The 72089-nt window shown below is 41.9% G+C and overlaps 1 protein-coding gene across 1 annotated transcript; it reads right to left on the bottom strand.

Moving 5' to 3' along the window:
• Positions 1–35776: 35776 nt before the first annotated feature.
• On the bottom strand, positions 35777–44226 carry Gzmk (granzyme K). The gene is made up of 5 exons (XM_052159969.1): positions 44086–44226; positions 43687–43831; positions 37906–38056; positions 36872–37141; positions 35777–36164 (listed from the first exon to the last, which is right to left on the bottom strand). Exons 1-5 carry the CDS (start codon positions 44144–44146, stop codon positions 36003–36005), a joined length of 789 nt encoding a protein of 262 aa, XP_052015929.1. The 5' UTR covers positions 44147–44226; the 3' UTR covers positions 35777–36002.
• Between the last annotated feature and the right edge of the window lie 27863 nt (positions 44227–72089).

Here is a 72089-nt window from a genome sequence, read left to right as displayed (position 1 = left end):
TTAGGATCTATTTCCTGACAATAATCAAGAGTTACTACTTACTAATTCTGTGTTCTACCTTGGCTGCTCTTGACATAGCTGAGCAGTCTCTGAGCCACCTCTCCCGGCCTCTTCCTCTCGAATCTCTGCCTCTCTGTTCTGCACACTCTCCCCTCACGGTGTGTTCTTTCTCCTTTCTCTATCTCTCCTAGAGCATGGTGAATCTCCTTCTTCTCTCTTCCTCCTGGCCCCAAGCCCAGGAATCCTAAAATCCTGCCTCTCTGTGTCCTCTCCAGCTATTAGCTGTCTGCATCTTTATTTACCAATCAGAACCAACTGGAGGCAGGTTCCCAGAAGCTATGTCCAGTCTCTTCTATAAACAGTTTTTTGGGGAACATAATTAGCATTTGTATTACAACCATCTACACTTTCTTAATGTTATTTTTCTCTCATAGTTAACCAGTCCCTGTCCACCTTCATTTGTCTGTCTATCCATACACATATCTATCCAACCACTGATGGATCCACCAACCTACTTACTCAGTCTTTAATGAAGATCTTTTGTGTCTAGACACTGTAATAGGGACGAACAGTGGGTGTTATTTTTATATTTAAAAAATAGAATTAATACTGTTTTTCAGCAATGGAATTGATATAAGGTAAGATTTCAATAAAGACCTCATTTAGCACATTTTTGGTTAAGTCTTTTTGTAGGACACAGTGCTAGGTGGAGAAATAACTAGACCTCAGGACCTGGGTTATATGGGAACTTAAATTGCCAGTATTTCAGTGGGCCACAAGGAGAGATGAGGTTAGAGAACTGAGAGCATTATAGAGAACTTTGAGTATTATGATAAATAAGACCTATAGTTATCAAAGGACAAGGGGGAGCCAATGAAGGGGCTTTTTGCCTTTGTTTATTTTAAAAGATCTATACAATTTTGATCATATTTTTTCCCTTCTCATGTTTCTTCTAAATACTCCTGCCTCCACTACCCATCTTGATGTTCTGCCTCTCAAAACAAACAAACAAACAGCCTAAACCAAAAATTGAATCAAAACAAAAACTCAATAAGATAAAAAATGCAACAAATACAAACAAATATACACATACACATGCACATGCATATTGAAAAGGAATTTTAAAATGCCCCAGTTAGATGACTAATGCCACCAAGTAGACCCTGACCCCACCCCTATGATAGAAGTTGGTTATATATTGTCAAGTCATTGGGCAAAGGGATCTGGTAAACAACCCCTCCCCCCAACACCATAGGCTATTACAAAAGCTTTGGTTAACTACCTTCTACAACCTGAAGGTAAGACCCTATTGCCAAAAATATCACATACGTAGTTGAATGTTAAAAAAAATTGAGCTGGTACCCAACTAGAAGCTTCACCTCTACTGATTAGCATTCACAATACTGGATGGTATTTTTCATGGTTCCAGAGAGTGAGAGGTAATTGTTGGTAATCAGGCATCTGCACCGCCTGCTCCAGGAACCCAGTGACAGCAGGATACATCATAGCCAGTTGCCAAGATGGGGCACATTCCCAGGACTTCACATCCTCCTATGCACACGTGCCACATTCCCTTATAAAAGGCCAGTCCTTCCTCTGCCCACCTTCTTCCCTCCACCTTTGCCCAGAGATAGCCTCTGTATACCCCCTCACCTTTGCCCAGAGATAGCCTTTGTATACCCCCTCTCCAATAAATGTCCCATGTGAGATCTGTCTTATGGTGTGACTTTATGGAACTCCTTGCATAGATCATATCAGTAATCATCAATATCAGCCAGTTAAGGTTTCTCAACATGCAAATGATCCGTATTTGGTAAAGAGGGACTTCTTCTGGCACCAATGTAGAGGCAGTGACAGCTTCAGAGTTTCTGTTTATAGTTTAAGTTTAAGGGACAGCAATCTGCTGCAATGTGAGAGATTAGACAAGGTCATAGAGCAGCGTTTTCACAGAAATACCCCATTCTAACCTAGAGCAAAGGATGAATGTGTGTTAGGATGGATGGTAGAAACTCACATTAGGAGAGAGGCTGCACACTTCCCAGCTACAGGCATGATCAGTTGGGAAACTTTTGTTTAGGTCAGAGTATCTGATAGAGAGAGGGATGGAATAGATTAGAGGTAGGGGCATCAATTTGGTTACCGATGAGAGTTCCCACCAAGTAGACATGGATGGTCTGATGTCCAGGTGAGGATGGGGTGGGCTGAGCAGGGGATGTGGAAGGCCATAGGCTCCTGTGCTTCTGCCAGAGGTTAGGTCACAGCTGTGCTTTTCTGTTAGTAGAGGATGGTGTGGGAACAGGCTTTCCCCCACAAGGCACTGGTTGGAAAAAGAGTCCATGTAATTCGTTGACTTTCTGAACTGTGGACTTAAATCGAACCTTGACATGAGAACAGACTTTGATGGGGTTCTCACCAAACTCATTTGGTTAGAGTTTGGTCAGTTAGATGTGGCCTAGGCCAAAAAGTGCTGTGTGGTGGGTTTTCTAGGTAGTGGGTGTGTTCCCCAGCTTCCCGGCACACAGCAACCGTACATCCTTCCACACCGCCACCCAAACCACTCGCTTGCTGCTGCATCTGCTCTGTCTCCGGGGCAGTCGCTCATTCCTAGCTTTGTGTAGTCACTGCACTAAGATATAGGCTGTACGTTATACACTTCACCTATGGAACATGATTTTAGGTATATTGCATTATTCATTTAAATACTAATAGATCATAAAAGTGCCATTTTAACCATGTTAGTAATGACTTGAATAATATCAAATAGATGCATGACATCTCACATTCTTGCTGCTACCTTTGCAAATCTTTTTCATTACTTTCTAGTAGAACCCTAAAACTGCTAGGCAATGAATCCCCTTCTGTTCTCCCTTCCTCTCAGCACTTGGTGACCTCTAATCTGTGTCTATGGGCTTATATGTTTAGATGTTTCAAAGAAGTAGAATCATATACCACTCATCCTTTTGACTGTTTTGTTCTGCTTGGTACAGTATTGTTAAGGTCCATTCTTGTGGCAGCCTGTATCATGAAGTATTCTAACAGTTGAATAATGCTCTACTGTTTATTCATTCACCCGTTAAAGGTGTTGGGCTGTTCTCACCTTCTGGCTACTGTTAGTTCTTCACTGGTCTCTGCTTGTGTTCCCTTTGAGTGTGTGTACTCAGGAGAAAGTTGCTGAGCCACATGTTAATAATTCTCTCGAGTGTTTCTGAGGATTTTTCTCATTTCTTGAAAACTTTAGACCCTGGTTTACTCTTCCTTCTCTACTTTAATTTCTGTCTTAGTTCTAGGTGACTTGTTCCCTTTGCAGTGCCCTGCTATATCAATTCCATGAACCCATCTTCTTCATGTTAGCCTCTTACCTTCATAATATTTCCGTCTCTGACTCCAATCCATCTACTTTGGCTCTCCCCTAAATCCACTCTAATCAGGGTTTCATTCCACCATTACACAAAATGGTCATTGTCAAGGCCACAGAGGCTCATGGTGATGGTTTGTATATGTTTGGCTCAGGGAGTGGCACTATTAGAAGGTGTGGCTTGTTGCAGTAGGTGTGGCCCTGTTGGAGTAGGTGTGTCATTGTGGGTGTGGGCTTTAAGACCCTCATCCTAGCTGCCTGGAAGTCAATAGTCTGCTAGCACCCTTCAGATGAAGGTGTAGAACTCTCAGCTCCATGCCTGCCTGGATGCTGCCATGTTCTCACCTTGATGATAATGGATTGAACCTCTGACCTGTAATCCAGCCCCAATTAAATGTTGTCCTTATAAGAGTTGGCTTGGCTGTGGTGTCTGTTCACAGCAGTAAAACCCTAACTTAGACACACATATTGCTGATGGTGGCTAACTTGTGCTGTCTCATCTGGGCACCTGGACGAACCCATTGTTCAGCTTTGTGCATGCTAGACAAGCACTGTCAACTTAGCTGCATCCCTAGCTCTACAGACCTCATTCCACCTTAACATGTCTACCCAGAAGTCTACTGAGTACCTCGAATGTAACATCTCTGAAATTGAGCCACCAGATTTCCTGCCAAATGACTCTTGCTCTGGTCTCCCCAATTTCGTTTTGTGGTATGTGGTCCCTGTGATTTATTTTTAGGAGCAAAAGTACTGTCCTTATGTCGCCTTCTTTTATCTTTGTATCTGACATTAAGCTATCTGGACTTCCATCCCTTTACATCTAAAGGCATCCAGAACCAAGGGGCCCATGGTGTTACTTTCTGCTGTTTTCTTGGTGTTCACATCACCTCGATGTTTCGCTTAGAAGCTGAAACAGCCTCTCTCCAGGTCATTCTGCTCTTCCCTTGCCCCATTAATGATGATGATATAGAACATTCAAAAATCAAGGTTGATAAAATCGCTCAGTCATTAAAGGCACCTGCTGCCAAGCCTCATGACCCGTGTTCTATCCCTAGGACCCACATGGTGGAAGGAAAGAAACAATCACCTGTATGCTGTTACACACACACACACACACACACACACACACACACACAGTGGGGGTATGTGTAAAACAAATTAAAACATAAATCAGATTTGATTTCTGTTTGGGATATAGGAAGTTGGAAAGAGTGTTGGTCTCATCTTTATAAGAAAGAAAAATCTGGATAATCTGTAAAATTATAACTTTTTATAATTTTATGATGTTCTCTGAGAATTGAGCTTTTAGGTCAACCATGTAGCCTGAAATTTGGCAAAGTGAAGTGACTCCAGGAAGAGATGTCTTGCTGCTCTGCAGCAAACGCTAGGATTGAAAAAGATGTTGGACACCACTGAGGCTGGTCGCAAGTAACTATGGTTTTCTAAGTACTATGTGTGCATTTGCATGAGAATATAGTTGCTCAGGGGAGCCGTAGGCACAGGAGGAATTCTTGTCTTCTGGTGAGCTTTTCTTCACAGACCAAGGATGAGGAAAAAAGTTGGAAAGGTTTCTGGGTGTGAGGGGGGCGAGGGTAGAACAGCTCCCACCTCAGGAGTCGAATGGTCTTTATGAGGATGGCTTACTGGTATCCCTTTTTCTCCTTCCCTCTCTCCTTTTCCCTCTCTGGTCCCTTATCACAGTCTGACCCCATGCTCACTGTGTGGGGGATATCCTTGAATTTCTGATCCACCTCTTCTACTGGGATTATATGTATGTGTCACCACACACATCTTATGTGGTGCTGGACACCAAACCCAGTGCTTTATGGGTCTTAGGCAAACTTTCTGCCAAGGGAGCTCACAACCCCGCCCTTGTTTTCTTTACAAAGCAACGGCTCTAAACTGTTAAGAAAGGGCAACGAATCCTCTCAACCTCCGGACATGTGTGAAGACTTATTGTGGTCAAGGCAAGAGAAGAGGGGAGTGGGGACCAAAAACAACTCACAACCTTCTAGAAGGCTTTCTGCCATGAGGGAAAAGATAGGATCACTGATGTTGTCTTACATCTAAAAGCAAGCCAGGTTTGGACAGGAGCATAGAGGAAGGTTCCCAGGCTAGTGAGTACAAAAAGAACACACTAGCAAATGTCTGGTAAAGGAATGTGCAAAAGTGAGACATTGCTTTGAGGTTCAGACTCCCAGGGAAGGCCTCTGTGGAAATGGGAAAAATGCTAAGGGAAGCGTTCAGGTAAGCCCAGGCAGTGCAGGCCAAAGACCATGTTGACAGAAATGAAAGCCTGTGGTATAGTATACCGAGGTTAACTGCAGATACTATGATCACAAAGCAGCAGGACCTGACCAGAACGAAGAGACCTAGACTGAGGTGAACAACCCCAGGCATGAAACTATTTACCTCAGCAACAGATCTCATGACCCTCAGGTAAAGATGAACTTCACAGCCAGGAAACACGAGAATCACAGAATAAGAGTCAGAAGATTCAGGTGTTGGAAAAGTCCCAGGGAACTTAGTCACAATTGCTCTGTTAACGTCACTAGCAGGAAAGGTGTGTAACACACGTTGACACACGAAGGCTATTGACGGAAATGGCCGTGGATTGATGGAAACTGCAAGAAGACAATCCACTCAGCTCAGGAGACAGAGGAATTAATTGGAAACAGGTCAGGAGAAGTTGCCTCCACGGAAGAAAAAGAACGGAGGGGAAATGTCTAAAACCCCAAATCAATCAAACACAAATATGTCAGAGAAGGCAGCCTAGGAGCTGTGGAACAGATAGTGAGAACTAATAGTCTCATACTTAGAGTCTTAGAAAGGCAGGCAATGGGTAGGGTAGAAGGAATACATGAAAATATGATTAATAATATACTGTTTTTATCCTTGGAGGAAGAATGAAAGGATTCTTTGCTTTTTATGTTAGAGCTCTTACACCCGCAGTCAGAGTCTTTGTGGAAGTACTTGAGCAATCTTAACACTTAAGACTGCTTAGGGGTCTAGAGCTGGACTGGAGCGTTTCATTTCTTAGGAGGAATTTACTCCGGATATTGTGGGAGTTGCTGCCCACACGGATCTCATGAGAGCAAGTGTCACTCTCATCTAGGCTCCTGTCATAATAATAACGTTAGGTCCTCATTGCATTAAGTAATGAATGCAATATTCATTACTATTCTCGCTTCATAATTTAACATCAACACCATGCAGGAGTACAGTTGGGCCTGGCTCATGGGGCCGTGGAGAGGCTTATAGTGGAGGAATGGCCTTGACTGTTACCTACTAGGTCTAGGGAGAGCTTGGGTACTTCCCCTTGCTTGCAAGTGGTACCTGTCCTGTACTCCAACCCTGCCTGGAATCACTCTCAAATCACAATCTTTGCCACTCATTGTGACTGAGGTGGGTGTAGGCTGAATTGTCAAATAAGTAGAGCCTGTTTTCCAGTGATAACAGGGGAAAAGAGCTTTGAAGTCCTTCCTTCTAAGCCTTCCTTAGTGCCCAGAGACCAGGAGCTGTAGCCTAAGGTGACACACTTCTGTAGTCTCCATGAGGTAGCTAAGTATTTCATTTCTCAAACACATGGCTTAGTGTTTCCACAACTCCCAAATAATTATGTGTGTGTCTTATTATTTTGTGTACATAAACTTAACATTTAACTTCTAGGATATGACATTTATATCTGTCAAAAGTACCTGAACTGGTAAAGTTTGATAACTAAATGGCAGTGTGGCCTGGGTGGTGGATATATATGGGTCCTGTATTATTAAAACTTTGTAATAATGTCTATATTTCAATTGAACTTCTGTCAGAAGCAATCTTAAAACGTACTTTTGTCATTTATATTGAGAAATATTATTCATTTTGGCCATATCCATAGTAATTGTAATGAGTAACATAAAATAATTGAAGTCTACTTTACCAGTTTTAAACCTCTATTCTGTCATTTAGACTTTAAAGAGTTTAAATCAGCTGTGATGGCTGATTTTTTTCCCTACGTGAGCTTAAAGAGATAGCTGGACATCTTTGGCTTTGTAGAGTTTTTATACAGAGCAATATAGTTGTAGCTTTGTGGTCATATGCTGAGTCATTTGAAAGCTCAGCTGTTGGGCAGGAAGTCAAAGCTACATAGATATTTCAGTTTGATACATTATATCTAGCTACAGCAAATGTTTGGAGCTGAAAGCCACACACCCATATTACAGGGGATAAGGTTAACTACTGGGGATTCCCAAGGGCAGATGATTTGGATTAATGTTTTTGCTTTGCACATCTGATCACTTTATAATAATTTTGATAGATTGTATGTAATTACTTCTCAAGGATTGTATCCAATAACACCACAATTTGAATGTTTACTCAATTTTGTGAGCTGGAAACTCAATTCTCAAAGCAATTGGGCTGAGAAGTGGGACCCATTAGAAGAGGACTGGTTATTGCAAGAGTAACCATTACTTATCTTGGGAGTGGGTTCCTAATAAAAGGTTGAGTTTTGCCCCCATCTCTCCTGGGTTCTCTTTTCCTTCTGCAGTCTGCTGTGGATGATAGGCCATTGGATGGGGAGCCCTTGACTTTAGACTCCAAGCCTCAGGAATTCTGAGATTACAGCACAAGAAAACAAACCGAGGCAGAAAATGATATTGAAAGTCAGAATGTTTTTATACTAATGCCTGAAAGGGGGAGACCATTTTGTGACTGAATGCTGATTAGAAGGCTGGGAGAATTTAGAGTAGTATTTCTCAACCTTCCTGATGCTGCAACCCTTTAAAACAGTTCCTCATGGTATGGTGACCTCAACCATAAAATTATTTTTGTTGCTACTTCATAACTGCAATTTTGCTACTGTTATAAATTGTAATGTAAATATCTGATATACAGATGGCCTTAGGTGACCCCCTCTGAAATGACTGTTTGACCCCCAAAGAGGTCATAACTCACAGGTTGGGAACCACTGATTTAGAGGATCATGGTAGAGGAGCCTGGATCACTGGATCACACAGTTCAGGGCGGTGCTGGTGAGGACAAAGAAAAGGCGAACTGTAGGAAAAGCCTGGGACGTCTTAGAGATGATGACAGTGGCTGTGACCAGAACGTTAGTGGGAAAATGGATGGCAAGGTCGTCTGCCAGCGCCTCTGAGGGGACTGAGGAGCCCTAGAAAGAGGAGTATACTAGACGAAGCAGGTCCTAGGTCTTTGACAAAGGCAGAACTTAGCATTGACAGAGTAAGATATTTGACACAAACGTATCTAAGCAGCAAAGGATTCAATTTTTAATTAAAAGAAAAGAAGAACGTACAGGGAGAAAGTTTCTGAACAGAACACCAATAGCGTATGCTCTAAGAGCAAGAATTGACAAATGGGACCTCATAAAATTACAAAGTTTCTGTAAGGCAAAGGACACCATCAAGAGGACAAATCGGCAACCAACAAATTGGGAAAAGATCTTCACCAATCCTACATCAGATAGAGGGCTAATATCCAATATATATAAAGAACTCAAGAAGTTAGACTCCAGAAAACCAAACAACCCTATTAAAAAATGGGATACAGAGTTAAACAAAGAATTCACACCTGAAGAACTTCGGATGACGGAGAAGCATCTTAAAAAATGCTCAACTTCATTAGTCATTAGGGAAATGCAAATCAAAACAACCCTAAGATTTCATCTTATACCAGTCAGAATGGCTAAGATTAAAAATTCAGGAGACAGCAGGTGTTGGAGAGGGTGTGGAGAAAGAGGAACACTCCTCCACTGCTGGTGGGGTTGCAAATTGGTACAACCACTCTGGAAATCAGTCTGGCAGTTCCTCCGAAAACTGGGCACCTCACTTCCAGAAGATCCTGCTATACCACTCCTGGGCATATACCCAGAAGACTCCCCACCATGTAATAAGGATACATGTTCTACTATGTTCATAGCAGCCCTATTTATAATTGCCAGATGCTGGAAAGAACCCAGGTATCCCTCAACAGAAGAGTGGATGCAAAAAATGTGGTATATATACACAATGGAGTACTATTCAGCCATTAGAAACAACGAATTCATGAAATTCTTAGGCAAATGGATGGAGCTAGAGAATATCATACTAAGTGAGGTAACCCAGACTCAAAAGGTGAATCATGGTATGCACTCACTAATAAGTGGATATTAACCTAGAAAACTGGAATACCCAAAACATAATCCACACATCAAATGAGGTACAAGAAGAAAGGAGGAGTGGCCCCTGGTTCTGGAAAGACTCAGTGAAACAGTATTCAGCAAAACCAGAACGGGGAAGTGGGAAGGGGTGGGTGGGAGGACAGGAGAAGAGAAGGGGGCTTACGGGACTTTCGGGGAGTGGGGGGGGGGGGCTAGAAAAGGGGAAATCATTTGAAATGTAAATAAATTATATCGAATAAAAAAAAGAAAAGAAAAAGAAAAAAGAAAAAAGAAAAGAAGAACGTAAACTTGAAAAACTTCACACCTGAGCAAAGGTGTGTTTGGGAGAACGAGAGACCTTTGAGATTGAGGTTGACCGAGGGACCTTTTGCTAAAGAGATAATCGTGGGTAGAGGGCGCCATGTATGATGGGAAGGAGCTCTGAGAGTTATTTAGAAGTCTCCAAGGCTGCCTCTATGGCCAATGGTGTAGAGCAGGGCTTAGACCAAGAGTGCCACAGGGGTACTCAGTATTGTTTGATGCTCAGCGATGCCTGGGACTCTGCTCCCTTGACCTTGGCATTGCCAGCCTCAGAGCTGCAGCAGATTCTGTTAGCATTCCTTCTAAACTCCACCCAGCAGTTACCTGGCAACAGCCAGGTGGGCCTGGCTTGCTATAAAGGGGGCTGTTTGCCCCTCCTTGCTCTCTCCGCTACTTCCCTCTCCAGGACTCTCTTTTCTCCCTGACCCCTTACATCCTCTCTCTCTTTCCCCCTCTGACTCTCTTTCCTGCCCCACCTCTCTCTCTGTCTCTACTCCCTTCTCAACTCCCCTTCCCATGTCCCCTAAATAAACGCGATTTTTATACAATATAGTCATATGGCTGGCACCTCAGGCGGAAGGCATGCCTCAGCACTGGCCCCGCACACACACCCCTCCTATCTCACCGTACTGGGCTCTCTCGAACACATCCTGGCGCTCTCTCTCTCTCTCTCTCTCTCTCTCTCTCTCTCTCTCAACATAACAGATTCATCTCTGTTTCTTCTAAGTCACTCATTCTTTGGCTTGTCCTAGCTGCAGCTCAGAGAGATCAGGGCCATCCTTAGGCCTCTGCTCTGGAAGATAAAAGTGCTGCATGGTGCTAATTATATAGACGCAGAGATTTCTTAAGCTTAAGGCCTGGCCAGGCAGATGTCTGTTTAACTTTTATCCACAGGCTTTTTTTTAAAACACGATTTGAGAAGTTGATATTTTGGGCAATAGAGACACCTACTGTTTATTTTGAGGAAGTCAAATTTCAATCCTTTGACTCTTGTCTCTGTTTCTCTGTCTCTGTCTCTGTCTCTGTCTCTGTCTCTGTCTCTCTCTCTCTCTCTCTCTCTCTCTCTCTCTCTCTCTCTCTCTCGTGTGTGTGTGTGTGTGTGTGTGTGTGTGTGTGTGTGTGTTTTATGATAGTGGGGGTATATATTTTGGTAGAAGGAATAAGGCTGATGTAGGATTATTGATAAAGTTCTAGAATGTTAGAACATCAGAGCCTTAGGTATTTAGAAATCATGTTTTAAACTTGAATCCTTTCAATACAGTAACTGTTACTCATGGAAGCAAATAAAATTAAAGATAATTAGAATTAAAGATCCAGTTCCTGTTCAGCGGTCACTTTTGAGTGGGGGCTTTCACACTTTTAATTGGCTCTGGAATTATTGTATTGGCATCTTGTAATTGTGATTTTAATTATACGTAAATCTAACTGGATATCTAGTTAAGATTATGAGTCATGCTTCTACCAGGTAATTGAGGTGAGAACTGGCAGCCTGTGGACTAGCGAGATAAACTCGCAGGATCCCTATATCCTATATATATAAATGTGTTTATTTATATTTTTAGGTGAAAAATTTTCCATAAGAACTCTTGTAGAAAACTGAAATAAAATACTAAATCAAGAGTAGTGGTGCAAGGCTTGTAATCCCAGCATAGGAAAGGCACAGGAAAGCAGATGAGAGGTTCAAGGTCAACTTCGGCTACCTAGCAAGTTCAAAGCTAGCCTGGGCTGCACGAGACTTTGTTTTCAAACCAACCACACAAACCACAGAAGAACAAAGGAGAACATAAAATAGAGGCACACCCAGGCTTCTCTGGGTGACACACAATGCAGATACATGTGTATTTAGGGAACCTAAACACATGATCCCAGCCCTGCCATTCTTGCAGATACGGAGATCAGGTCAACAGAGAGGACTGGGGGCCAATTCTTTGGCTTCTTGAAAGGTAGACTCTGGATTCTCATGTTTGAAGTGTGACTGCAATGAAGAGAATGCAAGTGTGAAAGAGTCGGCCACGAGGATTATTGCGAAGCGGGTATTCGACCTGCCTGGCGGTTAGAAGTGGGAGGTTGACAGTGCTGATCTATCTTTCCATTTCAGCATCTGCAGGGATGGGAGGAAGGAGGAATGGTCAGAACAGGGACTCTGAGTAGTTGGAACCACAGTTCCTCCATGCTTCCTTGACTTTGCTTGTGGGATCTTATTCATCCATTGGTTTAGTCATTCATTTCTGAGACATTTATCAAGCTCCTGTGGTAAGAGTCCTTGAAACACGCTTTAATTGTTGACTGGCAGTAGGTTGTAGTTGCTTTATGCCCTCTCTGATCAACTCTAGCTGTGCTCTCTATTGTCTCTAGGTCTGAGCCCAGGTTCCTACAGTGATAATCTGTCCCTGAGGCTTCCTGCCCTTCCCTAATGCACTCATGTTTTCTTTTAGTACCTCTTTGGATCTTCTTTTAGAGAAGCCCTTTCTTCTCTGCTTTAGGAGAGAACAAATCTAAGACAGTTTGTGTAATGACTATATGGACTCTGTTGTTATGTGGTATGGAAGTGTGTGTGTGTGTTCTTGTATGCATGCATGTGCATATGTGTATGTGTGCATGTGGGTATGTGGATATGTGCATGCAGAAGCCAATGGTTGATGTCAAATGTCTTCTTTTATTGTCTTCTTCCTTGCTTTTTCAAGGCAGGATCCCTCAGTGAACACGAGCTTCCTGTTTGACAAATGCTGGAGAACCACTGTCTCTAATCACTTTGGCCCTGCTCGACCTGCCAGGCCTGAGTGCTGGGGATTGAAACTCAGGTCCTCACGTTTAAGTAGCCAGCCAGTACCTTATCCTTGGAGCCATCTCCTGAGCCCTGCATAGTAAGGAATTTATAAAATAATATTCTACTAAAAAGATTCTGTCTCAATTAAAATTACACTGACATGAAAATGGGTATTTGAATGGACTTTTACTTTTTTATGTTCTCAGATTATGTCTCCAAACTGAATCTGTGCCTTTGAAATGTGCAGGAAAATATTTCTAGTTTTCTTGTGCTTGATCATTCTGCCAAATTTCATATCCTTAAATGTCACGTTAAGCACGTTTTTAGGAAGGTGGCTGAGAGATTCCTGGACACATTACCTCTGACAAGGTATGAGCATGATTGTTGATTATAGACAGCCATCTCTACACTTATCTGTGGGGAACAAATCCCAACACCCTTGCTAGCCTGAGCGTGTAGAGTATACTCTTCTCTTTCATATTATGTCTATATATCCCATGTACTTATGACAAATATTAATCTGTAAGTTAGGCACAGTAAGAGATTAGGAAGATTAATAATAAAGTAAAACTGTGTAACAGCAGCCTTCAGGAACAGTTAAGTGGATGTGGTTTTTCCTTCTTTCTGGAATTTTCCATACAGTATTTTCTGACCACTGTTGACTGTGAGTGAATAAAACTGCTGAATATAGAACTGTGCATACAAAGTGGTGCGATGCCAAATCTTTTAAGTCCAGATTCCATTTCAGAGAACTTGACCTAAGTTTAAACTCAGGTAAACTTAACAGGCTGGTACCTAGCATTAGTTTCCAAGTCCCCGCCCCCAATAAAACCTGATCCTAGCTCCAGTCTTTAGGCTAATACCCAACAAGACCAGAGTTTCCAGGTTATACTCTCAACAAGCCCAGTGTCTCCAGGTTATTTCCCCAACAAACCTGCACCCCAGGTTGCAAGCCCACCCCTGCCTAAAGACCATCAATGCAGAGGGGAGCAGAAGTTAAGTTTATGATATGACTCCCAGCACCAGCCAATTACGTTAAAGGCCACAGTAACTTTTCAATTAGATGATTGCACACATACTCTCTGCTTGCTGCTTACTATAAAGCTTTGCCCCAATAGACATTCAGGGGCTCCCTGACCACCAAAACCATCTTGCATGACAGTGGTGCATTGGTGGGGGGAGTGAGCTAGCTCGAATAAAGACCCTGCTGTTGCATCAGATCTGCTTCTGTCTGTGTTTGGGGGGATCACTAACATTTCCCTGACACTGCAGGGGAGGGGGCACTGGTCCTTCTGTGTCTCTCAAGGGAATGTGCATGTGGAGCTGAAGATGTTTGCAGCCAAGTTCTTCAGTTCTAGAGCTGTTGGAAGTGTAAGCATTTCAGGGAAGCTTTACAGGGGTGAGGTAGGGGGGTAGTTAAAGTTGGTGAAATTTATAGCCAGGAGCTCAAGGAAAGAGATCTGGCTGAGGGAGAAATGTTTGACCCTGAAGAGGTGAATTATAGTGGAAAGATACTATTTTCTTACAGCTTTGGGGGCCAGGCATTGGCTAACCTCAGTTGGTGACCAGCAATTGTGTAAACAACTGGAGTGCTTCCCCAGGAAAAGGAGATTCGCTGTTGCTGGAGCTGTAATCAGTCTGAGGAGAAATGGCCTTTACCAATGGTGCTCATTCCGTTGTTATAAAATAACAAGATAACTGACTCCATTGCACAGGGCCTTAAGTGAGCAGGACACTCTGGTAGACGGGGCAAGAAAGAGTATTGTCCATCTCCCAGCGACTGGGGGCTTCGAGAGACCTGGGGACCAACAGTGCTTGTCAAAGTCATGTTCTCAGTCATCTGCCTCCCACACTCAGGATTGTCTCCTAATCAGCCTTTCAGTCTGAATTTAAGAGTGTGCTCACCCATAAACACTAGTGTCTTCATCATCCAAGGACCTCTCACTATTTCACCAGCTAGGGATCAAGTTTTCAAATCAAAAGCTTTTTGAATGGATACTCTCACTATCCACATAGTAACATCAACCATTTGTTTGGTCATCTTCTGCCAAAGAAGAAAAGATAAAACAAAAAAAAATATTTCTCCCTCTCCTAACCATTAGTTGTTAGCTGCCAAGTGAGGCAGGTACCTTTAAGGGAAACTTCTATATTAACTTTCTATATTAACTTCTATATTAACTTTCAAAGTATCTTGTCCTTGTTTTCTCATTTTTTTTTTTACTGAAACTTCTTGGAGAAAACTGAGCATGCCCAGAAGCATTTCTGTTGCTCTCTTTATTCTGCAAGGGCAGCCATGTTTTGTAATCTGTTTGAACGTAATCTTTCTAACGGCTCGTTTTCATTGTCAAGTTGATTGGATTTAGAATCACCAAGAGACACATTCGGGTGTCTCTGTAAGGGCATTTCTAGAGAGATGTAGATGAGGTGGGAAGACCCACCTCAAATGTGGCTGGGGTCCTGGACTGAGTCAAAAGGAGAAAGTAAGTACAACATTCATCCCTCTCTGATTGTGGTTGTCACCACATCTCTGATGTGACCAGCTTCCTCGTGTTCCTGCCATTATGCCTTTCTAATAATGATTGAGGAAAAAGAATACACACACACACACACACACACACACATACACACACAGAGAGAGAGAGAGAGAGAGAGAGAGAGAGAGAGAGAGAGAGAGAGAGAGAAAGAGAGAGAGAGTTCTAAAACTAAAGAGGGATATCTTGAAATCAGTAAGAGAGGAAAGCAATTCAAAATGATGAGTTCTCATCAGAGAAGCCATGGGGCCAGAAGGAAATGGTACATGGAAGAAAATGATGTCAGTCAAGATTCCTTTGTCCAGTAAAGGTTCTACTAAAAGAGTGTTCATGGCCATGAGAAGTATCCTGACAGCATAGGGTGTCTTAGTCATGGTTTCTACTCCTGCACAAACATCATGACCAAGAAGCAAGTTGGGGGAGGAAAGGATTTATTCAGCTTACACTTCTGCATTGCTGTTCATCATAAAAGGAAGACAGGACTGGAACTCCAGCAGGTCAGGAAGCAGGAGCTGATGCAGAGACCATGGAGGGATGTTCCTTACTGGCTTGCTTCCCCTGGCTTGCTCAGCCTGCTCTCTATAGAACCCAAGAATACCAGCCCAAAGGTGGTATCACCCACAAGAGGCCCTTCTCCACTTGATCAGTAATTGAGAAAATGCCCCACAGCTGGATCTCATGGAGGCACTTCCCCAACTGAAGCTCCTTTCTCTGTGATAACTCCAGCCTGTGTCAAGTTGACACACGAAACCAGCCAGTACATAGGTTATTCTAGGAGGTTGTCAAAAGAGAATGGAAAAGACAGAAGGAATCTTGGGAAACTAGGAAGAAAGAAATACCATAACAAGCAACAATATGTTAAAATTTTTGCTTCTCTTGAGATTCCCTCCTCCCGAGTCTTGCAAATTGAGCTTATGCTCTCAAATATTTCATGTGTACTGTCACAGCTTAGAGGTTTAGCCTGTAGCTCTGGGAAAATGTTCTGGAGTCTTTGTTGTTAGCTCCAGCCCCCTTCTCCCCAGAGCATGAGCATTAATGTAGATCTAACAGAAGTGGGGTTTGTGGTCCTGCCTTAGGGTCAAATGGCCATCAAATTACCCATAGCCAGGGACAGCCAGTCCAAGAGAGTCCACAGCAACAATACTGGTTGGCATCAGAGAGCCAAATCCTCCCCTGGATTACAGCTGCTGCCTCTGTGGCTTGTCAGATGAACATCTTGTTCTGGCTGAAGCCCATCAATTTTAGGCCACATCCTTTATATGTGGGTCCCCTGCTTGTGATAAGATTAAGGGTAAAGCCTTAATTTAAAGTCTTCCTTCCAGCCATAATATCATTGTTTTCTCACTTTCTTACTCCTTCATTATTTTCAGGGCAGCAGTAACACAAATAAACTCCTTAGCAAACTGTTTCTGGGACATTGAATTGTTGGCTGACCTAAATGGACCACTAATTGGTTGAGAGAAATGCAGTGGTCCTTGCTTTCTTAGCCTGTGATTGTGGTAACGCCTGGGGACCCTGGGATGGACAAACTATTGACTGAAATGGACTTTGGCTAGATAAAGAAGGTGTTATTTGAAAAATAAATTATTGTGGTAAGAACATTAACATGAGATCAATCCCTCCACACCTCTTTTTTTTAAAGAATTATTTATTTTATGTATATGAGTACACAGAAGGTGTCTTCAGACACACCAGAAGAGAGCCTCAGATCTCACTGCAGATGGTTGTGAGCCACCATGTGGTTCCTGGGAATTGATCTCAGGACCTCTGGAAGAGCAGTCAGTGCTCTTAGCTGCCGAGCCGTCTCTCCCGCCCCCATATACCTCTTAATAAATTATGCGTACAATAGATATTGTTGACTGTAGGTCCATGTGAGGCAGATATTTAGTGCACGCCCTTTTGATGGGAAGTTTGTGTGAGTTGAATGGGAACTCCACATTATCCTTCCTGCAGCCAACACTAACCATCTTCATGCTCTTGATTCTATGAGCTTGATCATTTCAGATGCCTATGATGAGTAATCCTCACCAACCAGCTCCCAAAAGGAGATTTAATTCTTCAATCATTCAAGGGGAAATGTTAAGACTTTTCCACCCATGCAGTGCAACCCACCTATTAAGGAAATCTTCAGCACTGGCCTTTTGTGTAGACCTTATGATCTGCCTTATACCTGCTCTGTGGCCCTCTTTCCTTGTTCTTTCCTGTTCTGTGTGTCACCACATGACTTGCATGCCGTTCTCTTCTTTGCAGGCTTGATCTTTTCCCCAGGCTCCATTTATTTATAATGATGTTCCCTGTTATCCATCTGGATAAGCACCTCCTTCACCACTGAGCCTTTTAAAATTTACTTGGTCCATTTCCATCTCATGCTGGACAGTGACTCTCTCCTCCTGTTATATAGATCTCCATTACTGTTTGCCAGCACTTTATACTGTCATCTCCACCAGCCTGTGACAGTGGGAGCTTGCCTCGCCTTGTACCTTCAAGGATGATTCAGGGTTGGGTATGTGGCAAGATGCCTACAAGTTATTAATGAATTGACAGATCTATGAATGAGAGTCATAAGAGTGTCCTAAGAGTGAACTATTGCCTCACATGTTATTGTTAACAAAAGGGATCTAAAATTACAGCCTCAGATATCTACATCTGAGAAAATGTAGTAAGTAAACCTTTCTCTATTCCCTCCCAAGCATGTATACTCTTCCTGATTTCTACCCTTGGTAGCATCGTACCCCCACACCCTGAGGAGGTGAGCACATCAGGGTATAAAGAGCTGGGCATGGGCTGCTTTCCCAGAATAAACTGGAACCAAGAGCAGTGCAAAAACTGGGACAGCTGGGGCTAGGTATCCCCAGGGCACCACCTGGTTTGTAGCACTCTTCTGACCATGGAGGGTCCACTTCCCTATAACAGTCAAGGCAGCAACAGAAATGAATCTTCTCACCTGACTGGAAACCCATTTGTCAGCCTCTCTCACACTGTTGGCGGTCCCTGTATCTGCTTCTATCTGTCTCTGTCTCTGTCTCTCTGTGTGTCTGTCTCTTCCTCTCTCGGTTGACTGGCTCACTTCTGATTGGTTCTTATCCTTCATTAATTTGCATACCCACAATACACCCTGCCAGTCAGGGCCCACCTGGTACTATATAAACCTGGTCCATAGCATTTTGGACTTCAGACTCTTTGACTACTTGTCTAAGGAGGAACACTGCTCCAGGCTTGGAGACCTGCCCCTTACGGTCTCCTTGGGTTCTTGTTCTCCATAGGCTTATTCCCTTGAGGCCTGATCTTGGTTGTCAACCCAAGACCCACTTCGAGCAGAGAGCAGTAACAGAGAGCTGGAAGGCTTGCTGGCAGTCCCTCTCATTTGGCATCTTGCTGCCACTGAGAGTTTTTCAAACTCTGTTTTTCTGTATGAATAAAATTCTCATTTGCCCACCCTTCAGTGTTCATCCACTCCTTTCTTCAGGTGGTAAGACCAGGGCCCGAAAGATTGATTGTCCCCGTGTGTTTAAATTTAAGAAAGAAGACAGAAAGTGGGAGAGAGTAACGTAGACTGGGTAGATATGTGGACCCTAAGGAAATTGGTGGTAGGGTTTTGAGTTTCTTCTGTTTTGTATGCCTCTAGACTTGTGGAGGAAGAAGCCAGCACCCTTAAAACATATATGTATACACACAGAAAACAACAACAACATCTAAAAACAAAACAAAACAAAAGAAAAACAAGCCCCAGAAAAATATTTTTTTTAAATGAAAGGGCCAGGAAAGGAGAGGCTGAGCAAGACAGAAAGGCAGTAACTGTTCTTCTATAGCCAAACACAATAAAAAAAAAAAAAATAGTACCTCTACGAGGCCACCAAAAAAAGCATGTCAACCTTGCCTTTTTCCCAGTCAATAATGAACATTCCCGAGCACGTTGTTTGGGCCTGGGGCCACCATCTCTCCTGAGGGGGTAGAGAGTGGACTGCCCCCTGTGGTCTCATAGGGCACATGGGGAGATGGAACTGGTTCCTCAGCCCTCTGTGTCTGGGAGCTGTCTGTGGAAGCTGAGTTGGACTCCAAGCTGTCATCACCACCCATAACACAAACTGTCATCACCTCACCGCTCATAATGACAGACGTCCTTTCTGTGGTCGTTGAGAGAGAGTGGAGGGTAGACCTGGATTTCTGCCTCAACTCAACCATAATAAAGGTGTGTCTTCTTTTTCTTAGAGCAAGCACCACCATAGGAAGTAGGCTGAGGAAGATTTAAAAGTAGATTTGCTTCATAGTCTCTTGGTTTGCAATAGAAAGAATTTCCTACTTGGAAAATGTCTGTAATCCCAATACTTGAGAGCCTGGGATGGGATTTCACACCAGCCTGGATTATAGAGTGAGACCCTTTTCCAAACCAACCAATTAGCCAACCAACCAATCAACCAACAAATAAATGTTTCTTTAAAAAAAAACTTTGATATACCCTTTTTTCCCTCAGCAAATGTTTCTAGAATATTTGCCATGTGCCAAACTCAGGGTGACCACGGAGAAAATCGAGCTAACAACAAGACATAGAGAGATTTGATCTCCTCCCCATGAAGAACTTACATTCCAGTAGGGGAAGACTAGACTTCATTAAAATAAATCATAGCACAATGAAGCAATAAAAGAGACATAGGGAAAGCTTACCACCCTTAACTCCCCAGTGGTGCTCAACATGTTGACTATAATGAAACACCTGGGGCAGGTTAGTGATGGAGAAAAGAGGTTTGTTTACCTTACAGTTTAGGAGGTGCAAGGGTGTGATGTGTATCCTCGTGTAGGTCTGGTGACAGCCCTGTGACAGATGGTGATGTCAGGTAGTGAAGGTAGAAAGTCACATTGGAGTAAGCAGTCACATATATAGAAGTCGAAAAATAAGCATCTCACCATCTGCTTACAGACTTGGTTCCACTGCCCAGTGTTTTAATCATCTTCTCCTAACAGACCCATTATTAGGAGTAAGCCTTTAGCCATAGTCTTGGGAGACTCTCAAACCACACAAAACCATAGCAGAAGATAAATAAAAGCATTCTCTGCTGGCTTGTTGGTATGTGGTCTTAGGGTATGGAAGCAGGCTTATGATCTTCAAGACATCTTGTGCAGGTAAGTAAAGCTTTCATAATGCATTGGCAAGGAGGGGGCTTTGGAATCATGGTATTTGGTTTATCTTCTTTAGAGTTAAGTCTCTGGGTATACAAAATCATCACCAATCTATGCATGGGGACTAGCCCTACCACCATTTGTATTCATGCAGCAAACTGGTATGCTCTTAAATCGTATGCACAAATGACTGAGTTCTTTGCTCAGAAAACATACTGAGCATCTTCTATGTGCTGGATTCTGTCCTAGACCTTAGAGAAACAAAACGAGAACATAAATGGTTGGGAATTGAGGAGGCAAAGAAAGTTTATCTCTCAGCCGTATGAGAAACTACCAAAAGAAAGGGAAAAAAAATAAATATTCTATTTACTGAAGCCTTATTTGGAATGGAAGGCTACATATAAGTCAAATGTCCATCAGTAGAAAACTGAATAGACAAACTGAATAGATGGTTACATTCATACACTGTATACCATGTAGGGCTAAGACATGAACATTTCTCTATATTGTTATGGCTTATCTTTTAGGGAAGTGACTCAGAAGGCAAAATCCTTCTGTATAAGCATGAAGACTTGAGTCTAATACCCAGAATCCATCTAAAAGGCCAGACACAGTGCCAACAAATAAAGTATTGGAGAGGATGAGGTAGGTATACACCTGGAACTTTCTTGTCAGCCAGTCTAACTAAACAGGTGAGAGGACCAGTGAGAGACTATGTCTGAAAATAGAAGGGGAGAGTGATTGATGAAGACTGTTCTATATTGAACTCTGTCTGAACTCTGTCTGCCTATGAACCCTCACACAAGTGCACATGCTCTCGTGCATATGAACACTTGCGTATAACCTCCAAACATACAAAGGCAGAAGATAAAAGTATATAAAGTGTACTATAATAAGATATCAATAAAAAGCACAAATTAAACATTAAAAAAATTTAAAGGAAAAAAATTAAAGGATATCACAAAAATGGTGTATTACTTTTGTTACTATTATTTGCTACCCATATGTGTATGGGTAAGGAACAGTCCACTGGAACATGTAGCAGTTTGCCACATCCCCAAAGAATGTTTCTCCCTCTCCCAGAAGCTATCAACTGCCAATAGCTCCTCTGTTGAGAATGGATCCTCGAGAGCTGGCTTGGTCTTCTGCAGGTCTTGTGCAAGTAATCACAGCTGCTGTGAATTCATCTGGACAATAGCCATGACATGTCCCATGGCCAGAGGTTCCCTCCCCATCCTCTTGCTTTTAAATTTTTTCTGTCTCCTCCTCTCTTTGATGTTTTTCTAAGTGAAGGAAACCAAACTTGTGTAGAATAAACAGTTACCCATGGAAAGGGAAACAAGGAGATTGTGATCAGTCATTTTCCTTTAGGGTTTTCATGTATGGTAGATTTGGTATGAAGCTTAAATGACTAAGACACAATAATTTCACCCATGAGTGTTTAACCTGCACCTACATATGTGCATCACACGCATGTATGTTTCTCAAGGAGGTCAGAAGAGGGCATTGGATCTCCTGGAACTGGAGCTAGAGATGGATGTGAGTTGTCTGTGGGTTCTGCAAACTGAACTTGGGTCCTCTGTGATATAAACAAGTACTCTACTAGCCCATCTTTCCAGACCATACCTATAAATTGGAATATAGTTTAAAGGAGAAAAACTTTCTGTAAAACATAAACAAACAGACCTCCCCAGACAGGAAATAAATGACCCAAAGTGTTTGCTAAACATAATTTAGGGGATAGTCAGATTATTTGTGGCTTGGTCATTATAATATCATTTTGGGCAATAGTATGAGAAAACAAATGAGCAATTATGTATCTTGTTATGCATTTGAATGCAAAGATAAAGTCAAATAAATACCTAGTAACCCTGGTTTCAAATGGAAAGCACCAGCATAAACTTGCTGTATGTTTCCTTTCAAAAGCAAACACCCTGCCTGTTGTATGAAAGTGAACGCAGCACAAACTCCCACCGATTATCCACAGTAAAAGCACAGAAAAGTGCAACCCAACAAGAAGAAGCATCCTAAAGAAGGCAAGGTCAGCAGCTGTCATCATGTCTCCAAGAATCAGGAGGTAGGTGTTAGCTCCCGACTGAGAGATAATCCACACTGACCAAAGTGTCCACCGCAGACACTCATCTCACTGTATCATCCCATGGGAGGTAGAACACAGAGAGGAGCCTTGTTGATGACACCGTAACAGTAGATATCACTCTGGGAACTATGTGAAGAATGCCTGTTCCTAACTAGACATGACTAAATGGTGAGAGAAAATGACAAATACACACTCTCTATATTCAAAAACTTAAGACACATATGAATCAGTTTCAAATACAGAGAACATCTGGATTCTGAACTGAATGGAGATTGGGAAAAATGAACATAGAGTATTGTTTGATGTTAAAGTGTTGGTGGACAGGGTGGTCCCTACTTATAATACTAGTATATAGGAGAAGTGTGCAGAAACAGGAGGATCATGAGTTTGAGGCTAGCCTAGGCCACATTTGAGACCCTTGACTGAAGGCAAATAAACAACAAAAACAAAAAAAATCACCAGGAAAAAACTCAAGAAGTATAGCGACAAAACAATTGATAACTTTTTTTTTTTTTAAGATTCTAAAGAGCTGGGCAGTGGTGGCACACGCCTGTAATCCCAGCACTTGGGAGGCAGAACCAGGTGGATTTCTGAGTTTGAGGCCAGCCTGGTCTTCAGAGTGAGTTCCAGGACAGCCAGGGCTATACAGAAAAACCCTGTCTCAAAAAAACCAAATCCAAAAAACCAAAAACCAAAAACCAAAATAATAATAATAATAATAATAAATAATAATAATAAAGATTCTAAAGGATGATTTCTAAAAGCTGTAATGATGTTTTTGTAAGGTTATGCATGGAGATAAGACTAGAGTGGCCATGGATTGCAAACCGGGGAGACTAGGTGCTGAGGCTCAGAAGGACTCACTACAGTGGTATCTCGGCTTTAGCATATGATTCGCAATGTCCGTCACAAAAGGTGAATCGCAAACAGGGGCAGGCAGTTGAACAACAGGCTCAGTCTCTCACTTCTCTTGGTCTGTGTTTATAACCTGTCATCTGTTTCCCATTTCCGTAGATACCAAGAAATATTATTATAAAAGAAAAATGACTTTCTTTGCTGAGATACTTTTTTCCAAAGGCTCCCCTAATATAAGAGAAACCCGGGTCTGCCAAACCTGTGAAACTGAGACGGGGCAAGGAGCCTCGTGTGGTTGCTGACTGGCTCTTTGGGGCCCCGCTTCTGCCATTTGGTCCTTGATTCTCATATCTCACGGCCCTGTGTGGCTGTGGCTTGGAAATGATGGAGCATCTGAAAAGGAGGAGGGAGGCTTCAGCACTGAGACTGCCTGGGCCGCTCGAAATAATCAGGAGAATATTTTGACTTCAGCATCAGAGTTTTCAGAGCTGTTATGAACCCTTATGTCTTATCTGGTCCAACCCACAGACATGAAGAATGGAGAAAGGGGAGCCTGGAAAAATGAAGGGTCAAGGTCTCACCGCCCATGGCAGAGATGGGATCTGAATCTTAATTCACTGATTTCCTGTGCTTGGGATTCCTCTGTCCACATTGTATCCATGGTGACAGTGTAGCCAGTTTGGCAAGAATGAAGCTCTAAAGTGATACTTGTTGCTTTTTTCCTTTCACCATCAGACAATGAATTAACAATCTTCAAGAAACTATTTCCACAGCCAGGGCTATACAGAGAAACCCTGTCTCGGAAACAAACAAACAAACAAACAAACAAACCCCAACATTTAGCTGGGCAGTGGTGGCACATGCTTTTAATCCCAGCACTTGGGAGGCAGACACAGGTGGATTTCTGAGTTCAAAGCCAGCCTGTTCTACAGAGTGAGTTCCAGGACAGCCAGGGCTATACAGAGAAACCCTGTCTCAAAAAAAGAAAGAAAGAAAGAAAGAAAGAAAGAAAGAAAGAAAGAAAGAAAGAAAGAAAGAAAGAAAGAAAGAAAGAAAGAAAGAAAGAAAGAAAGAAAGAAAAAGAAACTATTTCTGGTTAAATCTCTCACTGGGAGAAGGGAGGAAAGACTGCCCCTCTATCCTGCACCTCTTGCCAGAGGAAGATCTTCCTTCCTTCCTTCCTTCCTTCCTTCCTTCCTTCCTTCCTTCCTTCCTTCCTTCCTTCCTTCTTTCTTTCTTTCTTTCTTTCTTTCTTTTTTAAAAAGATTTATTTATTATTATATGTAAGTACTCTGTAGCTATCTTCAGACACACCAGAAGAGGGTGTCAGATCTCATTACAGATGGTTGTGAGCCACGATCTGTTTGCTGGGAATTGAACTCAGGACCTCTGGACTGTTAAGAGCAGTCATTGTTCTTAACAGCTGAGCCACCTCTCCAGCCCTGAAGATCTTCTTTCTCAGGAAGAAATTGCACACTGATGTGTTAGATCACCTTTCAGAAGAGATTAAGACCAAACAATACCATTACTGATGGTCAGGATCACACTTTGACTAGAGATGCTTAGAGGTTCACACCATTTGCTTTCTTTTTTTGTCTTTTTGTTTTTTCTATGTAATAAACCTAAATTTCACAATTGGGTTCCATAAATAGGCCGGGTGGGGGTGGTTGTAGCTGGATCTCGGTACTCGGCTTCCCAACGTGGGTCACATTGAATAAGTGCACTTTTTGATTTTCAGGATTGCATATCTGGTGTAATTAACCTGTTGAAGACAGGTGGCTGAGCCCAGCTTGTTAGAGTAGCCCGAGGCCAGGCGCTGACCATAACAACCACGGTGACAGAACTTTGATTAGTTTCTTTACGTTCAATATGAACTTTCCATTATCTATACCATTAACTATCTGGGACCACACACTCCTGAGATTTTGGAGCACTCTTTCAGTACAGAGAGGAGAGGCTTCTGAGGAATGTGCTGGTGTTGGGGAGAGTGGTGGGACTTTACAGCAAAACTGGCTGGAAGGATTTCCTAAGGGGAAGTTGTGACTCATGGTTGGTAGTGAAGAAAGTTGTGTGACTAACTCCACAACTCTAACTCTAACTCTAACTCAACAACTCTAACTCTAACTCTAACTCAACAACTCTAACTCTACCTCTAACACTAACTCAACAACTCTAACAACTCTAACTCAACAACTCTAACAACTCTAACTCTAACTCAACAACTCTAACAACTCTAACTCTAACTCCAACTCCAACTCCAACTCTAACTCTAACTCTAACTCTAACTCTAACTCTAACTCTAACTCTAACTCTAACTCTAACTCTAACTCTAACTCTAACTCTAACTCTAACTCAACAACTCTAACAACTCTAACTCTAACTCTAACTCTAACTCTAACTCTAACTCTAACTCTAACTCTAACTCTAACTCTAACTCTAACTCTAACTAACTCTCTAACCTACCCCAAACCTAAATGTAACCCCAACCCCAACCCCAAGCCCAACCCTAACCCCAACCCTGACCCTGTGGTCCTAAACAAACATCTCACATCAGATGGTCTGAGTTTGACTCTGCATTCTGTCACTTCTAATCTGTGACTTTGGACACAATACCACTCTTGGTGTACTTCATTTATTCAATGAAGCAAGCAATAGCACTTATGTATGGCCTTGTAAAGACTTACTGCCTACATATATGTGTGTGATGTCAGAGTGTCATGTATATAAACTAGGTATTGTTGAGATTTTTTAAGAAGACCCTGAAAGGCATGATTTCAGGATTTTAAAATAATTTTCATTCCAGTGGTGATGCAGTGCCTATATATCTCCCCTGGAAATTGAAGACCTGGCTATTAACATACTTGTTAGTCTAAAATGAACATAGATGATCTTGACATCATTCACATCTCATTACTTGAAGACCAGGCTATCACATACATGTTAATCTAAAATGAGCACAGATGATTTGATGTCATTCACATCTCATTACTAATACATGTGTTACTGAGACAGCTGGTTGAGTCACCCCTTAGTACTGATAATCATAAAGGCGGTCCAGTGTCCCCAAATCCAATGTAACAGGCCTTATTGGTGCCATATTTATTGCACGTGGCATAAATATTCAACCTTCTTTGGCTTAATGCTCTCCCTCTTCAGTTTCCATGTTTCTTTACTATTTATTTTATTTTATTTTATTTTATTTTATTTTATTTTATTTTATTTTATGATCACCTTGTATCTAGAGTATGAGCACTCAAATCTGTGCCCACAGGCTCTGCTTTTGGGAGTCTACAAGCCATGGCATCTTCCTTCAGGTGTCTGCTTCAGGTCTTCTGTCCCCTTGTTCTTTCTTCCCTCTCTGTTTCTGATATTTCCAATCATAATTCCAACCCTAACATATATGGACTATTTTTTCGATATTATTTTTCTATTTTAGAAATAATTTAGCTGCTACTGCAGTGAGACAGACACCCCTTGGCTTCCAATATTTCTGTGGTAGCCTTCCCTCAGGTAAATGAGGCATGGGTATTCAGAACTAATTATTCTCCATGCTGTATGAGATGACACATGTGAGGGGGGCAGTTGTTAAAGTACGATATCTCAGCAGAGCTCAGGCTTTGAATCCCCTTTGAAAAATAAAATTCCAGACAAGATCAGAAAGCTCAGGCTTAGGTGGTGAGTTACTTGATAGTTCAGTACCAACATCTGCAAGAGGTGTCCATACTCAGTCTCAATGATGATATTAAAAACTGCATCAGATTCACAAAGATCCTTTGGAGGCATAGATTTATGTGGAATTGGAAACAATATCATTTCTAAGTCCTTTAAATGTGAAATGAACTAAAGAGGAAATTGGAATCTTATAAAAATTCGTAAGATAATTCATAGCCTTTGGTGTTAAAAACTGACCACACGACTACTGCTCAGGCAGCCATGATGAGGTAATCCTTTTAGGCCTGGAACACTGTTTTCGTAACTTTTCCCCATTAGAACATGAAGCAGTCCTGTGATGACTATACTGATTGCCATCCTGACAGGTCCTAGATTCACATAGGAGATCACTCTGGGCATGTCCAGGAGGGAGTTTCTAGATTAAGTTAGTTAAGGTGGGACAAGACACCTGGACTGTGGTTGGTTCTTCTCTGTGGGTTTAGGTTTCAGACTGAATCAAAATGAGAAAGTGAGTTGAACACATCTATCCATCTTTCTGTGTTTCCTGGTAGCACACAATGTGACGAGCTTCCTGGTTCTGTAGTCAGCCCTTCCCTGCCCTGGTGGTGGTGCGTGATCCCCCTGAACTGTGAGCCAGATGAGTCCTCCCTCAGGTTATTTCCTCAGACATTTTGTTGCAGCAACAAGACAAATGACAAACACACTTTCCAAGCCTGATAAGCATAGTGGCTCACCAAAACTTTCAAGTAAATAACACTACTCAATGTTCACAGGGTGTTCTGCCCATTCCGGAGCCCTAAGCACTATTAAATAAGCATGGAACTTTCTAGATCATCTATATCCCTTGTCTTTATGAAGGAGTGTTCATCTTCAAGAAGCTGATTTAAAGCTGGGAATGGTGGTGAAAGACTTTAATCCCAGTTATTCAGGAGACTGAGACAGGAGGACAATAAATTTGAGGTTAGCCTGGGTGGCTTAAGGAGCCTCTGTCTTAAGACTTTTGAAAAAGACTGGAGATGTAGCTCAGTTATGGAATACTTGCCTAACGTGTATAAGTTTAGAGGTTGAATCACCAGGGAAAAAGGTGATTTCAAGTTGTATTATTATAGTTGGATTGAGGCTTGTCTCTTTATCATTTATCATCACTCCACAACTTGTGAACATATTGTCCATCCATTCATCTACTTCTGTAGCCATTAAAAATATTTGATATGTTGTTATAGTGTAAGTTCTGACTCTACAGCACTGAACAAAACAGCCAGACACCCCTGCTCTCATGGAGTTGTTTGACTAGTATGTCCTAAAGCATGGATCTCAGTTGCATCTCTCTATATCTGTCTATTATACTATATCTATCTAGAATGCTCTTAGTAATCTGTTTCTGCCTAATTACTCCAGATAGTTAACTTGAAGTGTATTTCTTTTTAACTCTATAGATTTGAAGGCAAAGCCCTTGGAATGAGAACAGAGGCCTTGTGTCTAAAGGCTGCTCATGACAAACCTGAGCCTGTAGTCTATGCAGATTTTTATGGTTTGATCTTGCTGTGAGGTGGGGAGCCTGGGCATCCCTTTCACCGCTGTTTGACAAGGCAGGGTGGAGGCCCATCAAAACTAACACATCAGCCCATTTACATTAATGTTGTGTTATTTGAACACCTTAAAAATTAAGATTGGGGGAGGGGAAACTGTAGGTAAAATAAACTTTGGGATGAGGTGGGTATATCCTAGAACCCTGATGTCTAGTTGTGGGCTTCGCAAATTTTTTTTTTTTTTGATCTTTGAGTATTCAAAGTTCTAGAACAGTCAGGTAACAGTCAACTAGATTCACAGGAAGAGCTGAGTCATGACTGAGGGAAATGGAGTATTGCTTTGGACACTTCTTCACCTCATTTCACTTAGCTGTCTCTCCAATGTCACTCCATTTGGCTGAGAGCTGCATTCTCCAAAGGAGTAACCTGCTCACCTTCCATGCATATGGCTTGACTATAGCTATTGCTGTAGTTCTTGTTTACTTTTATGTGGTCGGAAGTGGGAAGCACAGATCTGGTAATCTAGTTCTTTCTCCTTTCTCCACCTTTGGACATTGTTAAATTGAGCTTTATCTGAACAGGCTCACCATGCTGGGACTTACGCATGAATGAGGTTCCTGGCAATGTTCGTGTGCCTATAATAATAATTTTCGTATGTCTCCTTTGTAACAAAATTTGGGCCATAGTAGTGTTTGTCTCCTGTCTGATACTGTAGCAAGCTACCTGAGATAATCAACTTAAAGAGGAGAAAGGTTCATGGTTCTAGAAGTTTCAGCCCATGGTAGAGTTGAGCAATTGTTTTGGGTTACATGATAGGGAAGCTACTCACGTGCCAGGAAGTAGAAGAGAGAGCAGAGGAAAGAGAGCAGAAGGGGCTGGAGTGTCATTAACGGAAGAATTTTTGCCTGAGAAGAGACGAGAGAAGGAAGGAGGGAAGAGAAGAGAAAATGAATTTCCACAGTCCTTTTAGATAGCATGCCCTATACCCTACCACTTAAAGACTTCCACCATCTTTCACAGTCTTTGGCATATGGGCCTTTGAGGCCATTCAAAACCTAAAGTGTAGGATCCATATTTCTATGTTTATATGCCACATTTAATTTTACATTTATTTTTATGCTGACAGAAATAAATAGGGCAGAGATTCTCTTTTCTTCTTGACTTCTCCAGTGATCATCAGCACAGAAGGTGCTAGGAGCAGAAGGGTTTGGGAAGTGTTTGTTGAATGTGTGACTAAGTCAGTGAATGGAGAATCGCTCCCTAAAGGTTACATAGTGAAGATCCCAGAATTGGAATGAATCGGTCATTAACATGGTCATCCTTTGGGCTGTCATATTACCCTATGTGGGGAAGCTTTGATTTCTACAATACTGCTAGCATTCAGGATGTTGCTCCATCCAATTCTCTTCCAATAGAGTTGCTATTATATTTTGAATGGAAAAAGCTGCTATATCATTTCAAATGATGGTGAAATAACGGAACAGATATTAACCTCAAATGCCAGACAGCATTATTCACAAGGAACTTTACAAAAAGCAGTTCTACAAGAGCCATTTGCAAAATATACACGAAAGGAAAAATACTTTTTCAGACTCCTGACTACTGTAAGTTATATTTTTAAAAGATTCATCTAATTTTGCGTTAGTGTACAGGCATTTTGTTTGCACACATGTCTATTCGCCATGTACATGCAGTACCCACAGAGGCCAGAAGAAGGGATCGGACTAGACCCCTATAACTGGAGTTAAAAATGGTTCTGGGTGCTGGGAATTGATTCCAGGTCCTCTGGAAGAGCAACAAGTGCTCTTAACTGTTAGCATATATTATTTTTATAGGACAAAACTATTTGCCACATAGCAAGACATGGCAAAGATCTGTTAGTCAAGAGGGAATGGTTTTCCAGTTAAATAAAATTAAATACCATTTTTCTCTGAGTTAATTTTTATTTAAATAAGGTAAGGTGGAAATCTAAAGGTTATTTGGGATTTGAGAAAGTCTGGATGTTAGACTATAGATCTGTATACTTGTTTACATCAAGGGTAGAACTTGTAGGCTTTCATTACTGGGATTCCATGGGATGTATACTGTAGTCCCCTAGCCCTGGTCTTTATTTGGGGAGCTTGTCTTGTATGCCTGAAACTGTGAGTGTTACTGAACCTTATAACTTAATGCTTCCATCTTTATGCACTTACCATACACTGTAGTTGTATATTTATTAGTTTGAGATAAATTAGCAAAACAGAATACATTTCTTCTTTACAAGTGCATGGTTTGAGGATAGTCCCAGTGTACAATCTTTTCCCTTTAAGTTGAAAATGGTCACCCTCTTTTGCTTAAAGAAGCATTCATTCCATGGCTTACCTTTGGCATATTCAAATTGCCAACATCAATTCATTAATGCACACTGGGTCATTAGTAGAGAAAACAAAGGGTACCCAAACACAAACAGATCAACACGCTGATGGTCTGATCACCGGCATGGCTGCCTTGTGACGAACAATCAGGTAAAACCCAGAGGAGATGCACAAGGAAGGGAGGAGTAAAGTCTTGCGCATGGAGATCTCATCTTCCTCAGAATGTTACGTTAAGTAATTTACAACTTATGAATTGTATGTGTCTAGAATTTTGCATTTTGACAGCTTCAGATCATATTTGACCATGGTGAAATGAATCCATGGAAACAAAACTGGAGCTAACAATGAAATACTGGTGTACAGTTCCAAAACATCAGTGAAAGAAGTCCTTTGACATGGAGGGTCATTGGTCATCAGGGTCCTTTCTGCTTTGATGTCAAAAGCATCTGGCTTTAAGTTTGCCTCATGGTTCATCTTTATTTCTGGTGGCCTAACCATCACCCCTGTAATCCAAGGACTTTGCTCTCTTCTGAGTCTTGCCTCTTTAAAGAACGCTTCCTAACAGCTCCAGCCATTTACACATTATTGACCACTACAGACAGGGAGAGAGGCTAGCCATGTGTATTTGTGTCTTCAAATTAAGTTAGATTGTTGTTGATGATGTTGATGATGTTGGTGTTTTTGTTGTTTATGATGTTGATGTTGTTGTTATCATGAAAAGATGGGATGCCTGTCGAATAGTAAACCAATGTCTGTGGTGCTGAGTGAGTGAGATAGGCCATAGCAGAGACCAAAGGAAAGTGGGACAGTGCTACCCTGGGCATGTATCATGGCTCTGCTTGTACTGCTGCCAAAGCAGGCACGTGGGGATGCCTATTAGAGGCCAAGCAGACTGATGGTCTACTAGAAAGCCTCATGGGCTTGTGAATCGTGATGAATTGACCAAAGTTCAAGGCCTAACCTTTACTGAGGCAGGAAACGAAACTTGATTTTCAGCACCCAGCATATGAAAAGTCAAATCGGCTCTCAAAACGAAACTCAAGGGTTAGTGACATGACTCTGCATGTAAAGGGGGTCTTGCTGCCAAGTCTAACAACTAACGCTTGGTTCCCAAGAACCCGCACAGTGGCCCTGTACTTCCTTAAGCTGTCCTCTGATTCTACATGCATGCCCCTTTCCACAAATAAATAAATGTTTTAAACACGAAATGCAAGTGATGCCAGACACCAGAGTAAAGTCGTCAGTGTAGGAAAGCAAGATGCTCATTAACTTGTGATGGAAAACAATGAATGAGGGAGTGGAAATGGTCACCAGAGTTCTCTCAGAAACACCACAGCAGGTAAAACCAAATAACCCAGTGAGTATGCAACAAGTACCCAAGCAGAACCAGGTGAAATCAAAGATGAGTTGGGAGGTCCACACTCCCTCCCTCGGTGACACCTGGGGCCCTCAGTCTGCTCTACCCCCCTTTATCTCTATACCCATGGTCATCCTCCATCCACATGAGATTCAACAACCGTTGGAAACATTCTAGCAGGTTTCAGAATTCTGCGTCTCCTCAGAATGTCTTTGCTAACTCTAATCCAGGCTGTAGGGAATGGAAGATGTAACTTCCAGAGAGCAATTTTATTCTCATACTCGAAATTCTAAGGAAAAGCCACAGTAAAAACCCCATATGCTGACTCTAATAGGCTGTTACACAGACATGTATGGTTAAAACCAGAAAAATGAATGTGATCCTTCCCTGGGAGACCTTATAAGTGACTAGCAGGGTTTGCCAATTTACAGTTAACTGTTACTAGACAAACTGGGTCTCAGAAGATCTGAGAGCCGGTACTTCTTACTAACTGGTGTTCTTTTGCAGAGAAGAAAGACATCTGGGATTCCACTACTGTCATAAAACCATCGGCAGGTATAAGCAGGCAGAAGATATCCAGAGACATGCCCACTCCCACAAGGTGGTAGGACCCCACTATGCTGCACAAGCAGAGAGATGGAGAGATGGGAGAGGCCATGGTGATATCCTGACTTGTGCTGGTACTGGAGGGACCTTGTCTGAGTCTGTGGCCCTGCAGCAGCAGGGGTCTGTGTCGATGTCCATGGCCCATGTTACCACCAAATGCCATGTGAACATCCCAGGTCTGGGCTATTTCAGGGGGCCATGTGGATGTCTGAGGCTTGCCCAGAGCTGGCCCTTCCACTAGCCTGAGCAGAGAGGAAGAGCTGGTCCTCTGGTTGTGCTGGTATTGACCAGCTGTCAGCTTGGTCAGGCTGACCAACTCAGCTACCAGCCAAGCCCAGATCCAGGCCTTCAAGTTGGTGCACCCCAACATCTACTCCATCTGTGAACTCCTAGAGTGCATGAAGGGGCAGCTTCTACAAAACCAAAGCTACAACAGGATATCCAAGAGTCCCAGTGAAGATCCAGTTTCGATGGCGTTACAACAGTCAGAGGGCTGCAACCAGACAAATCATTCATCGCAATGAACGTTTGCAAGTAAAGCTGTCTTGGTAAAGGGTAAATAAATACTGTGTGACACACCATAGCTTCCATGTGAGATTTTTTTCCTGTTGTTTTTCTTTTTTTTCATTTTTTTGTTTGTTTTGTTTTTTTTGTGGGGAGGTTGCAAGGGCAGAGAACAGATATGTAGGAACAGGGAGATGAGTGGAATTTAGGTACTTGATGTGAAAATCACACACACACACACACACACACACACACACACACACACACACACACATACACACACACCCCCCACACACACTACAATACAATTTTAAAAAATTCCCCAAAACAAAACCCATAGGCAAGATGAAAACTGAGGACTCGTAGATCTGCTAGCCATCCCTCCCCCATAGGGGTCATAATTGGTCCCCCACTTGATACACAAAGGTCCCCTTCCTTCTTAAAACAGACAACTTCATTTGTTCCGGTGAGACACCAATGTTAATATCAATATGAATAGTTGTGAGCTGTTTCTCCTATCTTCTGCCTATTCTCTGGGGACAGAAGGAAGGGCGGACAACCTGAGTTCTATTCCCAGAAACCATGTTGGGTGTCACATAACCATCTGTAACTGTGGCTCCAGAAGGACCTGACACTTGGCACCTGAACTTGCTCCCTCTCCCATAATTGAAAATTTTAAATTCTTTTTAAAAAAAATTAACTTCCATTTCCTGTGTCCTAGACAATTCAGGGTTCTGAGGGAGAAAGGAAAACAACCACCACCACAACGACAAAAACAAACAAACAAACATAAAAACCTACAGCTTTGGTCACAAATAGGTAACAAATGACTCAGCAAAAAGACTCAAAGAAATTGGCAGTTGAATGGGTTTGGTTGTTGTTGGTTTTTTTGTTTGTTTTTGGTTTTTCAACATGAAGCCAAGCTGTTAATGCTTAAACCAAGGCTGAATATTTCAAGACTCTGGGAGCCCACCTGCCGCCCATCACATGGCATGCTGATATGTCTTCTGATGTGCATCTTAGCGGTCTGGGAAATTTTGCACTTTGGTGGGGGCAGCTGGATCCTTTGCCATGGGACAGATTGATCACACCGCCGTCCCTCATCACGTGTGAGCTGCTGTGGTCAGCTTGGACTGATTGAAAGACATACTTCATGTTGGATAACTGAATGAAAATTCCTGAAAAGAAGTTGTGTCTGGATGTGAACAATAAATTCCTGGGAGGATCAGGTCTGCAGAGACTGATGGTCTGTCGGGAATCTCAGTACCCCAGAGAGCTGGGAGTTTTGTAGATTCAGAGGCTAATTCTCTTATCTTGGGCTAGTTTTAGCTTCTGGAACAGCCATTCCTTGGCCCATTCTATATCTACACTAACATCTTAAGATAATAAATGAAAAACTCCTAGAATCTATTAACTTTGCAGAACAACAGCTTCCACCAATCCAAGAGCTAAAACTGTCATCAGATAGCATCTTGAGCCTGTAAATCCCACCCCTGGGCCTGTAATCCCCACCCCTGGACCTGTAATCCCCACCCCTGGGCCTGTAATCCCCACCCCTGGGCCTGTAAACCCCACCCCTGGACCTGTAAACTCCACCCACTGATACAGTTGGTAGAGGTATGGGAAATATGGCAGAGTATCTTCTTAAAATTTTTATTTTTATTATCTTATCTTTGACTAACATCTAAACATTACACAAGTTCATAGTTTAAAATTTCAATTTCCAAGATGAATAAATCCTGAAGGTATATGACTTTCTATAGTTGATGATGCTACATTGGATAGCTAAGCATTTTTCAAAGCACTTAACACAATAAAAGCTCCTTAAAACCTCTTAACTTAAAACACCCTGATAGCTTGGGATGATTTGGCAGAAATCCTAACACAAAGTTGCATGAGGTACCATTGTAGTGTTAGGGAAATATTAACGGTCTCTCAAAAACAGACAGGAGCCAATCTGATGTAACTCACAGCAGGGTCTTTATTCTATTCGAGCTAGCTCAGTTTCTCCCCGCCCCCACAACACACCACCATCATCACACAGGATGGTTTTGGTGGTGGGGGAGCCCTGAGTGTCTATGGGGCAGGGCTTTATAAAAAGCAGCAAGCAGGGTATACATATACAAGCATCTAATTGGAAAGCTACTGTGGCCTTTAACATAATTGGCTGGTGCTGGGAGTCATATCATAAACTTAATTTCTGTTCTACTCTGCATTGGTGGTCGTTAGGCATAGGGGTAGGTTTGTTAACTGGGGGTACAGGTTTGTGGGGGAAACAACCTGGAGACACTGGTCTTGTTGAGGGTGTAACCTTGGAACCGCTGGTCTTGTTGGGGATTAGTCTAGAGACTGGAGCTAGGTTCGGGTTTTGTTGGGGGACAACTTGGAAACTTACGCTAGGTACCAGTCTGTTAGTCTACCTGAGTTCAAACTTAGGTTCTCTAAAATGGAATCTGAACTTAAAAGATTTGGCATCTCAACATTACTGCCTTGTGTGGATACCTCATTGTCCTTTGAGGAGTATGGATGGAGGCAAGGGAGATATTGCTTGATAGCCATAAAGACAAACACAGATTTCCATGTTTTATTTAGAATGAAACCAGCATGGTAAAAAGAAATGATTTATACATGTGAAAAAAGAGTATGGCTCCCTAACATAATGAATTTCTGAGGAACAGAAATACATCCCAGCTGTGCCACACTCTCCCTACAGCCTCTGAAGAGGACGCCGCTCTGCAAACGCATCCTGGAGACAAAAGCACGTGACTGGCAGTTCCAGGAAAACCACTTGCAATCTCAATGCGCACCCGATGGGGCGAGCTTGCTTTTGATCCAGGTCTGATATTTCTTGGTCAGCAGGGTATAGATTCCTGGCTTGTTGGCAATGCCACATTTATAGCCCTGAGAGACTACAGCATGGAAGACACCTTTGCAGATCAAAGGGCCACCAGAGTCACCCTGGAAAGGAAAATGGGCAGACACTTATCGATAAACTGAAGATTAAAGTATCCTAAAGCCATCCTTGTTCTCAAATGTTTTTAACAGTCTTTGATTTCTTGGTGACTCAGAGTTCCTAGCAACAACCTCTTATTCAGAATAGACTTTTATGCCCGAGTCTGTCTGTCTTTCTGTCTGTCTGTGAGTGCCTCTCTTTGTGTTTTGTGTTTGCCTCTCTGTCTATAACTATGAATCTGTCTCTCTGTCCATTTTATGTCTCTGCTCTCTCTGCCCTATATCCAGGTACACCTCCTCTCTTGGCAATTGCTGAGTTCTGAGCTTTGCTAGTTAAAAAAAACAGGTAGGCATGAAGTTTTACATTTAAAAGAGAACTTCAAATTTGTGAATTTCAGTTTGACACTAGTGAGCTTGGATCAAATCATCTTTGAGACCAGCAGAGAAGAAAAGCAGAGAGCAGTAAACATCGTGATGGAAGAAGTCCTGCCTCTCCCTAGCTCTCCCGTTTGTGTTTGAATTTGTCATTCTCTCACATTTGAAGATGGTGTTGTGCATGTGACCACTTGTTGACTAAGGTGATTACAGAGGACCCACGTTAACAAAGAGCACAAGCGAATTCTGTCACAAGGGAAGCACTCATAGAGGAGATGCTGTGGCCTTTTGGTCAAAGAGTTGGCTTCTAAATACGAGGACTAGTTAAGGATGCTTACCTTGCAGGAATCCTTTTGGCCTCTGGCATCGCCTGCACACACCATGTCCTTGGTTATAACCGGTTTGTGGTTGTAGTAGCTTTGGCTGTTACAGCGTTTCCTACTTATGATGGTAACGGTGACTTCTCGCAGGGTATCAGAAGCGGTTAACAGATCTGGCTTAGTGGCTCCCCAGCCAGTGACCTGGCATTTGGTTCCATCTCTAATATAGTTTTTGGATCTCAGGTGAATCAGTTGGACATGCTTGTTGAGTTCTGCAGCAGTATGAAGCTAAATGACAGGAAAAAATGAGTAAATTATTTTTCCCCAACTGTTTTCTGTAATTAGACCTCATTTGACTGTGCATTGGGTGTGTGTGGTCCCTCTGCCTCAGGGAGGTGTCCCTCCCTCTTGATAATAGTCTGATGGTGTAGTTTTGATTGTTGTTTTTTTCTGAATGTGATTTCCATTCTCCATGGAGATCACTCGTGTTTGGGAAGGGAGCTTATAGAGAAGGAGTTCCACCCCGTCTGGAGCAAACTGGCCATTGCCCTGCATTGGATGATTTTCTACAGAATGACATGCATAGGTCATGACTTTGTGGGCTGGGCTGCTTCCTGATGGATAGGGCCCTGGAGTATGGTCTAGACTACATTTGGACCAGACAAAGTGTGGTCTAGACTGAGCTTTAACTTATTTCTGATTCCCCGAAAGTCACTTGGTTGGCTCTGATACATAAACAACTGTTGTAGGTTTCAGTTGCTAATGTAAAAGGCATCTGGGGGAAAAGCATCTCCTGTGGATCCTTGGGTCTGCTGATGTGTTGCTCTTCTATATAGTGAGCAGTAGTGTTGACTTCTCTGGTATAAATATACCTTTGATGTATTTATGATTCTTTTCTCTCAGGAGAGGCTATGGAATAACGCAAGGCTTTATGAAATGTTTTAGTCACCACAAACATGGGAGGGTGCTGCTGAAATTCCTTCAGGATTAATTAACTGAATAATCCTGTGTGAGAATGTTGACGGAACTAAGGGAGGCAAAAGTCGACCTACCTTTATCAGCATGATGTCATGTGATGGGACACCGGACTGAACTCTTGAGAATGGGACCATTTCTTTAATCTCAAATGTCTGTTTCATGGGCTCATTCTTAGAAAGAGAATGTGCTCCTAAAACCACAGTGGGAGAGCGGCCTCTGGGAAACCTGAAAGAGCAAAGATGATGGAGGCGATATAGGGATGGCTGAACCTTCCGGTTGGAGCAGGAAATGATGCTCCGATATCATGAAGGACCAAGGATAGACTCACAGATCACTGGTACCCATGTCCATGCACTCCGTTGCTAGAGTCGTTGCATCTTTCCAACAGCGTGAGGTGTTTAAATGACTAAGGTGTGGACGTGGTTACACTGGCTCCTCTGTCTGAGGAGATTCCTTTTAGGCAGCCTGGGCCTGTTACATAGCCACCGAGGACACTCAAGTACATTCATAGCCGGTGGTGAAAAAAGAAATGGTTTTGTTTGGGGGAGTTTTGGCAATAGGTTGGAACCATTTGTGTGTTACAGATATTTCCTGTTGTAGTGTACTTCCAAAAAAAAGCACTTAAAATACTTTCTGAGAACAAGGAAGGTGATGAAAATGACTGAGAGATATAGCCTAGTGTAGAGTGCTCATCTACCATGCACAAGGTCCTGTATTCAACATATATTCAACATACACCACACACACACACACACATACACACACGCAGACACACACATACACACACAAACACACACACAAACACACATACACGCACACACACACACACAGACACGCAGACACACACACACACACACGCAGACACACACACACACACATACACACACATACACACAAGAAAAGAAAGAAACATGCCAGTGTGGTTCCACCATGAGAGACAAAGGCAGGATTGTTACAAACTGTTCTGTAACTCAACTGGTTACACGGTCTTGCCTTAAAATGAAACTCTTATTTTTTTGCTACTAGAAAAAGAGATATAGGCAGGGTACAGCAGAAATGCATGGGAAGGGACGGCTGTTTCGGGCTCCGAGGCCGTGCCCAGGCCTGCTGTGGGAGGACATACACATGGCAGACCTGTGACGGCCTGCAATTACCACTTCTTCGTTTCTACCAGAAGAGCTTATTTTGGGAATTCCAGCTCTATTTGTTGAAAAGTTTGTCTATTGCAAAATCAGAATGGGGATGGAATTTCTCAGGGGATGTGGATTGGATTTCCTAGGATTGATTCAAATTCAAATCCAACATGCCCACTAACCCAAAGCTCTGGAGGGCGAGGAAGACACAAAATCCCCAGGATCAACAGGCTAACAGGAAAGTGCGTATGTCTGTAACAGCTCTCCCATGGACAGACGGACAGACTGACAGATGTGCGGTCCAAACACAGCTGGGGATGGTAGACTCTGATGAAGGGCGACGGCAAAGATTTCTAGAGCTCATCCGGCTGTTACCCAGTTCTTTGACTAGCTATTGACTTTGAAGTGTTTTGGTTAATTTTGTCTCTGCTGGGACAGGCTAACTAACCCAAGCAGATCATTATGGTCCTTGATTTTCAACTGTCCCATCATGGTCAACTTTTCTGCCCATGGAGTAAATTAAATTACCTGAGTTCTAGAATTCTCTCTCTCTTTTTTTAAATTTTGTTGTTTGTTGCTTGTTTGTTTTGAGACCGGGGCTTTTTGTTTTTTATTTTGTTTTTGTTTGTTTGGAGACAGCTTTGTTTGTTTGTTTGTTTGTTTTGAGACAGGACTTCTCTGTGTAACATTCTTAGAACTCACTTTGTAGACCAGGCTGGTCACTAACTCACAGACATTCACCTGCCTCTGACTCCTGAGTGTTGGAATTAAAGGAGTACTCACCACCACTCGGCTGATTCTATCTCTTTAAAATAACAAAAACAAACAAACAAAAAATCTTTCACACACACACACACACACACACACACACTATGGTGTGCGCATAGAGGTCAGAGGACATCTTTCTGGAGTCAGCACTCCAGTCCTGAGTCAGCTTGAGCAAGCTCCTTTTCTTAATGAGTCCTCTCACTGGATGGATCCGTCTCTTTATTTGAATCTTGATATGAATTCGCACAGAAGAGAATTAATAGTGCCAGGCTCATTAATTTGTACCTAAGAGAGTTTTTCTGGGCGTGGCCTTATGCATGTGGAGGGATTTGTGTGGAGTTTCCTGAGTCCCACCCTGACTGTCCAGTGATGGAATTACACAGAGTAGAAGCACAGGATTACTTGTAGTATGTTTTTTTTCTTTCACTGTCTGCTGAAGATGGCTGCCAATATTGCCTCAATGGGGCCCAGTCATGCTCTTCTTGGTATAAAAGTCACTGAACTGCGTTTGTCTCATTAGACCTAACTGGTTCAAAGTGACCCATCTCACAGAGAGGATACAGGACGTAAACCCCGGGTTCGTATCCCAAGGATAATGTTGTTTCCACGTTGCCTGCCTCCCTCCCTCCCTCTTTTCTTCATATCCCGCTTCTCTAGCTCCTTTTTTAATTTGGGCAGCCTGTTCTGACACTGAGCAGAGCTCCTGGTTAAAGCCCTTCCTGAGCTCTGGCAGCAAAGGCAGGCTTCCAGTTTCTTGGAATCTCTCTCGGCTCAGACAGAGAAAAGTCGCTGGTTGTCAGACAGCAAAGTATTCCCAGTCTTGTCCTATCGTCAGTACATTCATTGCTTGGTAATTGTCACATGAGGCCACAATGACAATAGAGTCGGGAACCTTTGCTAAGGTCTTACATAGCTTTTCATACATTTCCTTCACTAAAGCAGCAGCATGGAGAGGTTCTCTGAGGATGATCCTCATTTTACAGATGAGGAAGTGGAGGTTTAGGTAAATCAAACCCAAGAATGGAATAGGTGGAGGCTCTGGTGAACATCCAGGCAGGGCGGGGGCTCCTGACTGGGGCATGGGGTTTAGAAGTAGAGTGCTTGCCTAAAAGGCCCAAGGCCTCAGGTTCAGTTCCCCAGGGTCCAATCACCAGAACTAAGTAAGAAACAGTCCCATTAGTTTGCCTTTGAAGCTGGAGGTGTGTGGAAGGACCCTGGAGGGTTCCTTTGCTTAGGCAGGAGAGGGAGAAGGACTCAGGAAGGAGGGCAGCACAGGGGTAAGACGTTTGCTTTTGACCAGTTAAAGTAAATTATGCAAAAGTGTTTTATTTTTCTTAATGTATTTTCTCTGTCTTTCTTTCTTTGTAGACAAGGTCTTGCTAGGTGTTTCAGGCTAGCCTCAAACTAGGTGTCCCAGGTTAGCCTCAAACTAGAAATCGTCCTGCCTGGCCTTTAGAGTGCCGCCATGTATAACTGGTAAGACTCTGAGGGAGGAATAGAGCACATGGGTAGTGAGAGAGAGAGAGAGAGAGAGAGAGAGAGAGAGAGAGAGAGAGAGAGATGAGAGAGATGAGAGAGAGAGATGAGAGAGATGAGAGAGATGAGAGAGAGAGATGAGAGAGAGATGAGAGAGATGAGAGAGATGAGAGAGAGATGAGAGAGATGAGAGAGAGATGAGAGAGATGAGAGAGATGAGAGAGATGAGAGAGATGAGAGAGAGATGAGAGATGAGAGAGAGATGAGAGAGATGAGAGAGAGATGAGAGAGAGATGAGAGAGATGAGAGAGAGATGAGAGAGAGATGAGAGAGATGAGAGAGAGATGAGAGAGATGAGAGAGATGAGAGATGAGAGAGAGAGAAGATGAGAGAAGAGAGAGAGGGATGAGAGAGATGAGAGAGAGAGAGAGAGAGAGAGAGAGAGAGAGAGAGAGAGAGAGAGAGAGAGAGAGAGACTTCCTTCCAAATTTTGGCTCACGCTGTCACTGTGCTGAAAGGGAGGCCTGGCTTGGTAAACTGTTCCCTCAGGAGTCTTTGAGTTCATTTGTGGGAAGCCATCACTGAACTGTTTCACAAATATTTTGAATTTCATAAGACTTAATATTTTTCCAAACAGTGATCTGCCTACATTTTTACACCCAAATCTCCCTTGGAGGAAATTCGATCCACATATTTCAGAGCTGTTTATATGCCATTTAAAATAATATTTAGCAAGATTTTTTTTTAAAAAAAAAAACCTCCAAGTCCTTTTTTTAAACTGCCAAGACTACACTTCAGTTCTCCCTCCCTCTTCCCTCCTTCCTTCCCTCCCTCCCTCCTTCCCTCCTTCCCTCCTTCCTTCCCTCCCTTTTCCTTCCCTCCCTCCCTCCTTCCTTCCCTCCTTCCCTCCCTTCCTACCTCTCTACCTCTCTATCTCCATTCATAACCTCCCTCCTTTTCTCCCTTTTCTTTATTATTGCTATTTTTAAAACTATCTCCTTCTCCCAATTTGGGAATATTCTTTTCTTGAGTTGAATCTTTTAGGGTTTTTTAAAAAAAAATAACTTAGTATTATCACCTTCCTGCTGGGATGTCATACACCACGCGCCAGCTTCACACTTAACCCCCAACCCGAATCCTCTCCTTCGGTTCCGCTTTCCACTGCCTTTGTTGAGCGCTCCTATGTTTAGCTCCTTGTCTGGGGAGCGGTGAGTGAGCACATTTTTGGAGAGGCATGAATTTTACCTCGAATGAAATTTCCTAGTGCTGCAGGAGAGCAGGACGGAGGTGGGGGAGGGGTGCAGGGTGAGTGGGGCTATGATGGTGGAATGCAGCGACTCACTTCCATTAAAATGGGACAACCACACACTATCCAAAGCAGGGAGGATCAAGTCAGTCGCTCTGTTTAGATGGTATTGATGTATATATAGCAATCTTTGGAATATATATGTATTAGACAGTGCCTATCAATCCTTGCCTGCCTCTGCTTCCCGAGTCCTGGGATTAAAGGCATATGAAGCCATGCCTGCTTCTTTTTTATTGCTTTTATTCACTTTATCTTGTGTGTGTTTTGCTTATATGTATGTTTGTGTGCCACATGCATGCATGATACATGCAGAGATCAGAAGAGGGCACTGGATACCTGCAACTAGAGTCAACTGATGGTTGTGAGCCACTAAAACCCTGGTTTTCTATAAGAGCAGCAAGTGCTCTTAAACACTGAGCCACCCCCCAGTCCCTAAGATGAGTTCTTAAGTGAAATGCTATACTGTTGTAAGGAAAAAGAAGTGGGGTCCAAGCTTTAAAAAGCAAATATGGAAACTGAAGAAACAAAATACACAAGTGAACGCCACATGAGGGGCCTACTGGCTATCTTTGCAGTAACCCAAGATAGATTTTACATTTCATCTTGAGCTGGAAGGGACTTGGAGGTTGTCCTCCATGGTCTGGGAAGCTTCCCTTTCAATGTCCCCAAGACTATAAACCCTCTATAGCTGTGCTCCCCCAACCTCAGGAAGAGGCTGTGATTTCCAAAGTGTGGGCCTTGGAATTCTGGGGTGAAGGTTCAGGCTGAAGAGGTAAGGAATCTGCACATCCACCAACCAGGGCACACACTCATAGTGTCCTCTGCAATATCTCTGCTTACTAAATGTGTCAAATATTCTGAAATACCTCAATAGAAATGCCAGTTCTCAAAAGTCCACCAAATAAGAGACAGTCACTTCCCCTTGCCCACTGGCTTCCTCTCAGCCATTTCAGTTGCTTGTGGTCAACTGTTGTTGCAAACATGACATGAAGTATTCCAGAGGTAAACAATCCATGCTATTAAATTACATCCGAGAGTGGATTGGTTTAAGCGTCCTTTTATCGTTGTTGTTTAACCTACTGTACTCAATTCATTGCCTAGACTTTACCCTGTGTGGGTTCTTCATCCTGGACATAGACAACCACGTAGGTGGAAAAGCATGGGGGACTCACCAAGAGTAGCAGTGGGCGGCTGTTAGCACCCACTGCGGATGGATCAGGACTCCTCCACAAATATGCTTGCTGTGGTACTGGATGGAAGCCATAAACGGCCTGGAATGTGGCTGCACTTCTCTTCCAATAATTTCAGTACAGAAACCTGTAAAAGTAAGCCAAACGATTTTACATGATCCAGCAGCGGGTATCTAGTTCCTCTGATAGCAGGCGCCGGCATCCTTAGATTCTTTTCCAAGACCAATAAAACAACAATGGTACACACACTTATTATACCTTTTCTGGTTAGCAGTTGTATAAACCAAAACAGGTAAGAGGGAAAACACTGTTTACAGTGTAACAACGTAATCACTAAAGATTCACATCATTTCACATGTGCCAGGAATATGAGATACTTACACTCTGAGGACAGATAAACCCCAGCAACAAGGAAAACCAGAGCAGATGAAGAAAACCTCATAATTGCAGGGCTTCGGTGTTAAGGAGCAAGGACGGACTGCTTGCTTCGTGGTTGATGAGGGAGATTCTGAAGATGGGTTTTGGTTCTTGTTGTTCTTGCAAAGTTCTCACCTCACACGTCCCAGACGTTAGATTTTTCACACCCAAGGTTTCAAAGCATCTATCAGTCTGGGGGGAGTTTTGGGTACTGTTGGTGTGCAGTGGAGAATTCATTTCTGGATGAAGATTCCTGGTACAGATGGTGAAAGAATAAAAAATACTCAAGCTGGATACCCCAGTGAGTTGTAGACAGTTCAAAGCTGTTCTTTGCTCTAAAGCAGTAGCTCTGAATCTGTGGGTCATGACACCTTTTGAAGTCTCATATCAGATATCCTGTATATCAGGTATTAGCATTATGATTCATATGTAGCAAAATACAGTTATGAAGTATCAATGGAGTAATTTTATGGTTGGGGGTCACCACAGCATGAGGACCTGTATTAAAAGGTCACAGCATTAAGGAGGTTGAGAACCAGTGCTCTAACATTTTCCTCAGCATGGAATGGTCCCTATCATGTCTATTTCCTCTCTACTTCTCACTTGGGCGTGGATTTATGGTGGAGAAAGACAGAGCCTTGCACAGATCCTCCTGGCTTTACGGTGTGACTTAGCTGTCATATAAATATCATCCAGAGAAACCCGTGTGTTCTGTAGGACGCACACTCCTTGGCTTGTCATTTCCTTTAAATGTGACCAGATTTGGTTAAATTTTAATTACATTTTTTTTGAGATTTAATAATGTTATTGAAGAGGAATATTGGCAACATATTTTTATTCAAACTCTCTTTGACTCAATTTTAATTGAAAATGACCACATGTTTACCCAGAGCCTTAATAATGTCTTTTGAAAGGACTGAATTTCATTCTTCTTCCCAGGAACTGATGACAACGAAATGCCAGATCTTTTCATGGACCTTCTATCCATCAGATTCTGGATTCTGCAGGATTCTGTCTGTACTCGGTATACAAGTACATAGATTACAGTGTAGGTTCAAACATACTTACATAAGATCTGGCACGGGAGCCCCAATTTTTTCTAGAAACATTTACCAAAACTTACAAAACTTTTTTTTTTTTTTTAAGATTTATGAAATCTGTCTTTTATTTTAAAAAAATAAAACCAAAACTGTTACGCTTGGTAGATGTCAGAAGAATTTTACAAAATTGTTCTTCTTTGATAAGAAAATAAGAATGAAAGTTAATATTATTCATTATACAGCATAATTCAATGGTTTGTAAATTGAATGCCTCAGGTGATTTTCCAAATTCTCTTTCCTTGATCATTTGTATCTTTGTGTCTCTATCTGTGAAGAAGGCAGCACAGCAATTGCATGCTAAGATAAACTGAGTGTGGCTCATTCGCCCAAGGCCACAGCGTTGGAAGTGGGCCAAATTTCCTGGCTTGCCTGCAGTAGCATGGATGTTAATAAACCTGTCAGTAGCGCACGGTACTGGCTAAGCAGTATCCCATGCAGTCACGCAAAACTCTCCAAACACTGAGCAAAAGAAACACACCCAGGGTAATGATTTCCTGCTAAACTAAGAGGGCGAAAGGTGAGATGGTGGGAGGGAGCTTGAGAAAAGCCACAGACTTACCAAACCGTACCTGTTAGCACCACCCGAATGTCCCACGAACCGTCAACTGAGCTCCGTCACTACGGACGTGCCCTCTACTGATCCCTTGTGTACCCTTTTTCCAACTTGCCAGGCGGGCATGATCACACCTGCTCTTAACCATATCTTCTTGATGCTAGGTACAGAAGAGGGTGGGTGATTTGTAAACATGATCTGGACGCAACTAAGATGTAAACGGTAAAAGACAGTTTTAGCATGGCGGCGTTGAAACATCTCTGCCAGCTGACTTCTTTACAGTAAGGACTCACAACTGCATAGCTTTTATTACAGATGGCTGAACATTTTCATCTGTATTTCCAGGGAGGTGGCTGCCCCTTCATCTTGTTTTATGGATGGAGAAACTGAAGCTAAGACTGTCTAGATTACTCAGCTAGCAGATGGCCCCTTGTGTGCTGGCTCCAGACTTCATGTTTCCTTCAACCTCACCACACTGTCTGCCCTGTTCCTCTGAGAAGGCCCTGACTTCCCCACTTCAGGAGGCGAGCTGGCTGCGCCAAAGGGAAAAAGGATTTAGCTTTGGACACTGCAATTAGACATGGGTGAGACTTAGTTCAGTTGAGAGGAGAGGCTTATAACGCCTTTTTGTAGCTGACCTGGAAAATTCTGAGAATCGTGCTGGTTCATAATAATGAGTTACTGGGTTTTGGCTCTAGACCCCCCTGTTAATAGTATCATTTGTTATTGTATTTGGTATCCTGGATTTGAAGACAGTGGGCTGTGTAACACGATGAACTGGGTCATCTCATTGATTTCCGGGTGTTGGTTTTAATTCTGTTGAGTCTGCTGCGGGGAGAGCTGTGTTTGCTTTGGATGGCTTTACTAGTTAGCAGCTGTACTAGTCTGAGCCAGTGTGCGGTACTCCTCCTCGCAGTGCTCCTCCTCACGCCACATCCGGGTCTTGCGGTTCTATGCCCTGTTATTCAGCTGCCCCTGTTAGCTACTCTGAGAGAAGTGTGTGACAATCCTGTGTTTTAGAAGAACCTGATTACCCAGATGTCCTGATGCTTCCTGCACCACATGTGTGATTGTCCTTTGGGGGCTGTCTTTCCTGGCTCAGGCACCTGCGTGCGGATTCATAAGCCACACTGTTTTGGGGCTGTACCTCTTGAAGTGTGGTTGACAAACTTGTGCTGGTCAGAGACCTGTTTATGACTCATTAGGAGCTAGACAAAGACAGAAACTGAAAGTCAGTGTTTGAAAAGTTTCAGCAATTCAACAAGGCTTTACATTAATTTTTAAACAAAACATAATTTGTTCAATGTAATTTAAAAAATTAGGCATGTCTTTTATATGCCTTTGTTATTTAATTAATTGTTGTATTCATTTGTATTGGATAAAAATATTAGCCTATGATGGACTAAAAGAAAAACCAAGTTACAACACACACTGCTGGCCTGTCTCAGTGTAGGACCAAGAAGCTCTGAAGATGTGACTCGGAAATAAATGAGTGTTAAAACTTTCCTGCTGATTCCTTTCTGTGTCCTTTCGAAAGCTGATTTTTAAGAAGATTTATTTTATTTTATGTTGGTTCTGTGAATTTGTGTCTGCCTCTGTGGGAGGGATGGGCATGTGATGCAGGTGCCAGAGGAGGTCAAAGGGCACCAGATACCCTGGGACTGGAGTTACAGGAGGTTGCGAACCACCTGATGTGGGTGCTGGGAACTGAACTCGGGTCCTCTGGAAGAGCAGAAAGCTCGCTTAATTGTTGAGTCATCTCTTGAGCCCCATTTGAAAATTACTTTAAATTCCATTTATTTATTAAGATGTGTGTGCACGTGCATACGCTTGCACTCCTGCTCCCACACTATAGCATGCTTTTACCATGTGGACACAAAGTTTGAACTCTTGGTGTGAGGACTTGGTGTAGCAAAAGCCTTTACCCACTAGCCACTTTGCATGACACACACCTACTTTAACCTCCTTCAAAAGGATTTCTCATCATGTCCACGACTTGGCAGCACTCCCCAGCCTCAGATGCTTGAGAATAGCACTGGTAGAATTTTACTGTACCCCCCTTATAGCCCTCCATTTGGGGGCGTCTTCATTTCCATCTAACTTGTTTACTAGTTAAACTAACAGTTTAATTAATTCATTTGGCAACAGTTTAACTAATTTTTCAGCAATTACTGTGAAACTGTGGTTTGGCAATTGAGCTTGGGAAGAGCATTGAGGTGCTCTATAATAATATGATGTTCAAAGGTTCTAAGAAAATGTAAATCTGCCGGGCAGTGGTGGCGCATGCCTGTAATCCCAGCACTTGGGAGGCAGAGGCAGGCAGGTTTCTGAATTCTAGGCCAGCCTGGTCTACAGAGTGAGTTCCAGGACAGCCAGGGCTACACAGAGAAACCCTGTCTTGAAAAACCCTTAAGAAAGAAAGAAAGAAAGAAAGAAAGAAAGAAAGAAAGAAAGAAAGAAAGAAAGAAAGAAAGAAAGAAAGAAAGAAAGAAAGAAAGTATAAATCCTATAGCAGGTTAAAGCTGTCTTGCCCACAGGGTCTTAAAATGAATGACCTTGAGAACAAATACAAGAAGAAAACAGAAAAACAAAACAAAGCAAAAAACAAGGGCACCCTGGGCGTCAGAGCTGCACTTTAGTATAGATTGGTCCTGAGAGGCTGAAGGCGAGGTCAAGGCTTTTTTTGAAGCCACTTAGATGTGAGCGCTTTAGAGGACTGCTGTGTGCCCTCTCTTGGATAGTGAAGGTGGTGAAATCTACTGTATCTCTCTCTATTTTAACATTTAATCAGAACACATTTTGCATTATTATCTTTATTTAATATTAAACATTATTTTCTAATCCACCACCACTGATTAAGAAATACAAGGGAAGTTCAACGCCCCCCACCTTTGGCCCTTCCTGCGTGACTCGTGAACTAATGGGAAGGAGGGCAAGCACTGCCTGCCCTGAGAAGGTCTTGGCCTAAGCGGAAGCCACAGGCGAACACCTCAGGGACCTGGCAAACGGGCTGTCGGCTGGACCGCCTGCCTGGTTGCCCGTCATCTGCCTACTTCTTTCTCCAGTCTTCAAGCTGCTGCTTTATGATCCTACTTCCTGTTCTTCTTCAGGGTGGCCTTGGATTCCATTGTCTGAGTTCAAATGTTGTGAAAGAGATGGGGTAAGTCCCACAGAGGGTGGTCCCTATGATGTCACTGGACCCAAGGCAGGTCGCTCACACTGTCTGCAATATTTTTCTTAAAAGATTTACACATGTGAGAATCCTGTCAGGAGGGGTGCCTGCCAAGGAAGGTCTGCAGCCTTGACCTCTCATCCAGACTCTGGTTTTATTGGAACACAGGCCTGGAATAGAGGAATGAGAACATTATTTGGGCATGGTCGGGTGTTGGGGAGAAAACTGGGGTCAAGATGTAAGAAAAATTAAAGAAAAAATATATGAGGAAGGACTTCATGATGAAAGCCAAAAGAACATTTACCCTTATATGCATAGGGAAGTATAGTTCTAACACCCTTCTTCTTCTTCTTGTTCTTCTTGTTCTTCTTGTTCTTCTTCTTCTTCTTCTTCTTCTTCTTCTTCTTCTTCTTCTTCTTCTTCTTCTTCTTCTTCTTCTTCTTCTTCTTCTTCTCCTTCCTTCTCCTTCTCCTTCTCCTTCTCCTTCTCCTTCTCCTCCTCCTCCTCCTCTTCCTCCTCCTCCTCCTCCTCCCTCTCCTCCTCCTCCTCCCTCTCCTCCTCCTCTTTCTCTTCCTCCTCCTCTTCCTTCCTTCATCTCTGTCTCTCTGTCTCTGTCTCTCTGTCTCTGTCTCTCTGTCTCTCTGTCTCTGTCTCTCTGTCTCTCTGTCTCTTTGTCTCTCTCTCTCTCTCTCTCTCTCTCTCTCTCTCTCTCTCTCTCTCTCAGGAGATGGAGAACATAACAGAAAGCTACAACTGGTCAAATGCAGAGAACAACCATACGCTGCCAGTCCTAGATGATGCATCTACAACACAACCCTACTCCTAAGACTCAGGGAACATGATGGAAAGGGGAGTAAAAAGTTTTTAAGAGCCAGAGGACCAGGAAGTCAGTTGTGAGACTGTGTCTTCCGTATTGATACAGAAACTACTACGTGCTAAAATTTCAACAATTTGTTTGACTAAACAAGCCCCAAACAGTTCCAATACCAGTTGACATGCCAACTCAGGTGAGGGAAATCTCACTGGGTGCCACCCCTAGATAAAGAGAAACTAACAACTGATGGGAGGAGAATTTCTTTTCCTCTGGCTGAGTCCTCTAATTGGTTATCCAACTACAAAGTGGTCATGCCTAAAACATATACATGTGAGCATCACTAAATTGAACTCAGTATATTGTATTTATATATTTATTCATATAATATATCTGACATATACATATATGTCAATAATAAAGTATACCATGCTACTCAGCTTCTTCTGGAGTCTTTGTGGGTAGTCTTAACTGAGACATCCTGTAGCTAGACAGGACTTCCAGTGAAGGGTGGGGGACACCAACCTATCCACAGAGCCTTAGACCCAAAATTTGTCCTGCCTATAAGAAGTACAGGGATAAATATGGAGCAGGGATTGAGGGAATGACCAACCAATAGCTGGCACAACTTGAGATTCATCCCATGGGAAAGAGCCAGCCCCTGGTACTATTAATGATACTCTGCTACGCTTGCAGACAGGAGCTTAGCATAACTGCCTTCTGAGAGGCTTCATCCAATAACTACTGGAAACAGATGCAGAGATCCACAGCCAAACAATAGGCTGAGCTTAGGGAGTCTTGTAGAACAGCTGGGAGAGGAATGAGGGAGCTGGAGGGGTCAAGGACACCACAAGAAGACCAACAGAGTCAACTAACCCATGGGGAGAGGGGGAAGGGCGAATGGGGGAGCGTGTGTAAGGATGGAACTGGGAAAAGAGGGAGGGGGTGATCAGGCTGTAAAGTGAAGAAATAAACAAATTAATGGAGAAAAAAATAAAAGAAAACAGGCCATGAATTTGAGAGGACATAAGGATGTTATGTAAAGGGGTGCGAGGAGGATAATGAGGAGGAAATGATGTAAATATAGTATACATATGTGTGTATGCATATATATGAAATCTGAAAATTAATATAATTAAGAAGAAAAAACAGAAGAAATCAGGGACACTAAGGGAAAGGAAGAAATAAAGACATTATCAATGAAAGAAGGAAACAATAAGTCAAAGATAGCAGAGCTTATAATGAATCAATTGCACTTATATTTGAACAGCTCAGATCCTGTGAGATACGTCTATATAAAATAGGGTGACATTTCATATCAGAAACAGGTATGGTAAAAAGAGTGAGCTTATCACATTGAACGCTCACATGGGGTCACAGGAGCTCACAGAGACTGGACAGTGGGGCTATGCTCTCCACCCCATTTCCTTCTGCGCAGTCATCAGAGCATGACCCACACATCAGCTTCAAGTCTCCCCTCCGCCTAACCCTCTACCTGGATCTAGTTCTAAACCATTTTGCCATTTTCTTCTCAGATTTTACTGAAAACACATAGTTGCTGGAAACCATAGATCTATCCTATTAGTCTGAGAACAAGGTAATCATTGTACTGTAGAATTTCTTTCCTGGCTGGAGAGAGGGCTCAGCAGTTAAGCACTCACTGTTCATGCAGAGGACTTGAGTTCAGTCAATAGCGCACACTTTGGATGACTCATGACGGTCTATAGCTCCAGGGGATCCCTGATCCTCCTCTGGCCTTTGTGGAAAAACTTACATGTGCACATACACATGAACCCCACCAAATAATTTTTTTTTAATTTGCTGGAGGATTTTTATTTAACATTAGGTTATAAAGTAAGTATATAAAAACAAATGCTTATTGATCATAAATCTTTTTTTAAAAAAAATTAAAACTTATTTTATTTATATGAGTACATTGTAGCTGTCAGACACACCAGAAGAGGGCATCATATCCCATTACAGATGGTTGTGGCGGTTGCTGGGAATTGAACTCAGAACCTTTGCATGAATAGTAAGTGCTCTTAACTGCTGAGCCATCTCTCTAGCCCTGGTGATAAATCTTTGAAAAATTATTTTAAAACAATTCTTTAGCATACTTATAATTTGATCTCTGAAGACTAAAGAAAATTACCATATTAAGGAGATTGATGTAATTGCTTATTTTTACATAAAGATTTCAATATTAGCTGAATACTTAATATGAGCATCTTTTGTATTTTTCAGAGTTGTAGATAATTTGGTTTTACAATTTTTAATACTGAGAAGGCCACTTCACACAAATATGTAGTACAAACTGACAGAAGTATGTGCAGGGTTCTACACATACTAGAAATTAATGAAAATTCGATCTTAATTTCAAGCCAAGATTCACGTGTTTATGAATCTTGAGTGAGAAACCCAAACAGCAATTTTAACAATCAAGCACAATGCAACTGAAGATAGACTAATTTTTCAACATAAATCGTGGGAGATGACAGTATTTCTCTGCCTGAACAGTGGCTGTCTCAGCAAGGAAAAGCAAAAAAATCTGGTAGGTCTTCAGCACAGAAGGATGGATGTCTTAAACGTCCCAACTTGCTTCTTGAGTCCTAGAGGATTCCTGGAGAGGTACAACAACTAAATTAACTCACTCAAAAATCAACTGTGAGGTGAGGCGAGTTGTTTCTGTCAGGACCCGTCTGTGTGGCACCTATGTGGCACCACAGGATTGCCTTGCAGCCTTGGCTGTGCACGCTTTGAACTGAGCATGTCACTCAGCAGAATAACACCAAGGAAATGGCCCAAAACACCTCTGCTCACTCAAGTCTGAATTGTTCCGAATTGTGGTGTTAATTGTTCCGAATTGTTACTGTACACATAAAGTTTTCTGCTCTTGTACAAATGATTCAGGTATGGAAAATAGAGACTTTGACAGAGTTCATCAGTCATTCCCCTCAAAGGAGTACCTAGAAGCTCAGGTTTGAGCTGATTCCTGTTGTTGTAGTCCAGTTGACAACCAAGATTAGCCATCATGGGCGTCTGTGTTTCATACCAGAAAGGAGTGTTTTAAGCTGCTGGTGACAGAAATGAATCACATACAGGGACTCACAGAACAAGAGAATGTGTTTTTTTCCAATAATAAAAACAACCCAGGAGGATTGCTGCTTACAGGGCCGGGATCCTGAGTTTGCTTGGCCTTGCCAGGCCTCTAAGACTTCCTTCTGTTTGAAATCTGTGTGGAAACTCCCAGACACTGTGACTCTTGCGTCCTATTTGTGTCCTAATTAGATTTCTATTGTGATGATAAAAAACATCTTGACCAAAATCATCTAAGGGGTAGGAGAGAGTTTATTTCACCTATAACTTGTAGTCCTTCCTTTGTGAAGGGAAGTCAGCAGGAATTTGGACAGAACCTGGAGGGAGGGACCTGGGAGCAGAGACTGAAGCAGAGGCCATAGAAGAGGAACACTACTTACTGACTTGCTCCTCCTGGCTTGCTCAGCCTGCTTTCTTACAACACAAGACCACCTGCCCAGGAGTGTCACTTCTGGCAGTGGGCTGGGCTCCTCTCTATCAATTAGCAACCAAATGCCCCAGACTTGCCTACAGACTTGTCTCCAAGTCTGATAAAGGACTTTTGTTTTTTAAAATCAAAACTCCTGTTCTCCTTGTGTCAAGTTAACAGCAACAAAAATTCACCTAACCAGAACAACAAGCATTTAAAACCAGCATCACATGGAAAGTACTAGTCTATTGCTGCTTCAGAGGAATCTGGAACTCCAGGGACCACAGACACATTGGCCTCTAGGTGCTTAGACAACTAAAGATAGGGAAATGTATCCTGGAGAGGGCACTTCATGGCCAACCCTGTGAAGTAAGATACCCTAGATCTCTAGAAGCTTTTTATAGGAATTCTTCTTTTCGAGGAGTTTAATCTTTGTACCCTTGAGCCTACAACTGGATGAGGTCTGGCCAATTCCTGGGATGCCCAAGGGCATCTTTTCTACTGTCCTGGTGTGAAACCTTTGGCTCTATGGTGGCCCTATTACTTCTCAGCAACCGTACTTTCCTTGGTCCCATTTCTATGCACACCTTCTTTGTTCCCTTGAGTAAACTACACATTTCTCAAACATTTCTGCTCCAATTTTTAATCATAGTTCTCAGTATGATTCTGGTTAAAAGTAGCCATCAAGTCCCATTTCATAGTCCAAATGCTGGACTGCCTTGAAATGCCCTCCTATATTGCATTACCGCACTAACTTTAAATCCATCATCATGCAAAGCCACAGGACACAGACAAATTGTAGAAAAGCTCTTGGCCTAAGCAGAACTATGGATCTCTTAGTGAATTTGGAATGCCTATACTACACCCTAATATCTTATGAAATTCCCAAGAGAACACTTCATCTTGTCCTCTATAAACTTGCAAGAGAATAAAAGGATGGTAAGACATTTATGCCAAATTAGGCACTTAATCAAGAGATTACAAATTATATTATGTCTACCACCCTCCATGAATCTATGAGGAAAATTAAAAATACACTATAATAATATTCATAGTCATTTATTTGGAGCAGTTACTTCTCAGCTTTAAATATTAAAGTCTTTTGTTTCCTTCATATATTTTTTTACACCAGTAATATCAGGAACCAGAGACATAATAGAGTCATTTTGAGTAAATGTTTCCAAGGGAATTCACAATGCTAAAGTCAAAATAACATTTAAAAAAACTATTCTAAATTAAGATTTTCATTGTTTCCATCAACAAAATTTTGATGTTGAGAACCTTCATTTCTTTCCCGTTGTGTTCAAGATAGCAGCCATATTTCATTGTAAGAGATTTGATGCCAATAGTTGAATCCATCTGCATTTTAATTTAGTATTTCCTTCAGACATTCTTTGAACATGTGTCAACAGGAAAGAACATGTTTCAAAATCTACTTCTGTTCATTCCTTGCTTAATAAACAAAGCAAAGCTCAGTATATGTCTTTAACTCCCTCTATATTTTCTGGATTTTGAAAAGATCGAACAGACTCATAAAGACCAGTCAACATCAAATGCTGAAGCAGGTAAAATTTGACTATAGGGATCTTTCTTCTTCTAGTTCCAATGTTCTTGTTTTCCTTAGCTGCCCTCCTCCCCTGTCTTTGGCTAACAATGAATCCTGTCTTTAAGGATTTTTTGTTAGACAATACCACATATGCCAGAGCACATGTTGAAGTATTGACTTCCAAGTGATTTCTCATTTAGTCTTTATGTAGTATTTCTTAGCCATTGGGGGAAAAAATCCTCTGAAGATACAGAGGAAGTATCTAAGGTGAAGTGTCTACTGTGGTAGTACAGATGGAGAAAGTTTGGGAAGGAAATATTTGTTGTATACGTAGGCCAGGTGCGGAATGATGTTCTGGTTGTGCACGTTGTTGGGTTGTAGATGAGGCAAAAGGCCTTGGACTGCTCTTGCTAGGAGGATGTTTAAAAACTGGCCTCACTAGAAGTGCTAAGGCAGATAGATTTCTGTTTAATGTGTGTATGCTTTATGGGGAGGGGATTGTAAAAATAGTTTAACGTTTCGTCTTTATTCAGGGAGAACTATTTATATTAAAATGAGTTTAAACATCTCTCTAAAAAAGCAGAAACAAGAGACAGTATGAGGCTTCTATTCTACAGATAGCATTAGCACACACACATGTACACACATGTACACATATTCTTACATATAATTATGGGGATAATAAATAAGGAAACTATAGGAAGGTGAATAGCAATACAGCATTACATCAGGAAGAATGTCACCACTCAGTGACATTGCCTTTGTGGCCTTGGGCTGGTTTCAGAACAAAGCCATATGTCTTCAATTAAGGAGTCTTAGAGGAGAGGTCTCAAGACACACTCAATAGGATCCAAGCAAGCAGGCTGCAGCACTAGGTAACCCACCATTCACGCTCAGAGGTCAGCTTAAGTCTAAGCCACAGAAGCTTGTAGAATCCAAATCAGAGGGCTCAAAGTTCCAGAAGGCGAGGAGGGTTTAGCAAGTCATGATTCAGGAAAAAGGAAAACTCTCCAAGGGGAATGTAGGCTTTCCATTTCCAGACATCTAGAACATTCTTCATTGTGTAATCTTAAGCCTTTGATCCCCAGGATGTTGTTTTGTGAAAATGCCAGAAGCAATCAGGAACTAGGGGAGACAGTGAGATGGATTAGATGCCCCTCCCTTAGAGGAAAGCTTCAGAAAATTGATGGAAAAATCTGTGGGTCAAAGCCCAACACAGGGTAAAATAGTATTTTATTTTAAAATACATTATTTTTTTTCTGGGACAGATACCTTAATTCTCAATTTTAAAAGCAGTAACACTAACTATTGGCAACAATCGACATTGTAATCTAAATATTCAAATTACTAAATGAGATTACTATTCCTGTGGGAAAGCAGGAGACAAAACAAGCAGGCAGCCAAAATTTTGCCAAATGGATTTGAGTGAAGACAAGTCTCTTTAGTAGTTTAGTAATGAAGGCTTAGTCCTGGTCCAAATGCATTTTATAGATGGAGAATGGAGTCCTGGTCACGAATCAGTATCAGCACAGGACACATATAGAAGCGTACCAAATGTGGACAGTGCAAGAACAAGACCACAGACCGTTGACGTGAGTCTACAATCATTATTATTTTGTTACCATCGTTTAATGACTAAATGCAATGTCCTCACTCAAACCTAAATCATTAATTGAATCTATTTATATCAAGCATATATTTTTCAAGGCAACTGTTTCATTAATTTGATATAAATAGATTCAATTAATTTTTAAGGTATATATACAATATATATACATATATATATTATATATATATTCTAAATTCCTGAGTTAAGGAAATACCTCATGGGTGATTTGTGGGAGTGGGGCAGAATTTCTCACCTAATTTTAATGCTTATACTATATTTCTTTCGGGGTGTTTTAACGTCTTTCTTGGATCACAAGTATAGAATTTCAGGAGCTTAAAGCTGAATGATGCTACTTCAATAAATTCCTATCAGGAAACTTATCAGGGGTTTCAAATGGATACAAGTTCATAAAGAGCGCCATCAGAGAGATATAGTGACAACAGGCGCACGGGCATGGGCTAAAAGGAGACTGTTGTTGCTGCTGTTTTCCCATCAAAAGGAAGGGCTGCAGAAGATTAAAGCCAGGAAAGAAAGGACTTTCTCTCTCCTTGTATTTTCTGCAATTTCTTCTCATGCCAAGCTGGAGGGCAAGGGATTCTGGGTAATAAATAGCACATACAAAGCACAGGACAGGGCAGAAAAGAGGAGAGACTATATTTAAGGTGGGAGGTGTCAAGTGGAAAAAACCCACTGGGGTGCATAAGAAAGCCATACTTTACACTTAGACGGGAAACTATACCTTCTTGATCTGACTACAGAGAGGGACCAGGCAGACAGTTTTTCTTGGAGGGTATATGACTGTATCAAGATAAAGGAAGTTTACATTGGAGAGGTGAGCCTGCCAACCCCCCCTCCCCCCAGGACAAAGGTGACCAGTGGATTTCTCAGCGTTTTAGGGGATCAGTCCTGGAGAGTTGTGATCATGCAGGCAGAGGGCTGCTGTTCCCCAAGCAAGAATGCTGACCTGACGTGGGGATTCTGTGCCATCCTGGAGCACAAGACCCAGTTCTCAGCCCTCAGCATATCGGGGATGTGGGGATGTGCTAGCGGATGGCTACATTGGTGGTTTGGGCCAGATTTGAGGCATTGACAGATGGTCTTACCTGGGTCATCTTTTCTCACACCATGGAAGTTTCTGGAAGACTGTGAAGTCCCAATTCTAGTTCTCTTTGGCTCACTGTACACTGCTTTTGATGGGTCCTGGGGAAATGATCTGTCTTCTCGGCCAGCCATGACTTGTCAGATCTGGTCTTGTATAGAGGTCTACTGCCCTTTACTCTAGTTTAACTGAAGCTCTGAGAAGTAGAGATGGGGACAAGACACAGATAGTTCTTTCTTCTTCAACCTGTTCTCTAGAGTGTCAGTGATCCTTGCATGTCAGTTCATGAGGCTTCACCCACTGAACATTACTCCCCTTCATTACATGGAAGGCAATGAGAAAGACAAACGTTGAAAGTTATGACCAACTTATATGACATCAACATCATATCTAATGGGATCTCTGTGGGCAGATGTTATCACGGAACAGACAAACAGAAGAAGCAAGAAGATGTGCCCACGAAACATATAGCTATGTAACTACACTTGACTAGATTAGTTCCTTATTTGTGATGCTCAGTGATGTCTGTATTTATTTCTGTATGCTTTGGAAACTGTTCGGCTGCGTCTTTCATCCCTCCTTCCTAAGGAGGGCTTTGACTTTCATTCATTTTGTTTGGGGACAGGTATTATAAAATGGGGCCCTTCGTTAAGTTACTGAAATCCCCATTGTCTGAAATCCAAGTGGCTATAGCAACTAAGTCTCCTGTTGAACCTTCTTCTTGACTCAATCCTTGAAAAATTAGTTGGGACAGATTAGAGAAAGCTCCGTGAAATGAGTCTTTTCGTTTCTGGAGGGCAGTGAACTGGAAGGCTCATCGGTCCTTTGATCCCCTGTGACTTCTCTGATCCGGTGACTCTGTGTGACTCATCTCACCCAAGCTCTTGTTATTTCTCTCCCTTGGAAACTGTTGGGGTGTTATAAATAAAGCCCACTCCGGGACTTCAGGCTCTCAGCTGGCTTCTGTAGACTCCCCAGCCCCCCAACCCCTGGGCCAACATTGAAGCTTTCAAACATATATATGTATACACACACACACACACACACACACACACACATATGGCTAAGTCTATTAAAATAAACCATTACAGTGGTTTGAGATAACACTGAATTTTTATTGTGTGGACTGAGCTCTGTCTACTCTCTCCTATCCCCAGCAAATTTACTACAAAGGCTTAGTGGATAAGGACAAGCCTGATGATCATCTGTCACATCACATCCAAGGACCTTCTCTGCTTCTTTTTTTTTTCTCTCTTTCTCTCAATGTCCATTCACTTTGGTGCATTAAGAACATCAAAAATCATGGGCTTATAAGGAACAAGAACAGCAGGGAAGTCTCTCTGAGTCCTAGCCAGAGCCCACATTGTCATCAATATATTTTGAGTGATTACTACTTGCCAGGCACTGAGCCGTGAGATCAACTCGAGGAAGCAGGTGCACTCATGTGTCCCTTTATGCATCTGGGAGATCTAGGTCCAGATACAAACAGTACTATTAGCAACTGCGCATTCAGGGGTCACACTGGAGTAGTCTTGGCTCCGAGGCATATATTTTACTGGTGGAACTACTCAGTTGCTTCTGTTTCACTTTAATTTCACACAGGGGAGCGAGTGATGGTTGGCGCATGAGGAGGGAGAATAAGGATTTTAGTGTGTCAGTTTTCAGGAATGTGAAGTCATAGGACATTGCAGTGGCCTTCAATATGTTCATTTGAAAAGGGATGGAGGGAGAGAGCCTTCCTGCGGACCGTTCCCTGAACCCCTGTGCTGATGTGAGAAAGCCGGGGTGCCAACAGCTCTGTCACTCACTGTCACATGGAAAGCTGTGGTTCTCGTGCAACCCTCTGAAAGTCGCCTATGTTTTCCCCTAAAGGCTACGCTATGCCATGACGTTGTGGGGTATGTAAGGTCTGAGCGCATTTCAAGGACTGTGATATTTATCATAGGAGCGGCTTCTCTTAGTGGAAGAGAAGGAATCTACCACTTAGAGGCTGTGTAAGGTGAGGAGTGATGACTTGCAGGGCTGGGTGAGGGGTGAAGTCTGGCCTGGAGGAAATCATCAGTATCACTGAGACATGAGGGCACTGAAAGGGTAAACCAGAGAGGGACTCATGAAAACCCAGCCACCCCGATCTTGGATTTTCAGCCTCCAGAACTGTGTGATGGGAAGTTTTGCTTATAAGGCCCAGTCTGTAGCAATTTCTTTGTTTCTTTGTTTCTTTGTTTCTTCCTTCCTTCCTTCCTTCCTCCCTCCCTCCCTCCCTGCCTCCCTCCCTCCCTCCCTCCTTTCTTCCTTTCCTCCTTCCTTTCCTCCTTTCCTCCTTCCTTCCTTTCTTTCTTTCTTCCTTCCTTTCTTTCTTTCTTTCTTTCTTTCTTTCTTTCTTTCTTTCTTTCTTTCTTTCTTTCTTTCTTTCTTTCTTTCTTTCTTTCTTTCTTTCTTTCTTTCTTTCTTTCTTTCTTTCTTTCTTTCTTTCTTTCTTTCTTTCTTTCTTTCTTTCTTTCTTTCTTTCTTTCTTTCTTTCTTTCTTTCTTTCATTTTTTTCCTCTGGATGCCTCAGCTGTTCTTGAGTATATGATGGAATCTTGAAGGAGTAGGTTCTTTTTTTTTAATTGAAAAGGGAAGTAAAAACACTTTATGATAAAATTAAAGATTTACATGGAAAATATTTCAGATAAAATAGAAGAGATACATAAATAAACACATTAAAATTAACAATTTTCATGGAAATTTAAAGAGTAAAATGGTAGACATGTAAAACATTGCTAAATTAAGTGAAATGTGGAATAGAAACATTTTATGATAGAATTGAAGATTTACGTGAAAAATATTTCTGATAAAATTGTAGAAAAATGTAGAAAAACATGTTAGAGTTGAAGATTATCATGGAAAATTTTATGTAGATATAATAATGGTAGGCATAAAAATATTCCTAAATTGATTAAAAGTGGAATTATAAACATTTTCTGATAACCTTGAAGATTTACATGGAAAATATTTCTGATAAAATTGAAGAAACATGTTAAAATTAAAGATTATCATGGAAATTATATAGATAAAATGATAGGCATAAAGATAATTCTAAGTTGATTGAAGGTAGAATTATAAACATTTTCAGATAACATTGAAGATTTACATGGAAAATATTTCTGGTAAAATTCAAGAAATAAATAGACAAGCACATTAAAATGGACTATTTGGTATAGAATTTTACATATAAAATGGTAGATATAAAAACTCTTTCTAAATTAATTGAAGGTGGAATTAGAAACATTTGTGATAAAATCAAAAATTTACATTGAAAACATTTCTGATAAAATAGAGGAACTATATAGAAAGACATTAAAATTGAAGATTATCATGAAAAATAATGCACATAAAATGGTAGACATAAAGAAACATTACTAAATTAATTAAAAGGGGAATTACAAACATTTTCTGATAAAATTGAAGATTTACATGAGAAATATTTCATTAGTCTACGTCTTTTTATTGGGGAGTTGAGACCATTGTTGTTAAGAGATATTAGGGGATAGTGATTGCTGCTTCCTGTTATTTTTGATGTTATTTTTATGTTTGTGTGGGTATCTTCTTTTGGGTTTTTTGGAAGAAGATTACTTTTTTGCTTTTTCTAGGGTGTTGTTTGCCTCCTTGTGCTGGCTTTTTCCATCAATTATCCTTTCTAGGGCTGGATCTTTCTGTTTGTGGACAGATATTGTGTACATTTGGTTTTATCATGGGCTATCTTGGTTTCCTCATCTATGATGATTGAGAGTTTTGCTGGGTATAGTAGCCTGGGCTGGCATTTGTGTTCTCTTAGGGTCTGTATGAGGTCTGCCCAGGATCTTCTAGCTTTCATTGTCTCTGGTGAGAAGTCTGGTGTGATTCTGATAGGTCTGCCTTTATAAGTTACTTGCCCTTTTTTTCTTACTGCTTTTAATATTCTTTCTTTGTTTAGTGAATTTGGTGTTTTGATTATTAGTGCCAGGAAGACTTTATGTTCTGGTCCAGTCTGTTTGGAGTTCTGAAGGCTTCTTATATGTTCATGGGCATCTCTTTCTCTAGGTTAGGTAAATTTTCTTCTTCAATTTTGTTGAAGATATTTACTGGGCCTTTAAGATGTAAATCCCCACTCTGGTCTATACCTATAATCCTTAGGTTTGGTCTTCTCATTGTATCCTGGAGTTCCTGGATGTTTTGGGTCACCAGTTTTATGCATTTTACATTTTCTTCAACTGTTGAGTCAATGTTTTCTATGGTATTTTCAGCACCTGAGTTTCTTTCTTCTATCTCTTGTATTCTGTTGTTGATGCTTGCATCTGTGACTCCAGAATTCTTTCCAAGGTTTTCTATCCCCAGAGATGTCTTACTTTGTGATTTCTTTATTGTTTCTACTTCCACTTTTAGATCCTTTTGTTCAGTTCCTTCACTTGATTGTGTTTTCCCATAATTCTTTAAGGGATTTTTGTGTTTCTTCTTTAAGGGTTTCTGCCTGTTGACCCATGATCTGCTGTATTTCTTTAAGGGATTTTTGTGTTTCCTCTTTAAGGGCTTTTACCTTTTGACTGATGTACTCCTGTATTTATTTAAGGGAGTTATTTAAGTCTTTCTTGAAGCCCTCTATCAGCATCATGAGATACGATTTTAAATCTGACTCTTGCTTTTCCAGTGTGTTGGGGTATCTGGGACTTGCTGTGGTGGGAGAACTAGATTCTGATGTTGCCATGTGGCCTTGGTTTCTGTTGGTAGGGTTCTTGTGCTTGCCTTTCACCACCTAGTTATCTCTGGTGCTAGTTGGTATTGTAGTCTCTGGCTGGAGTTTGTTCCTCTTGTAGGCCTGTAAGCCTGTGTCCTTCCTCCTCTGAGCTATAAAGTGAAAGCACTGCTGGAAGATCACTCTCTTCTGGTAGGCTGTGCACAGAAGGCTGTTGAGTCTCCCGACTCTTTGGTGCCAATTCCAGTGGGAAGACTCAGCAATTTCTTATAGGCTTCCAAAATGGCTGAGACTCAGACTTATTGACTCACAATATATCCTAATTATTGTCTATGGAAACGAATCTCCAGTCAGTGTTTTCACAAGGTATTTATAAGTGATGTGTATCTACTGCAGATCAAGATTAAGAAAAACTTAGGAGGGAGCTTTAGAAAACTTTTATTTTTAGATATAAATTATTTTATTTGTAAATGGCTTATTTTACTTAAAAATAAATTATATATATTTTAAAGATAAATGTTAAAGTTTCAAGTTATCAATTAACAACAAACAAACAAACAGAAGCTCTGGTTTCTTTGTCAGTTGAGTCCCTGAGGCCTTTCTTAAGTCAGATTTTTATAAATTGAATATACTCTAGCTGGGGTAATTTAGGGCTTGAGTGTTGCTGAGGACGACGTGGGTTCAGCTTTCCCCCTTCCTCTACCCTCTCTTCAGGTACTAAAGGCTTTTTATTATCTGCTTATTCTAACTGCCTTCACTGTGGGAATGTCCATTGCAGAAAGCATCACTTGATGCTCTTAAGTCTCCAGCTCTCCTTATTGAGTGGGAATGGCTGACAGCCTATCTGTACTCCCTCAACAGACCCCCTCCCCCATTTTTCCTACTCCTCTGAGAAAGGGGACCACCCCCTGAGTATCCACCTCCCTCTCCCCTCCCCCAGCATATCAGTCACTGCCAGACTAGGCACATCCTCTCCCTTAGAGGCCAGGACAAGGCGGCCCAGTTGGGGGCATGGTATCCACAGACAGGCAAACAGACTCAGAGACAGCCCCCACTCTAGCAGTTGGAGGACCCCCACCCCCTCCCCCCCTCCCGCATGAAGGCCAAGCTGCACATCTGCTACATGTGTGCAGAGGCAGGGAGGCTAGGTCCAGCCTGTGCTCACTCTTTGGGTCCAGGTTAGTTGACTCTGCTGGTCTTCCTGTGGAGTTCCTGTCCTCTTCAGGTCCCTCAATAATTCTCCCAACTCTTCACAGACTCCCAGAGCTCCAACTAAATGTTTGGCTGTGGGTCGTTGTGTCTGTTTCCATTGGCTGCTGGGCGGAGCCTCTCAGAGGACCATTATGCTGGCTCCTATCTGGAGCATAACAGTATTATTAATAGAGTCGGGGATTAGTTCTGGCCCATGGGATGGGTCTCAGTCTGGGGCAGTCATTAGTTGATCTTTCCCTATGGTCTTTATCTTTGTTCCTGTACATCTTGTAGGCAGGACACTCCACTGGGAGTCCTGCCTAGCTACAGCAAGTGGCCACTTTAAGATCCATATCCCCCATTGCTAGGACTCTCAGCTAGAGTTGCCCCCATAGACTCCCTGGAGCCTCCTTCTGTCCAGATCTCTGGCCTGTCCTAGAGATGCACACACACACATTAATTTCCATCTCTCCCTGCTGATCCCCCCAGCTCCCCTCCCCATTCTCTCTTCCATCCAATTCTCTCCCTCCATCTACTTCCAATATCTATTTTATTTCCCCCTATGAAAAAGATACAACCATCCTCCCTTGGAGGCATTCTGTCTTTTAAGGGGACAGAAATTGGGATTATTTCTAGTCACAGATGGATCCAATGACAACTTTGAGGCCCTCCCACTTATTTCCCTTTCAAACGGCTTTACTCAGTGGCTTTCTCTTCAGCCTCTTTAAAGTTCCCTTCAGGTATTCCCTGGCAGAGTCAGGTACCCTACATTTTTGGGGGATTGGTATAGAAAATGGTGGGTAACCTGGAAGGTAATGACTCATTGCCTTAAGGTTTTGTCATATTAAATTAAAAAGATAAAGCATTTATATTGAAAAAAAAAACAGCACGTTTTGGTACTCAACCAGGCAATCCTGTGCAGAAATGGCTTGTCTCCTGCAGAACAGCTTTCTAAACTAGACCACAGAGAAGTCAGAATTTTGGTTTGCCACCTTGAAAACTGCTGGATTTCATTCACTCCTAAGAGCACTGTTTGGTGTTTTATTCAGCAAGTATTTCCTAAATATATTTACAGAGGAAGGCAGGCTCAGCATGTTGTCTGGGGACCCGTGGTGTGGACTCGGGCTCCTGGTCTACAGATAGAAGCATAAGCTGGCATGTGTGTGCATGCTTTGGAACTGAAAGTGCGCTATTAAAGTTGAGTTTTACAGCACATGCATCTTAACCCCAAAATACTTCTAGTCAGATCAAGTTAGGATGATGACTTTCAGGCAGCTTGCAAGAGTAAGGTCTTAGATTTCACAACGTAATGCTCTAGAAGGAGATTAAAGATGGATAAAATGGAATGTGTTCTACTACTAAGCATGCCAGTAACTACCACATTTCATTGAACCTAAGATGTGTGTTATTATTCTGTGTGTCTGTTGACAAAGGAAAATATTCACCCAACTGCACTCTGACATATTACTTTTATATTCGATCTTAAAAAACAAACAAACAAACCAACAAACAAAAACAAACCCTGTCTTATTTGAACGTAGATTTTCATTTATTATTTACATGACATTTGCAAACTCATAAGAAGAAACAAACTTAGTGACAGTTCAAACATTCCTGAGATGACTAATTCATACTGAGCCTTCTGAATTAATGTCTCTATTTATTTATTTTTAAGCAATGATCTCCTGGCTATAGGGTCAGAACACTCCTTAGATAGGAACTCCATTGGTATCTTTGAGATTCTGTTCTGAGTACTTGACATCCATCTTGAAGGTTTTAGATGTGCACATATTGCCAATGAAAGTGTGAAGATGTACCTCAGAGTCAATGCCATATTTCAAAAAATTGTGAGCAAAATATAATTAAAAATCTTAAGTGGATCTCCACACTTTTTTTCCTGTCAGAAATCTCCAGAGTGATCTCTGGATTAGTTCTCCAAAAATGATGAAATATGATTGAAAAAAATTATTAGATTGGAGGTTTCTCAAAGTTTTGAGTTTCTAAGAATTAATTGGTTTATTTATTTAAAAACTTCAATCCCCAGCCCCACACAGGCATGCCAAGCTGGAATCCTTGGCTGTTTCTGACAAGTTTCCCAGCTTGCTGGGATGTGGGTAGCCTGCTGGCTGAGACACAGTTCACTGAAACACCCTTGGGTGCTGTGTTGACTAAGATTTGAGATTATAGTCCTGCAAATTTCACAACAGCCATGGCAGCTGACAGAAAGAAATGTCCTTTTTCTTTTTCTTTTCCTCCTCTGCTTCCTCTTTTTTTTTTTTTTAAGTCACAGCATGATCCTTGGTCCTTCATTATGAACATCCTAGGAGTGAGGAAGCCAAGGTATTTTGACATTAGACTAAACTATTAGTCTGAAGCTGCCAGTCCATCCTAAGTAGAGGGCTTAGAAGTTATTCATATTTCTCTTTTTCAAGTGGTTGGCTTTGGGCCTTGTTGTTGTTGTTGTTGTCGTTGCTGCTGCTGTTGTTGTTTTTTAAACAGTTTTTGTTTTTTACATCAATCATTTATTTTGCCCATGTCATATAAAAGGCCAAAACCCTCATCACAAAAGAAGCTGATGAATCTACTCACGGTGGTCCTTATTAACATTTTGCTATACTGTAAAGGGGTCAGTTCAAGGTTGAGCAAAGGAAGTGCCACATTGCTAGAGAGACAAAATAGCCCAACTGTTTCCTCTGATTCTTGTGTTAATCAGAAATCTCAGTCTTTCCAAAATTCCTAGCAAAAATTCCAAATATCTTAGTCGCAGCCTCTAAAGGTGACTCATTCATGCTGTGATTTCTTGATTCTGATGGTTTTAATGTTTAGCTGATTTCCAGGGCCTAAATTAAAGCTTCAGTCATTTAGGAAAACGATGGTATTAAAAACAAAACAAACTCTTAAACTAAAACAGAAGTTGTCTTAACGTGCTGTGTTTGAAGGAAGTGAGGAAGGCCTCTAGTTGATGGTGAGTCTTCCTGAGGGAGGATTCTGAACAGGTCATCGTGGTCTTCTGTGAACTCTTGGATGAGGGAGAGGTCTTGCAGAGACTGAGGTAAGTGGAGGATAAATGGGGCCTGGGAGTGGCTCTCGTCAGCTCAGTGCTTTTCATGGTACCATTTGTCTTGTAAGAAAAAATATAATATATTAGAGTTGAACTTCGCTTTTTCATTTTCCCTTTATCTTCACATTATCTCGTTGTGAAAGGGGAGGTGTTTCTATTTCTTATGCTTTACTGAGAAAAAGATGAGAGAGACTTCATGTCTGTCAGCAAGGCTGGCTGATGTCCTATGACTGGTAGGAGGACTGACACTTGGACTCCAGTATCTAAGGTCATTCAGAGACACATGGCTGTTCACATTACTTCTTTTCTGTTGATAGAGCAGCATTTGTGGTCTTTGGATGTGGGTCTGTATTTGTATGTGCAGGGTCACTATGTGACTGGAATCTCTTATAAGATAAACTCAGATATATCAAGGACTGGGTTGCATCTGTCCCTAAAAAGCTGTATTGAATATTTGCGTGAGACTTTTGGGAGTGGGGTGGGGCCTTGGTGACTCTGACCCTTCTCCCCTAGGTAAATGGGATATTGGAAAGTTGTAGAAACTTGAAAGGTCAGAGCTATTTGGAGAAAGTAAGCTTTGCTTTTGAATGGTATATTTTGCTCCTGATACCTCTATCCTTTGCTTCCTGGTGTCAGGGGGTGAACATCTCTGTCTCACCACATGCTCATTGCTTTCATGTCCTAGCTCACCACAGGCCAGGAGCAACACAGCCAAGTTGCTAGGGGCTGAAACCATGAGTCAAAGCAAACTTTCCTCTTGTAGGTTGATTTTCTTGGGTATTTTACCACTGAGAAAGAACTTGACACTCAAAGTCTGAGAAAGAACTAGTTACCGGAGAAACTTACACTGACTCTTTAGGTTAGAACCTGTTGGAATTGGGGACAAAGAGAGGCATTTTGAACAGTCAAAGCTCTTAATATGCTTCTGGGTCTAGATCATGTGCCTCTAAACAAACTCCAACCTTGTGAGAAAAGTTAAGTTTCTAGATTGTTCTGGGGTCTAAAAACCAACAGCCTTATTTTCTTGCTGTTTCCAGAGATTCCATTGGAGTTAAATATCAAAATATGGTGGTATCCAGAGATCCCTGGTTGAGGGAACGCCTACTACAAAACTCAACCAGGGATCTCTGAGCTCATTGCGGCCACATCCAGATATTTAACTCCAATAGACCAAACATTCTTATTTTCCCAGGTTCACTCATAGACCTTCATGCGTATGGTTCTTGAAGGGCTGGTTTCCCTAAGTCACTGTGATGGTTCTTCCACTGTCTACAGTGCTGACCAACCAATTAGGACCAATCAGAGAGCCAGCATTCCTGCAAGAAGCCCAAGATGCTTCACTTCACTTGAGTCTTCTATGTAGGCAGGTACCATTCTGGAGAATAGTCTGAAAATTGCATATAGTCTTGAAGAATGCATTTCTCCAAAAATCAAAACCTGATAACTATAGAGATCATCGTTTGGGACATGTTTGCTCCAATACATAAGTTCACTTTTGATGAGTAAGCAAAACCTGGGCTGGGAAGATAGCTTAGTCAGTAAAGGGCTTGCCACATATTCGTGGGGATCCGAGTTTGGTTCCAGCACTCAGATGAAAATCTGAATATGGTGGTATATGATTATAATGCCAGCATTGGAGGTTTGAGACAGAAATTTCTTGGTAGCTCACGGGCTAGCCAGCCCATCCTCCTCTCAAAACATAAGGTGGGCAGTCGTGAGGCATGGTAACTGAAGTTGTCATCTGATCTTTACATGCGTTTGCATACAAATGCACCTGTGTACACATAAACTCCTACACACAACACATGCAGACACATACACGTACATGCATAATCACCCAAAAAGAATAAAGCAAATCATTAGAAACTAGACTCTTGATCATAATGGTCATATATGTTCATGGCTCCTGCTCTGTTTTGTGTTCTGAGCTCATTGTGTTGGGGGAGTGAAGTGAGGTCAAAATCATCTGTCATGTGACTTGCTTCTGATCAGTTTGTTGGTACTTAAGATATTTCTAGAACCCCCGTAAGCTGTTCCCATGCCCTTGACTTAGACAACTGAACTGTGGCCACCCTGAGTCTCAGCTGTTTGACAGGTGTGCTCCATGAGAGCTCTCACACACTTCCAAGACTGAAATGTCAGGAGGAAAAGGAAGAGTAAGTTCCACAGGAGCTGACATGATTGGATCACAACCTAGTCTGACTCCATTTGAGCCCCAGTGCCTTCTTTCTTGAAGCCTCTATTTCCTTCCTTTTGGGGGGAACAGCTTTGTCAACTCAGCCTGCTCAAGAACCTGGTCCTCCTCACTTTGCATAGAATAGAATGGAAAGGAGTGAAATAGGTGGCCATGTTTATGCATTTAGTCGGTTCTGCTATATGCTAGGCCTTGCACTAGGCACTTACAGGAATGCTATAGCTGGTATCAAAGTAGGGAGACTTTCAGATGCCCCTCTCAAGACACACACATATTAGAACCAATTCTAATATACCTAAAATCTATTTATGAGTATTTCCACTTCCTCCTTGGCAACATTTTCCTTTAAGTTTGTCTCTGTAACATAAATCAAATCAACACTATTAGGTAGAGATAGTTTATTATGAGGGTATATTGGAGTTGACCATGAACTATCTCTTTGAATCTGGAAGCCACACAGGACAATTCCCACTAGATGTTTGTTTCTCCAGAAATAAATCCTTGGTGTTTTATTACAAGCAGACATGACATGTAAAATAAAACACAGATTATCAGTGCACACTACATCAACTCATTTTCTTGCTTAGCACCATGGGGTCAAGGAAAGAATCACAGTGACTCTTGGCATGTACAGGATGTCCTGGGCTGAGAAGCTCTCCGGTCAGATCATTTCTTGGTGTGTTTCTAGAAGACCACTTCCTATAACCTTTGGATCCAGAGGTGATTTGGACTGACACATTGGAACCTCAACATGCATTTTTAGATCGGTGAGAGTGTATCCTTTCTTACTCTTTGACGGCTAAATGACGCAAAGGCAGGGCAGGGTTGGGATGTGGCAGACTCCAGCACAAAGTTAGTCAGCCAGGCAGACCTCAGACATTCAACAATAGCCTTGTCTTTGCCTTAATTTTTCTTTGCTGGCTGAAGATTAACGTTAGCATCTTGACTAATGATGCTGTGATCTCCTAATTGCCTTTTTGTTCATTGTTAATTTTCCTTCTTAAAAAATTGGAGAAGTTAGACGTCTAAAAATAATTCTATCAGGATTACTGGGACAAAGGGGTATTGTGGGATCTTAGAAGGAAGTGGCGATGTGTCTCCCCAAATAAATTGTTAGCTATTAATGCCTTGAGATAGTGTCATCATTGATAAACTCTGTCCATCCTATTTTCTGATCACTTCTGTGGACTGTGTGGTTTAGGGATAAAGACTTGGCAGTGCATTTACCTAATGTGGTATCACATGACTCTTTATTTGTCCTACATAGTGGAAAGTATTTGTGGCATATATGATTTTCAAGTGGAAAAAGTTCATTTTGTGATTTATACTGGCACAGTTCAGTAATTCCCCCACCTGGGTCACTTGTCACTTATATGTATTTGAATTGGGAGTCTGTATCTTATTATCTAGAGCTGTATTCTCATAGTTGAAGTCCTAACTTAAATTATTTATTATGTGCTGTTAGACTACTTATTAAATCTCTCTAGGCATCTGTTTTCTCCTCTTTAGGATGTATGTATGAATAATACCGAGTTTCCATGTTGTTTTGAAGATTACATATGGTAACCTATGTCATGTGGCTAACTTGGTGTTTGTCCTATAAGTAAAATCTTTATAGAGATTAGGCATTATTTGCCACACTCCCAGTTAAACATTCCTTAAAAGGTGATGCTCAACAAAATCTGAACAGGAAACAGCTTAACTCATCAACCATTCAACTGGCATCCTTGAGGTGAGAACTCACAATTGAGTTGTAATGAACATCAGGTCAGCTCTCACCTTAGACTGAGATAATTCTAGTTAACCTCAGACAGTATGGTAGTTGTCTTAGTTAGGGTTTCTGTTGCTGTGAAGAGAGTCCATGCTCATGGAAACTTTTCTAATGGAAAACATTGAATCTGGGCTGGCTTACTGTTCAGAGATGGCGTCTATTATCATCATGGTGAGGAGCATGGCAGCATGCAGGCAGACATGGTGCTGGAGCTGAGAGGTTTGCATCCTGATCTGCTGGCAGCAAAAAGAGACTGTGTTCCACACTGGTCATAGCTTGAGCACACATAACCTCAAAGCTCACCCCCACAGTGACACACTTCCTCCAACAAGCCACACCTAGATCCAAAAAGCCACATCTTCTAATAGTGCTGCTCCTATGGTCAACCATTTAAACCCGTGAATCTGTGGGGCTATACTTAACACAGAAGTCATAAGCAAATTCTTAAGTCTCTTTTTGATTCTGTTTCTTTGTTCAAAAGTGAGATATGATAATAGAAGCAGCTTCCCAATATTTGGCAGGGGCTCATGGGAGTTAATTAAAAAATAAATAAGAACAACACTTTGTTTTCCAAAGACAAATCCCTGTTTTCCCTGATAAGTGAAATGTAGGAACAAAGACATGAAAGCAAGCAGAAGACTATTAGTATTGGGTATCTGGGAATGGAAGGGGGTCACTGGAAGGAGGAAAAAGCAAAAGTAATAGGACCCATAGATTGATTCACACACCATTCAGACTTCAGCAGAGATTCTCTTAGTGCAGTGGACAGTGAAAAATGCAGAAACTCACAAATAGTTAAAGAACAGAGAGTATGGATGGATTGTTCAGCCACAAACGTGACATCTATACCACATGCCCCTCCCCCAGGGACCATTATAAAAGAGGTGACAGAATGGCTGTAAGAGTCAGGACTCTGGGAGGATGGGAGTGAGGTAGGCAGGACCACTGACTTGGAGTCGTCATGACAGTGGTTACCTGTACAAGATCAAGCCAGCCAATATTGCAGTATGGAGGGAGGGCAGGCCCATGTGTCCCTCCTCCAACCCCTGTAGCCGAGGAGCTATTGAAAATTGATGGCTTCTTGTGAAAGGAGGGTTAGTTTTCTTTAAGGGTGTGGCCCCTAGTAGGTTGACCAGAGTCCAGGGAATGATCCCATACCTATGAGTATATGGGCAGTGAAGTGGGGTCAGGGACTTGCTAAAAAAGCAAAAATCAATCAATCAATCATTCATCAATCAATCAATCAAATAAACAAACAAAAAATAGAATTTGGGAGGCATTGGGGAGATGAGGGGTGGAGTCAAGAGGCGTTACAGGGAGGAATGAGGGGTGAATTAATAAAAAAAAGTAAATTTTTAAAAAAAGATCAGGCAATCAAAGGATTTAATATGATCAAAGTATATCACATGTATGGAATGTCAAAATGGATTACTTTGTCTAATTAACTGCATAATGAATGATTTTAAGTAATTAATATATCCACAAAGAACAGCACATGTGCCATGTACTCAGTACACCTTAAAATTATCACAAACTATGAAGGTGCCACCTGCTAAGCATATGTTTGCTTCCGGAGAGATGAGCACAGAATATTTCAAGTTAAGAGTGTCACAAAATTGGGAGCGAATGTCTTGTCTTGTCTCAC

Source organism: Apodemus sylvaticus, chromosome 16 (assembly GCF_947179515.1).
Source record: "Apodemus sylvaticus chromosome 16, mApoSyl1.1, whole genome shotgun sequence".
Taxonomy (NCBI): domain Eukaryota; kingdom Metazoa; phylum Chordata; class Mammalia; order Rodentia; family Muridae; genus Apodemus; species Apodemus sylvaticus.
This window is presented reverse-complemented; position numbering and strand designations above follow the sequence as displayed.

Excerpts from the sequence above, each read along its gene's own strand:
- Gzmk (XM_052159969.1), bottom strand. The coding sequence starts at position 44,146 with ATGAGGTTTTCTTCATCTGCTCTGGTTTTCCTTGTTGCTGGGGTTTAT. Across the intron at positions 38,057-43,686 it reads GCCGCCCACTGCTACTCTTG|GTTTCCCAGAGGCCGCTCTC; the intron begins GTGAGTCCCCCA and ends TTGCTCTTTCAG. Across the intron at positions 36,165-36,871 it reads GCCAAAAGGATTCCTGCAAG|GGTGACTCTGGTGGCCCTTT; the intron begins GTAAGCATCCTT and ends TTTCCTTTCCAG.